We start from the raw sequence: 72,089 nt of genomic DNA, 5'->3' as shown, positions 1-72,089 counted from the left end.
TTTACATGAACATACACGATAGCTTGCCCATTAAACAGCCTCGGGACACATTGAGACTTCTCGACTCACCCTGAAGCTAGAGGAGTGCCGCTTTGCGTACGAGGAAAGTTCGTTCTTGGGCGACGTGATAAGGGAGTCCGAAGGAAGGCCTGATCCGCAGAAGACAGCCACCATCGCTGCATTTCCGCCACCCTACGACAAATAGTCCCTGCGTCAATTTCTCGGCTTGTGCGCTTATTACAGACACTTCTTCAGAAACTTTGCCCGCATCACAGAGCCACCTACTAACCTTACCAAGACTGACGTCGAGTTCGAGTGGGAAACCCCACAGGAGAAAGCGTTTGGGGTACTAAGCGATGCCTACAGATGCCTCCGATACTTGCGAATTTTGACAAAAACGCCGAAACAGAAGTGCACACTGGCGCAAGCAGCGTAGGTTCAGTGCCGTCCTTGTGCAGAAAACTCACGGACTAGAAATGGTGATTAGTTACGCTAGCCAATATCTAGCCAACGCCGAATGCAATTATTCCGCAACAAAAAACGAAAGCTTTGCCATCCTCTAGGTGAAGTCAAAGTTTCGTCCTTACCTCTAGGGCAGGCCCTTCAAAGTTCTGAGCAACCACCACGTTTTGTGTTGTCTAGCTAACTTGAAGGACTGTTCTGGTCGCCTTGCGCGAAGAAGCTTGTGACTTCAATAATGTGACATTACCGTCATTTACTAGTTGGGCAGAGAACACCCCGACACTGACTGCGTGTCGCGTGCCTCTGTCAACCCACCCCCACCCAAAGACCTGAATGAAGACTGCTTCTTGGGAACAATAACTGCCGACGACTTCGCTGAACGGTTGCGGGCTGACCCAGAACTTAAGAACCTAATAGAATATTTCAAAGCCAGGACCTACGTTGTTTCGAAGATATTTAAACGAGCACTTACATCATTTTCGCTGCGAAACTACCTTCTTCAAAAGAATAACTTCTCGCCGGTTCGAGCCAAGTACTTTCTTGTGGTGCTCTCAGCTCTGCGACCAGAGCTCCTCCAGGCCCTGCACGATGATCCAACGGCAGGACACTCTGGTGTTTCCCACATGCTCGCGAGGACACAAGAAAGGTACTACTGGGGCGGTCATCGCCGATAGAGGTACGGCCCTACTGCTGATTTAATTCAGGCGTTCTCGAGACATGGAAGACAAGCCGCCGCCTCACCACCGCCTACCACACACAGACAAATGGTCTCACTGAGTGGCTAAAAAGATGATCACCGAAATGCTGGTCATGTACGTCGACGTCGAACACAAAACGTGGGACGCCATCCTTCGTGCATGACCTTCGCCCACAGCACGCCGTGCAGGAGACGACGCAGATGCAACTGTAATAGTTGATCTACGGAAGGAACCCGGAAACGACGCTGGACGCAATGCTACCTAATGTCGCTAACGAAGAAAATTCGAAGATTCCTTGTACAGTGGGAATCGATGATATGCGAAGCACAAATTAGGGAGGTCGCTACATCACTTTAGAATTAACACAAAGTTATGAGGCGGAGGTAAATTGTGCCGTACATGACACGCATGTCATGGTTATCATGTTTGGACGTGTCATTTACCTTCGTCCTCTATTCACGTCATGTAGTACCCAATTTGATATATGTTGAGCTGGCAAAACGGCCGCGTGCGCGCTACAAGCGTAGCATGTAGTCATGTGTTACATAACACGCATATATATGATGGTTATCATGTTTGCACAGGTCATATACCTTTCTCATTCATTGACGTCTCTTTACACGAGAGGAGCTATCTGTGGAGCAAGCGAAATGACCGCGAGTGCATCAATAGCGTGGCATATTGTAATGTTGTTAGAAGACACGCATCTCATAATTGTCATGTTTGAACTAGTCACATACCTTCGTCATAAATTCGTGTCCCGTGATACCAGATTTGCTTTATGTGAAGCTAGCGAAACGGCAGTGAGTGCACCAAGAAAGGCCCAATATACTCCGACGTTACGTTGACGCTGCGTAACGTTGACGCTACGGTTTGTGCCACTCAGTATACGGCAGGCTTATCGGTGCCTGGCATAGCATCGCTGGCATTATGCGACGAAACTAACGCCGGCGCGCACGTGCTGCGGGACACGTCGCATTGTAATGGCACCTTGAGTGCGGCATGTAGTTACGTTTTAGATGCGAAGCTCTTTATAGCGGCAGTCGTTTGTCCTTCGTAGCTATTGTAGTATGCAATAAGTATAACATTTTGACCTCCAAGGTGGTGCCGGTGAGAGATTTCTTCTGTACATTGTTGAACAATAAAAAATAATGCGCTGTGTACATGCCATTGGCTGCTAATAGAAAATTAAAGACAGGAGCATTCGGCTTTTAGTTAACGCGCACGCTGCGATCCCCATCAGCAGCCATTGGCATGTACATTGAGCATTATCTGACAAGAAAGAGTTGCTACGTTATGCTCGCTGGGTGTAACCTCTTTAGTTTTAGAAAGGTTTAGCGAGCGTTGAGCCGCAGTGCCATGAATACAATGAACTAGTATATACCATAAATGAGCTCGAGGTGGTTAAAGGTGGGAATTATATACGAAGCGCAAGCCGTAAGAAAGTAAAAGCCGAATTTTCCTGTCTCTCATCTCCCATTAGCAGCCAACGGCATGTACATTGAGCACTATCTCACGGGAAAAGGTTGCTACGTTATACTCGCTGGGCGTAACCTCCTTGGTTTTAGAAAGATTTAGCGAGCGTTGGGCCGTAGTGCCATGGATACAATGAACTAGTATATACCATGAACTCGAGGTGGTTAAAGGTGTGACGTAGACCCGAAGCGCAAGCCGTGAGAAAATGTGCGTGTGCCACCTTTTATTTAGTCTTTGGAATGTCCGCTGGATGGCGGTGCTTTTATATGGGTAATATATGATGAAAATATGCGAGATGGTGGTACTTGGAGTGATGAATAGATGGACGAACGGACACACAGCCAGATGCATGGATGAACGCAGGAACGGACGCAGGGGCGGATGCATAGACGAACGCAGGGACGGACGCACGAACAGACGCACGCACGGACGGGTGGTAGACGCATGGATGGTCACACAGACGGACGCATGGACGGACGGAAGCAAGAACGAATGGACGGACGAATGCTTCGCTCCACTCCCCATCATTCAGTCGATGGATATGCTGCCAATTTTTTTTCATAACACGCATCTAATGAATATCATGTTTGCACCACTCCCATACGTTCGTCATCTATTCATCCGCAGGTCGCGGGTTCGAATCCCAGCTGCGGCGGCTGCATTTTCAATGGAGGCGGAAATGTCGAGGCCCGTGTGCTCAGATTTGGGTGCACGTTAAAGAACCCCAGGTGGTCAAAATTTCCGGAGCCCTCCACTACGGCGTCTCTCATAATCATATGGTGGTTTTGGGACGTTAAACCCCACAAATCAATCAATCAATCTATTCACATGACGTAATACGAAATGTGGCATGTCAGGTTAGCGAAATGGCTGCGAGTGCTTCATGAGCATGGCATGTAGTCATGTTGGTTCACGACACGCAACTCATGATTATCATGTTTTCACCAGTCACATTCCTTAGTCTTTCATTGGCGTCATGTAATACAAAAATTTGGCTATGTGAAGCTGATTGATTGATTTGTGGGGTTTAACGTCCTAAAACCACCATTCGATTATGAGAGCCGCCGTAGTGGAGGGCTCCGGAAATTTTGACCACCTGGGGTTCTTTAACGTGCACCCAAATCTGAGCACACGGGCCTACATTTCCGCCTCCATCGGAAATGCAGGCGCCGCAGGGCTATGTGAAGCTAGCGAAACGGCCTTGAGTGCATTATCAGTGTGGAATGTAAAGTTGTTATATGACATGCATGTCATGATTATCATGCTTGAATGTGTCATTTATCTATGTCGTCCGTTCGTGTCGCGTAATACTGAGTTTCGTACAGTCCAGTGCATAATTTTAGAGACCACGGGAGCGCGTGCCCACGTGCGTCACTGCACCTTTTGGCGGCTGCACGGCTCTGTCCGGGAGCGCGTACTGCGCACGCTCATCCCATATAATCCGGCAGCCTGCCCTTTCGCTCTTTTCAACGGCGCGCATCGCGAAATGATGCGGACAGTGCAAGGTGTCACTTCTGTAGTCGCTGTGACGACAATGAAAAAAGCCGAGTGCCAATGTGACGACAGCACATCATTTGTGGGTTTCGGCATGCTGCACATAGTGCACGTTACTCATAGGCAATCAGCGGTGTGATCACATTTTGAATGTCGAGTCAGGCAATCAATAAGCTCAGCCAGCAGTGTTGCCCTTTGCACTCTCATTCGCTGAACTAACGCACGTAGTAATAATCGGTCCAAATATTATATGTCTATGAAAATGCATGAAACCACCAAACGTCCAACATCTGCCGAAAGGTGCCCAGGAAGAAAGGTGAAAACAAACTCGGTTTATTAAGGATGAATTCTTTATTAAGGCCTCTGCGGTGGTGCAGGGGTTTCGATGCTCGGCTGCTGACCCGAAAGATGCATCTTCAAGTTTAGTCGCGCATGCCGTATTTCGATAGAGGAGAGATATTTAAAACTAGTATACTGAGTAGACGTTAAAGAACCCCGAATGAGCAAACATCTCCAAGAGAATATTTTGGTAAAGCTCGATGTCATACCGAGATAATAAAATTTATTTCTCACTCTATATCGTGGTTCTGTCATGTCGAGAGCCCGCACTTATTATTGGTAGGAGTCGAGCCTCGGCCGAAGAGTTTCTAGGATTTGAATTTCAAATATTTATGCGTTGTCTTCTACTGCTCGAACCATAAACCCTGAATTAAGTCAACCCATTAATTGGATGCATTATAGCAGGTTAAGACAAGTAAGCGTGAATTAATGTGGATTGAGACGTGCAAGAGATATCATAGGCTTTCACTTTCGAGTCTTTTCATAGTTGGGTGGGGAGGGGGGGTATCTGGGAATGTTTTTTTTTCCGAAAACCAGAGAAAATAACGAAGGTTGAAAGGGGCGTCACCGCTTTCAGTATTTGAATAGAACTCTGCCCATCACATATGCATGGAACATTCTCGAACGCAAAGTAGTCGGGAATTGAGACTGCCTCCATTAACAACCGTCGCTCGAGCATCAGCGTGTATTCTGGTATTCTAGTCACGTTGTTTTGTAAAATACTGTAGTGAATTACAGGCGAGCACATTTCAGTTAGAAGTGCTAAAATGTTGAAGGCCCCACAAGGAAACAAAAGGTAATTGCTTAAGCTGTTCGACCAAATACCTCGCATGGTGGCACACCGCTCCTTTTGTACACATTACTCACCGCGTGGAAATGCGATTCTTTATTATAACTCTCTCAGAAAAATTGGGCACTCAGAAGGTTCACGCGTGCTTGCGACGCAGGCGCAGTACTATTTTGTCATTTTTGTCAATTTTTTGCCTTTTTTCATGGTCTTTCGGGCTTGGTGACGATAAGAAGTCATCTCGTACAGCAAATGTTGAATGGCAGCATATCGCGGCACAGCCCAGCTATTCGACAGCTATTGGACAGTGCCATTCTCGAAAGAGTATAAGATCGGGGGTTTCAAGGCCCCCACATTCGTCTTCAAAAATGTCGCCGCGAGCACCAGCTGATGGAAGGAGACGCATCGTAGAGTTAAGCATCCAAGGTTTTTCTCAGCGGGTCATCAGCCTTCTCCTTCAAAGGTCAAGAAATGCGGTTAGTCGTGCCATCCAAGCGTACCGACAAAGAGGGGAGATCAGTGAAAGAGACCGTGCTGGAAGGTCAAGATGCACAGATGACGAAGTGGACAGGCTAATTATCGCCGCCGTAGTAGCTGATTCCCATATAACAGCGGAAGGCATAAAAGATGCATTGCATCTCAACGCGTCCGTCATGGCTATTCGTAGGAGGTTGGCAGAAGCAAGGCTTGCAAACTGCGTCACTGCCCAGAAGCCCCACATCATGGACAGGGAAAGATTTATGCGACTGCAAATTGTGCGTTCTGTGCAGACATGGGGACCAGAAGTGTGGGGTGAAGTCGTGTTCAGCGATGAATCAACGTTTTCAAGTTGCTGGGATCAGGAACGGCGAGTATGGCGTCCAATAAACTCGAGGTAACATTTCCGATTTGTCTTCTACAATAATGTCATCCTAGTACTATTTAACATTGAATGTGTAGAAAGAGTAGTGCACAGGGTAAGTACGCGCCGCTGGTAAAAATTAATGGTAGGTCACCCACTACAGTGCGCCTAAATTACATTGTGGTCAAGGCAACTAAAGCCCAGCACTTTATTGACTTCGAACTTGCTGTAGAACGTTGCTTAGCTTTGATTCTCTTTAAGCTGTGTTACTTCTTCTCATGAGCAGCTCGCCAAACTTGAGCACCTTAACCAACGTTTGTATATTTACCTCATTACCTTAGAAAAATACAGTTGAGTTTGCGAGGCCTTCTGCAACGCACTGAGGGTGCCTTACCAACATGTCGAATATTTCGCACCATCTTGGCGATCTCGCATAGTTAAAATTTGATTATGTGTATCTTCATGTAAGACAAAATCGTTCGAGGATAAAGTGACTATGTGCCATTGTCGTTCTTATAAATCCGTGTAACCAATCCAGCATTTCCTTTCTCGCCAGGTATTCACCACAATACACGCAGTCGGTCTTTGCCAGTGGCCAATGCTCTGTGAGTGTTTGGGCCGCCATGACCAAGGAACGACTTGGACCACTGGTTCTTATCGATGGGAACTTTTCAGCTTCCACGTACTCCCTTGCAATAGAGAGAGAATTGCTTCCTTATGTCTTGAATAGGCCGTTCAAGGATGGGTGTTTTGTGTACCATCATGACAGGAGCCCGATTCACACTGCGAGCAGTGTGAAATCTTTGCTTGAGGGCCTTGCTGTTCGCACGTTGGAATGGCCACCTGTAGGAGCGGACCTGAACCCCATTGAAGACGTCTGGGGTCTCACGAAACGTCGATTTGTGGCGCGCAATCTAGGAAGTTCATTGAAAGAGACCCTATTCGCGGCCATACAAGTGGAGTGGGAAGCTCTTTGTTCACGCCCCGAGATCGTGGCCACGCTTTACAAATAAATGCCATCTCGTGTGCCGCAAGCGATTGCGGCAGATGGGCTTTTGAATAAATACTGAAAGTAGTGATCTTTTCTTGATAGCAGTTATAACTATCGTTTTCTTTTTTTCTGGCTTATAAGAATGAAATGTTTATTTATCGTGTTTCCAGGCCATTGATTCTGGACGCGCGATATTCAGTGGTGCATACCACTGCACGCGCGATATTCGCACCAAGAAATGAAGCTGGCATAATGTATCCAAAACAGAGCACAAAATTCATCACTGCGAGATGAGAATATCACACAACTCCGTTTGAGAAAAGCTGAGAAACTGCATGTTTTCCGCGCTGCATCCAGGAAGAAGGCGTATTGCATGGCGAGCTCGAGCCATGCTATTACATTAGAGGCATATTCTCCGCTATATTATCGCTCGGGAGTACCGATGCTTGCACAGCGACTGCAGAAGTGGCACCTTGCGCCACCACATCGTTTCGAGATGCGCGCCGTTGAAACGAGTGAAAGAGCAGGCGGCCGGGTGATATGGGACGAGCGTGCGCCGTACGCGTTCCCGGACAGAGCCGTGCAGCCGCCAGAAGGCGCAGCGACGCGCATCGGCACGCGCTCCCCTGGTCTCTAAAATTATGCGCTCAACTGTACATGTGAAGCTAGCCAAATGGCCGCGAGCGCATCATGAGCGCAGCATGAAGTCATGTTGTTACATGACACGAATCTCATGCTTGTTATGTTTGCACCAGTATAACATCTTCGTGATTCATTCACCTCCTGTAATTCGCAAGTTCCGTAGACTGTCCTTTCGCCCCGCGGCCACCAGCGTTAATTTTTCAGAGAGTATGGAAGTAGCGGAGGGACAGCGGCGCTCCAAGGGTGTGTTTGCTTTTTGAAGACGATATTTTCTTCTTCGAGCCGTTACTATCTCCCCCCCCCCCCCTCGAATTTCGCCAGTTGGCTTGAAATGACCAAATTTAAAGGCTTCAAAAGCTATCATACGTGCAGCGTGCCGCGCTGTACAAACGAAGCACCGAGAAGAGTCAGCCTCGACGCCTTCCCAAGAGATGCAGCAAAGCAAGAAGAATGGATGGTGGAGTTGGGACTCGGCAAGTCGCTCATGACGCCGATGAAACAGTGTAGTGCGCACTTTGTCAACACCAACTTCTTATTCAGTAACGTAGGCAAGAAAATAAGAATATCTTATATGTGTGCTTGCCCAATTTATTTTTCTGATGACAATTTAGGCGTTCATTAAAAGAAGCAAAGCTCGCGACAGTGTGTTGCAGTATCATAACTTTTGTGCAGCCTTTATATAACAATATTTAAGGTTGTGCTATTTATTTAAGGTTGCTGTTACATCTCCCCTCATCAAAGCCCTGCACCCATATGCAATCACTTGAACGAGCTCGGGGGGCACAGTTGTGGTCAGCGTAGCTGGAATGAGGAGCATAAGTTATGCTTTAGAAATTGGTAACAGTTTGTGAATGACGCTCTTGACGTCTTGTGCTATAAAAATAATTAATCATTTAAAGCTATTTCTGAAAGTAATATTTGTTGGTGAAGCTAGAACTCCTTCTTCTTTCATGCAGACCCGCAGATAAGGAAGCCTGTAAGGAAGCAAGTGAAATCATCAGGTGATCCTTCTGAATGTTTGCCTAGGCGGCCCTACCACAAAAACTTGTCATGAACGCAAACCGCAGCGGAACGTAGTGCTCGTGCATATATGAGGCGTTCTCAAGATTTGTATCATGTGAAAATCTGAGCATAAGTTAGCGGTATTACTGTGCAATATTTAGTTTATCTGGAGCTACATACATGCTCAATAAATGATTTTTTTCAGAACTTGTGTGCTGTGATTATTGTATGAAACTTACAAAATAGCTAAGAGCTTCACATGCGAAACCACCATACATTCATGATGCTTGGTGTGGGGGAAGCGCCATGTCTAATACGGAAAAAAATGCATCACTTTTGGCTTGAGTCTAAAGAAACTGATTTGATTTCACCTGAGCATGCGTGCGGGCAAAGTTTTTCTGCATTCAGAAATCAAGAAATAATATTTTAACAATGTATTATGATATTTTTAATGCAAAAGCTTTTGATCTTGCTTGTTTGACAGAAGCCGCTGCATGCACTTCGCGGCAATTTCCTCGCAGCGTCGGGAACTGCCTGCTCTGCAGCTGCGATGCCGTGAAAACTGAAGTGCCGCAACGTAACGCATTAGCACTGAATTCATCTGTGCCCTCTTTCCATCCAACAACAGCCAGCTGCACTAGCAAATATTTAGCGCTTTCTAGTCATATGTGAATTCTATTTCGTGTGGCTTCTCGTGGGCATGAGACGTGTGCAGACAGAGTCCTTGCACAACGACAGATGGGCAACAGGCTTTCGCACCAAAAGTGTTGTGTTGGGCATTGAGAACCTCTTCGCCTTCAATGAGGCATCGTATCCGAGTTTGTGAAACGTCTAGGTTGCGCATAACATCCGACTGCAAGGGTGCACGTTAAAGAACTGCAGGTGGTCGAAATTTCCGGAGCCCTCCTTTACAGCGTCTCTCATAATCATATGGTGGTTTTGGGACTTTAAACCCCACATATCAATCAATCATCTGACTGCAAAAAGGGTAGAGCCTTCGCAAAGGAAAACACACACACACACACACACACACACTGCAGCGCAGTGCGGGCTGTGTATGTGCTGAGCGACTCCGACACTCTGTGGTCACTATATTAAACCACCCTATGCACCCCCTATAGGCGATAAAACTTGTGACTTTCAAATTTGTATATGTTAAGCTAGCGAAACGGCCGCGAGCGTATCATGAGCGTGGCATGTACACATGTTTTGACTTGACACGCATCTCATGATTATTTTGTTTGCACCAACCACATATCTTCATCATCCATCCACGTCTCATAATACCAAATTTAGTATATGCAAAGCTAGCGAAATGGCCACGAGCGCATCATAAGTGTGGCATGTAGTCATGTTCTTATGTGACACGCGTGTTATGATTTTTATGTTAGGGACTGTCACTTATGTTTGCCATGTAGTCATGTCATAATATGCCAGTTTTGCAATATGACATGTGAACAAAACCACTGCAAGAGCAGCAACACCTTGAAGTGTAAATAGTAACATTCCGGACATACATGTGAAAATTTTCATGTTAGGACTAGACGAGTATACTTCTCATACTGTTACATTAGGCGATACCATGTTTGGTGTCGCTATCATTGTCGAAATGGCCTGGAGAGCTAAAAGTCGTAAGAGGCTAGATAGATAGATAGATAGATAGATAGATAGATAGATAGATAGATAGATAGATAGATAGATAGATAGATAGATAGATAGATAGATAGATAGATAGATAGATAGATAGATAGATAGATAGATAGATAGATAGATAGATAGATAGATAGATAGATAGATAGATAGATAGATAGATAGATAGATAGATAGATAGATAGATAGATAGATAGATAGATAGATAGATAGATAGATAGATAGATAGATAGATAGATAGATAGATAGATAGATAGATAGATAGATAGATAGATATGCTCAAAGTCGCCGATGTTCGCTAAAAATTCTTCGCATTTGAAAACCTCCACGTCACCCTCTATCTTCAGTGCGCTGAAGAAGCTCGTCAACTCGCCCACCTGCGCACTACGTATCAGCATGTGACTGACCGCCGCAATTAGAATCTTCAGCGACATTTCGTGGAATACCAACCCGGTGAATATTTTCGGGTATGAACGCCGATACGCCGACGTGAACTCAGACAAAAACGTCTGCGACTGTACTACGAACCATACAGGGCAGTACAACATCTCGTCCCACTCGACTAACAGGTGTCCCCGACGGCATTACAAACTCTCAACGGCTCGATTGGGACCTTAAGTCGTCCATGTATTGCACCTCCAACCGTTTCATGAAAGTTAATGAACTGAAAGAGAATCTTTCTTGTTGTTATTATTACTGTATCGCACTTTATTATTTGTACTTTCTTACATTACTATAGCTCTTTTATCTTCTCCTAAAGCATCGGGGGATGCCTTTTTCAGAGGGGGTAAATACCACGTTCCTTCCTCAAGTTTTCTCATCACCCCGTTACGCTGTATGCCGTTCTAAGTGCAAACCGCGCCTACAGTGTTCGAGAAGCTACAGGACATCAGTAGATCATTTTGTTGAGATCACGCCCAGCTCATGAGCATTTGAAATTATTCTGGAATCTTTGTCGCCGCTAGCAATAATGCTAGAATGTTCGATGGCGAAAGTATAAATGCCAACACGCTTCTCCGCTTGTCAGTTGATCGACGGCCGACGCTGTGTTCGCTGCTATCAGTGCAAGTGCGCTACAGTAACGCAACCTTTTGCTTAATGGGTACAAGTTCACCCAAATAAGCAGTTTGATCTGATCATCCAGTTTTCTGTCTTGAGCCACGTCAAGATCCCATGACAGTATGGTCTCAGATTTGGTTCCTGCCCACGGCAAGTTATATTTTCACCCACGTTTTTGTTCATATATATATATATATATATATATATATATATATATATATATATATATATATATATATATATATGTATATATATATATATATATATATATATATATATATATATATATATATATATACATATATATATACATATATATATATATATATATATATATATATATATATATATATATATATATATATATATATATATATATATATATATATGTATATATATATATATATATGCGGTAGAAGGTAGAAAAAGAAGTCGACAAACGCGTGAAAACACAAGTATTACTAACGTAAAACTTGTGTTTTCGCATGTTTGTCGACCTCTTTTTCTACCGCATTTTCCACCGGATCCATTGAACTTCAAGCCACCATATATATATCTATATATATATATATATTAATATATAGGGAGTGTTGGGTTGAGAAAGTGGTTTTTGTGAACAGGCTCGTCGAGACGCATGGGCTTTGTAGAAAACTGGTGTACCATTGCCTGCCTGAAACTCTTTAGCAGAGATGGTATTACTCTCAAACATTGCTTCCATGATAACCGGAGGTGTCGCTGGCAGTGTCGATAAATGAGCGGAGCCTCAGAGCGACTTAGCTCGGATGCTCAGCGTCTCGGTTCACTAAGTGTCTGTTGCACACGGAACGTCCGAGCTGGCCTAGAATGGGCGTCGTTTTTGTATTCCTCATACCGTTATGTCACTGTTCGAGGAGGTTAGTGACTGTAGGAAAGGTTGGGTAGGAGTAGCACGTACCGTTTGCTGAAGCCGACGTTACAGGCATTCGCTCACGTTAGTTTCCTAGGGGCGAGTCCATGCACTAAGCAGCGTCTTGACGGAACACGGTCTCATCGAACTGGTCCCCACTAAACGAAGAAAAGAAAGGATATTCCTATTGAACGTTTATATCAGCCCATCGAAGCCGCATCAACGATTAAGGGCGTTGCTTCTGAAGACGCTCAAGATTGCTGAGTATCAGACGCTTATTGAAGGGGGTGATTTCAATGCTGTGGAAACAACGTGTGGTTACGGATACAGCACGGTCAAAGGTAGACAACTAGGACAAGAAGCGCAAGAACTCGACTTCACTTTCACAACGGACCCGGCACACCCGACGGGAATAGGCAACTCCACCACCAAGACACGACTCCGGACTTGACCTTCGTAAGAAATGCCAGGGTGGTAGCCACCACGTGGGAAAACACATCTGCCGACCCGGGTAGGGACCACATGATTATCAGAATTCAATATCCGACGTCAGGCAAAGCGTGGGACTGCAAACGCAGATTTGAATGGACTGATTGGGACGATTGCAGAAAGAAAGGAAGGCAACAAGTATCTACAGGAGATAGTATCATGGACATCGAAGCGTAGACCCACTCATTGGAGACGGACACCAAAACTTCAACCAAAACAATTAAAACGGCGATCGAAGCAGGCAAGATTGACATCTCATTGAAGCGAAGAACTCCATCTTAGCAAGACGGAAGGGACAGAGGCTCAATCAAAAACTCAGAAAGAAAATAGCGGAGATCAACCTCAACATTGAGAAACACTGCCACATTCCCAACCACCAGCAATAAAACTTGTTATGTAATTCAGTGGACGGGCAACTATACAATGGCAAAGAGTGGCATCTGCTCAAGTATCTGCTAGACGAAACGAAGACCACGCCACATCAGAGGGACTGCCTTGCGCGTCTCTTACACAAGGAGATCGAAGCACATGGTAAATATTTTGTGCCTACCAGATTACAGGTGAAGTATCTATCACACACTTCATCTGTGCCACACCACCCGTACGAGGGGGACGCGAACATGGAACTGGGTAAGGACCTCAGCGTAAAACAGATTAAAATGACGCTGCACAGTCTCAACATCATATCGACGCCGGGTCTAGATCGGGTGTCTAATCGTGCTCTAAAAAACCTCGACGACTGATCCGTGCAGTGGTTGACGGAATATATGAAGGGCTGATGGCAGCGTGGTTGCTTGCAGGAACAGTGGCAAACTGCGAGAATGCTGCTTGTATCGAAACCTGGTGAAGAGCTTAGTCTCGACAATCTTCACCCCATATTGCTACGTCATGTGTCGGCAAGACTATGCAGCACGCTAAACTTAACCGCTGGCAAGGCTATCTAGTGCCTAAAAGGGGCATATGTATCATCTATCATCTGATTCTGCCCACAGTTGTCCACACAAGATGCCATGCTACAGTTGAAACACCACTTACTCGACGGCGACATGAAAGAAAGCGGAGCTATTCTCGCCCTCGACCTCGGGAGCGCGTTTGATAAAATTGAGCACTTGGCGATAATGCACCAAATATCTCAAGAAAACCTCGGTCTACGTGCGTACCACTGCGTAATTCATTTATTAACGAACAGGCGAGCCATTCTGGTGGCAGGAGACCTTTACCAGGAAGAGCAAACGTTGGGAAGCACCGGCACACCACAGGGATCGGTAATCTCGCCCATACTCTTTAACCTAGTCATGATTGGGCTCGCTGAAAAACTGCAAGCAATCGAAGATATCCGGCAGTCAATTTACGCCGAAGACATTACTATCTGGGTGCACCGAGGTAGCGATGACGACATTGAAACGGCGTTACAAATAGCAATTGGCACAGTAGAGGAATATCTCGAGGGAACGGAACCACGATGCTCACCGAAAAAAGTCCGAACTCCTGCTCTACCGCCCCACGCACAGGGGTAGGCCACTCGGGGCTAGAAGAGAATACAAAGAGATCAGGCTACGCGCGAGTAACGGAGCAACAATCCCAAAAGTAAAAAGAGTAAGGGTCCCCGGCTTGATAATCGAGGCAAACGGAGCTAACGGCGAAACGATCAATAAACTAAAGCACAAGACTTCTAACGTCATGAAAGTTTTCAAGAGGGTCACTAGCAGAAGAAGCGGAGTGAAAGAGGATAGTCTCATGCGACTTATACACTCTTTTGTCGTGTGTCATAATGCGTACGTACGTTGCGGCATTTCACAACTGGTACAAGGCAGAAGAAACCAAGATCAACGTCCTTATCTGCAGAGTGTGCAAGGTGGCACTGGGTTTATCTGAGTCCACCAGCACGCACCTGCTGCTTCAACTTAAACTTCAAAACACGCCAAGTGTAATGGCTGCGGCGAAGTGCACTTCACAACTGGAAATACTATAGGGCACGACAGCGGGACGCCAGATCATGTATGCTGTAGATACCAAGTACAACATTGTCAGAATCAGAAATAATGCATGGCATGCCAGTCCTTTCAGCGGGGAATATGAAAACTGTGAAAGCCGCGAAAAGCAGACGCTCAGCGGGTAGGTCAGCATGTCAACAACGCCGCACCATGTCTGTGACTGATCACGCCTCATTCAGAAGCTCCCCGGAGATGTCAAACAGTGAGAGCTACGATTCAGACTCATTTGGAAATCAACAATTTCTCTTCGATGGGGCAGAACAGATCTTCGTGCTTGGTTGCATAGTTTCGCAGAACGCCGTAAGATGACGCAGACCATACTTGTCAAGGTCATTCAAGTCCGTGCCTACGGCGGTTGGTTGAAAGGCTTACGCTGTTATGGGTATTCTAAATAGGAAATCGCGTGTGGCCCTTAACGCAACATCACTTGCCACTCGGAAAAAGACATCACGCGCTCAATCAAAAATGTGCCTGCCAGACCCACACAATTCATAGTAGACAAGCAGACACTGAAGTTGCACGTCAGTTCCATCGCTTGCAAACGTCAATGTGACAAACAAAACGTTCCATTGATTCTGGCAAGCTAGATGAGCATATAGAGGAAAGCTATAAAACCAGTTTGAAATGAATTTGCGAAACTCTCAAGCCTACAGTTAGGCATAAACGGCGCAAATGGGCAAATGAACGCGCACAGTGAATTTCATTGAGATCCATTCACCTCAGCGAAAATTGACAGAGTAGGCCTTTAAGTGTCGCGCAGCCCCATTGATTTGCACGGGTTTCCTCTACGCTTCTGCATGACAGCTTTTATGCACGACCGGTTCCACCTTGTTTCCGTTTCGTGGTCAGTTGCAGTAGCTTACCATAATGAATGGATGCCTTCGCTTGAACTGGGGTTTGCCATCTGGAAGCAGAACTTTATATATATTCATACCTCTTACGGAGTCCCGGGATATAAAAAAATGATCGACCAACGTTCACAAGTGTCTTTGTTACCACCGTTAGTGCTTTTATCCTCTGATTATGTGGTGAAGTTGGAGTGAATACAAGGTCCTTCGCAGCTTTACCCTTGGTGATGTCATTGATGGGATCGACGCTTGGAGCGGCTATGATTTGTTGAAGAGTTTGTGCTGCCTAACTGAATGGCTCAGATCTGTAACGTGGTGACTGCCTCCAGATGACTCGAACTTCGATTGGTGTCTAGCCTTTATACTGTGTTTTGTTGTCAGCAGTTTATCTAACGGATCTTCTGCACCATTCGCTAGGCGTCTGTTTAGAGCCTCGATCTAGAGTGACTGCCATTTTAGGTTGCTTGCGTGAACTTTATAGCTGTCACTAGGTTAACGAAAATGGTGTCAGGAGCAATACTAGGTTCATCGATCAACATGCCGTTCGCCGGTGAGGAGTTCAGACGTAGTCTGTGTGTAAAAAAGACCCAATCATCATTGGTCAAAAAGCCCTACTTTAAAATAACACATGAATATCTGAAATATCAATGTCTTCGGTGGGTGCCTTTGCGGACACTCAATGAATTGCATGGATGCGGATGCTGGATAAATCTTCCCGCGAAACTTTAACGCTTGTATTTATCTGCTTAACAGCGCGAACCTACAGTTTGTAATTGATGTATAATCACCTAAATTCGGCTGTGTACAATGTAGGAAAACGCTATAAAATTGATTGGTTTTGTTTTTTCAAAAGGAAACATGAAGTTTTGACTTGACTTTGAGCACTTCTAATTTTTGGCAGGCTACGGACCGCAGTGCAACATTCAACACGTAAACACTTTGTTACGGTGATGCGTTAAAGTATTGTTCCCTGCAGTGCGTCTTCACAGAAATTTAGTGAGTTATGATTGTGATTTTATTTTAATAATTTTACTGACACCTGTCAACCTACTGAATTAGTCGTGCTAGCAATACACCGCTCATAATGTTTGTTCACCCAACTAGATCTACCTGTAGGGCGCAAAGTGTACTTGTTCAATAAGCAGGGCACATGTTAATAAGCGAGACTGTAGCGTGAACGTCGTTAAAACGTTACTACGTTGTAAGGTTCAAAGCAAAGATATATTTCAAAGCAAGCGCTATTTTTAAATATCCGTTCATTGAGTTTTTAGTGTAGCTGTCGATGCCTTTGTAGCGAGTTCAGAAAGTATTAAGAACGAAGATGTCAAAAAGTTAGTTATAGTGATTATAAAGAAAATAGACAGAGCTAAACAGAAATCCCAAATCCTCCTTCAATTCTGTGTATTTTTGTTTTTATAACAATCATGAAGGTTGGGAGATATTAGCTTCGAGTCAATAGGATTTCATTACGTTTTATTACTTTTCAGAGTGATTTTTATGAAGGAATCAATGACCTTTCAAAAATATGCAACACAAAACAAGCAGTGTTGTTGCAATGTCCATGAATACGTGGAACTAATACAGGCTGCTTGATAATGAGTTCAACTAATGATCAAAGTGTGATGCATTCAATTCTCTTTCGAAGGTAGCGCAAGTCATTCTGTTCCTGGAGACGGACGTTTGGAGCACCGCTTGGAATTTTCTTCTTGCGTAGGGAAACTCTGGTAAGTCCCTCGAAGATCGTGTGCACTTGGGATAACAGGTGTATTCCAGCTCATCGTGTCGCAATCAGACCTTTTTAATATGAGTGATCCAGTAAAGAAAACATTAGAATTCACTCAACCAAAAGAACAAGCAAGATTTCGAACTGGCTACTCAACAATTGACCACGTTCATACTATCAATCAGGTAATAGAGAAATGCTCAGAATATCACCAACCAATATACATAGCCTTCATAGATTACGAGAAGGCGTTTGATTGAGTAGAAATATCAGCCGTCATGCAGACACTGCGGAATCAGGGCGTCGATGAAGTATATATAAACATCCTGGAAGAAATCTACGGGGGATCAACTGCTACCATAGTGCTTCATAAAGAAAGCAAGAGAATCCCAATCAAGAAGGGTGTAAGGCAGGGGGACACAATCTCCCCAATGCTATTAACCGCGTGCTTACAGGAGGTTTTCAGAAGCCTAGAATGGGAACAGTTAGGGATAAGAGTTAATGGAGAGTACCTTAGTAACCTGCGCTTCGCCGATGACATTGCATTGCTGAGTAACTCAGGGGACGAATTTCAACTCATAATTAAGGAGTTAGACAAAGAGAGCAGAAAGGTAGGTCTTAAAATTTGGCTAATAAAAGAACTTCGCTTCATCAAGCTTTGGTTTTTTGTTTGTTTTCTTTCCCGCGTGCAAGTATCGAGTCACGAGGCACAATGAAATCTGCTATACAAAACGCCACGTAAAATTTCAGCAATTAAGAGAAAAAAGTTGATTTTGCATTACGTAGGGCAAATGCCCGACATCACTGCCACTTCCGGTTGTGACTTCATATATAATTTTGTTTTTTTGTTTGCTTCTAGTTGCCCCTTTCATACGTAAATGATGACGGTGGCGATGAGCCACTAAATACTGGATTCGTAGTCTTCTACGGGAGTTACGCTATCAGTTTACATATATTTTGTAATACGTGTGAGAAACGTTGCTACACGAACATTCATCATTTTCTGTGTGGCCCAGACAAAAGCAGAGAAAGAGAAGAAACAAACAGAGGCATGCATTAACCGATCGTTATTGAAGTCCAACAAGTTGCGGTCGCTCAACAGGAGGCGGTTATCACTCGATGATGTTTTACAGGCGTGCCTTTTATTGACACTTGACTGGCTTTTTAACGACACTTTCTGCAGTTTTCATTCACACTTTCTTTTTGGTTGATGGAATTGTGTTGCCATCTGGATGCGGTATTGTCAAGAAATGCTCCGTGGCAGGTGCGTAGCCAGAAATTTTTTTATGGTTGCGTGGGGACACCACCTTCGTCCCACAGACTCGCGCCGACTGGGAGTGTTTCAGTAGTCTGAGTACCTCGGAGGCTTTCGATGAAACGTTGAGATGACGTCAGCCAGCTACGGCAGAAGTTGGCGACAATATGTTGATCACGCATCCACTGGCTATACTGAGCCAGATAGTTAAGACAAATACCAATTAACCTTGGCGCATTAGAACTTCCGCACCCCTGATAAGCTTTCGTCACGGTCGTGCTGTGTCTGACAGGGGGCAGTGACGGCTGCGGCGTTATCACTTCAGCAAATGTCGGATACGTTGCTCTAGCATCGCGTTTGACTGTGCGGTGCCGTACATTTGTTAGAGTAACTGCACTGTGGCTATAGTTTGCGCGGATACCGATGTTACGTCAGACTTTAAACAGTACTCAGTGTGGTAAATACAGAGAGAGCAAAAATATTGTCGTAACGAAACACGAACCAAACAGGCAGGAGAGAGCCCAATTCTGTGCAGTTGGCTCTATTTAGGTGACTCCTCGGGCCCTTTAACGAAGACCTGGTAGACCCCAGAAGGCCTCTCGCAGAGGTCGTTGCCTTACAGCTTTTTGGTTTTAAGGGTGAGCGGCAAAATCGTGAAGGGAGAAAATAATATCGTGGAGCACACGACCATAATATAGCACGCCATTGGGAACTACCAGAGCCCGACCGACGAACAAGAGTCTGCGTTGCGATCTGGGTGAAATTTATATGTCAAGCATCTTATGGTTGAGCTCAGTCTGGTCTCCGTGCCCACCCTTGCTGTGCACGCACAACAGCTGCAGCTCAAGCACACTCAGATCGCGCTCACGCACTAGCGTGTTCGCCTCGGCTGCTTAGTCGCAGGTCGCGGGATCGAATCCCGGCTGCAGCGGCTGCATTTCCGATGGAGGCGGAAATGTCGTAGGCCCATGTGCTCAGATTTGGGTGCACGTTAAAGAACCCCACGTAGTCGAAATTTCCAGAGCCCTCCACTACGGCGTCTCTCATAATCATATGGTGGTTTTGGGACGTTAAACTCCTCATATCAAATCACTAGCATGTTCACGTCTATGTAAGGGTCTGGGTTATACGATGTGGCCTCTTTTTTTACACTCTTTCGGTAATCATGTGATGGCGTCAGGGAATCAGACTCTGCAGACCTGCGATGAAGCGATGCATTGCATCTTAAGCAGAACGCGCTGACACGCGGTAGCGCGTTCGAACATGGGTATGTTGCTCTGTAAGAGATTGTGGCTAATTGTGGCGGCCTCTTACACTCTCTCAGCAATCACGCAATGGCGTCGGGGGCTGAGACTTTGCAGAAGCGCGAATAATGCGGGTGTGCCGCTTGGCGTCGCGATGAACCTGCGTGGCGTGCTCGAAGAGTTCGGAACGAGTAACAGCAATAGAAACTACAGTAAATTCATGGTGTGCTTAACTTGCAAGTACGCCTGATTATTGAGCAATGTACCTGTGATGAACGTAACGTTGAAGCAGCTGTGACACCAAATTTCAGAATTATAGATGTGGCGTTCATTCGATTGCTTGGTACGCATGAACTTTTTATCGAAGTATAAATCGTGTTAGTTACGTAGAAGTTATTCTATTCCGAGCGTCCGAGGCTCATCGGTGAGTTCGCGGCCATGAGACATCCACAGCATTTTGACGTGTTCAGCAAGCTCCTAGGCCACGACTCAGATGTCTAGTGACAATAGGAGAGCAGCGATGACGTCGACATTTTTTTTGTGCGTGTCTGTGTTGTCATTGCGGTGTCTATATGTAGTACTATCTGCTGGCGACGCCTGGCTGTCTGGCAACGACTTCTCTCGCTTTGTTTAGCTTGCTTCCTGCAGCGCGTTCGTGTGAATCCTGTGTTTTAGCTGTGTCAGTTCGTGATTGTCATGGATACATGAGTGCCAATGTTATTATATGAAACTACGGTCGTCACGAACAAATAACACGCACGCAGCACTCATATGCATTACCAGCCAGCATGGTTAAAACAAACCTCGAGCTGCTTCGTCACTGCTTCATTCGGCGTCGATGTTAGAATCAATAGTCACAAAATGATCGAACCGAAAATGTTTCGCCACGACACGAGTTACCGTGATTTCATATTTTTCAGCGTTGTCATCGTCGATAGTGGATGCTGATGACGACGGCAACGACAACGGGTTTGGCGAGGACATTCCTATACTTGTGCGTGCCGAGCAGAAGAATGGTGAACTCAAAATTGCGTCATCATTTTGTCTGGTCACGTGATCAGATGGGTAGGAGTGCGGGAGGCGATTGCTTGCAGCGCTGAAAATTGCGTTGAAAGTACCGGTGTGGAATTTTGTTCGATACAATTCATACTAATCGATATTACATGCATAATTTTGTCTCTCTGTTGGTGCCGAATCGTCACTACGGGATTGACAGCTACGCATTGAAGCGAAAAGACGCATCATTAGTAAAATTCATACGACTGCTCCTCGAAGTCGACCTATGCGCTGCTTCTGGTGCTGCTCTGATTTTCTTTTAGTGGAAGACAGTGTTATTCTGAAAGGAGGTCAGATAAAAGAATATATGACTAGAAAACTAAATTTCCAGCTAAATGCAACTTGCGTGGGTGTTCGCTTCGGAAAAGCTGCAGTTACAAATTTTGGCTTTTGCGTCATCAGATGACGCTTCCTAGTTGACGTACGGTACCTTCCAAATAAGATGGTGTTTCCCCGCCGCTTGCTGCTTCTTGTTCAGAGGTGAAATGTAACAAACTGGCTGCAATAAAGACAGCAGAGGGATGGTGTGCGAATGTCGACGCTGACGGGTGAATGTCATGCAAATCGGTTCTATGTTTATGCGGAGAGACGTCGACGCTAAATGGAACATTTTCGCGCATTCACAGTCGGTAAAAGCTGCAAACTTCTTCTTTAGTGTTCTTGAATTTCTGCCTGAGCCATGCATGAGCAGAGGTGTTGGTCACGCTGATGCCGGAGACCGCACATGTTCGTATTTGTCTCTTTAAATGACCACGCTTTGAAAAAGTATATATCAAGTTCTAGAATTTGTTGTTTGCAAGCTGAGGGCATCTTTTCATGGATTTTACGATATACTGTATCCACGTGTATGTTATCTGTGGACTACAGTTACACTGTAAATACAAATTAGCTGAAGCGGGCGTCTGGGGTAGAGGAAGACTGTAACTCTGCACTTGTTTTTGATTCGCGCTACATCATATGTAAAACAGGAGTACCAAATACACATGGCCATTTATGAGGGCGAAATGCTTGTGAAATACCTTCCTTATTTAGCGGGAGACCTGTCAACTGCTAATTTGTGCAATATTCAGCAATAAAGGTTGATTCGTAAAAATGTGGGATGTCAACTATGTGCTAAATCAACTAAATATTGAGTTTGGGTTAGGTTTCAATCGTGTGCCACGCCAAAATACAGGTTGCGAATAAGTGCTAATTGCGGATTCAGATTATGGTTAAGCTGCTCAGAAGGCAGGCACTGCTGCCCCTGCGTTTGGCTCGCGACAGTGCGCGCGCAGTAGAGGTTTATTGTAGGCTCGTTAGTGTCCTTGTATCGCCAGGGGAAAGGGGTGCGAACTCCACTCCGTACATTGATCTAATGGCAGGGGGAGCGCTGCGACAAACTTTCGCCCCTCCCCTCTTCCGCTGAATAAGAATCCTGTGCACGCTTACGCGCATCTCCGTGTGTAACTTTTATTTTTATTTCTTATCTGCTATGGGAAACGGCGGTGGTGGTGAACGCGCCGGGGGCAGACGAGAACGATAAAAGATGGCATGCACGTGCTGGCCGCTCATTGTCACTGGCGGCAGAGCCTTGAAATGATAAAGATGATTCGCTCAGTGCTTCGTCCTTGTCTCTGAGGATTTTGTGTGGCGGCAGTCTCAGACATATACCTACAATAGATATACGGGTGGTCTCGAACAGCTGAGAACACGCCGCTGCCATGGGACGCGTGCAGGTCGAGGCAGAAATACCGAAAATAGTTCCACAGCATAGGCCCACAGAATGTACATATGCTCGGTCATCTGAAGATGCGTTTTGTCACGCGGGTATCTTAAAATTTGGGGCGAGGGAAGCACTGTCGGTGTATGAAGAAATGCTCAAGTGGGCACACGTTTACCATTTGTCTAGTGTCATGACATGACGAGCCGAATAGTTAGAAGTCGAAGGTGTTTACCGTGGCCTGCATGACACCCTTCAGTTTATACAGGGGCCTTGTAGAAGCGCTGACACATGCCGCTGATACGAGAACAAAAGTTTGAAGTGTCGCCGACGTGTTAGTAGCCGCTTTGTACATAAAATTGCCGTGATTAACCAGGCAAGCTAGTGGCGGTGCTTTGCTGTAATGGATATTGTGTTTGCTTCCAGTGCGTGTGGTCCGAAGTTCGATTCCTGGGTCGTGCGCACTCGTATGCAAGCGTCATGTTTGTGTCTGAATGCGTGGATGTACATTTTCAAATACGTCCCTGCGATAACCTATGGGAATAAATATCTTCGAAACTATAAGTTTGTGCCCTAAATACTTTGTTTTCTCGGTCGCGTCTAAAAGGGTGTTTTTAAGGCCATCAAGAGACACAGAAAAACTTCCACTACGCTCCAATCAAGCCCCCAATTCGAGTTTAATAAACACCAACGTTACCTCTTAAGTTACCTCTTTGACCCCATTTACTTCATAAACTAAGCTTGTTAAGCCTTTCGCCAACACGAATTCGCCGTGTATCTAAAAACCTAAGCTATTTTATCAGCATAGAACAATTAGCGAAGCTTCATTACTCAATTAAAAATCAAATACGAGCAATATTTGTCAATAAATAAGTTTAGTAAAGCAGGCTGACCACTAGAAAGATTCGAAGTGGACGGCTCTAACTTCAGCATGGTGTTCAAACGAAGAAAAAAACTCCCCAGAGACCCCACAAAAACACTGCAAACAAGGGTCTTTGTGAAAACCTCATTTTAAAAGGCGTTTTCCTTATTACTTTTGGAATGCACGATGGAGCACGATCTTAGAATTTCCTTAAAGGCTAAAACGTGTTCACAGTGTACCACAGATTTTTATTTATGATGATATATGTTAGGCGTCGGGTCTGAGATGTGACTACAGGCACAAACATCAGTGAATTCCCTTCAAACGGTGCCTATAGCTGATAACACCAATAGACATTGTGCTGGCGCTCGTACATCAGCGTACGCGCAAAACAAACCTTCAACTGCTTTTGTGAGAGGAGACTTCACTTTCACGTTACACCTTATCTTTAAGTTGAGATCAAAGATGCTTTCATAATATTTGGCCGTTTTTCTTTTCGAGTGGCAGTCCTGGTGATAATATCAATTACCTGTAGTCACTCTTGCATTGTAGAATCGATAAATAAATGCCATACGGGGTAATTATTAAATAGTTAATAAAAATATTATTTATAAATAATTATAAATAATTATAATTTATAAATAGTTAATAATTTATTTATGAACGCGATGTTTCAATAGAAAATTTATGCGACTGTAGCACCATATGGTGAAGATACTGAAGGGCCGAACGGCTTCCCTGTAGTCTTCGGGTCGGCAACTCATTTATCCTGTTCAGAAAACGTGTGTATGCGTAATGCCTGAACATTTGCAGCATAATGCATTATGCCACATTGGAGCTTGAGAAATATCTTTAGGTCAAGCATGTTCGCCCACAATTATATTTTATTCTAGCTAGAACATGAACCTTTCATTTCGTTTCGACAGCTTCATTACGAAACAGTATTCGAAACCCATGGCTTACCAGGTAATTGTGACTCGCCTCATGGAGTCATGACACATCACGTTTGCACATGGGCACCGTAGCTGCATAACTTCATTTGGTGGAATGGGCAGCGGTCCCTCAGTGCACATTCCTGCCAAAAGTAAACGAAGACTATTAAGTAACCCATGATCATGTACATTTGGAGAATTCCTTCACATGTTTTAGTCCACTCTTTACGCTTATCGATGTGCACGTGACACTTCTTGTGTAAAGCTACATGTTATTTCTAATAAACTACTTAGTTGTGATTCAGTGCTTCTGCCGCTATTTTCTTCTCCTTGGTCATCAAGTTGTGGCCATTTTCCAGATGAACACATGGATGGTAGCTGCTCAGGACATTGAAAAGCCTCCCCTATACGTAAGGGCGGAACATTGATGTAGCTAATATACCTAATTATAGCGAGACACACTTTTTCTGTCATCAAATATCTTGAGTCTTCCTTTGTTGCAGAATCACTAGCGTATGAAATGGCGCTTTCTCGAACTGCCGTCAATGTAGAGTTGTGACCACTCTTAGGGCAAGTTCACGCTTAAGAAGTGAAGTAAAAAAACGCCAGAGCAGCCGGAATACCACGACTAACGTGCGCCGAAGATGATCACAATAGTTGTTCCCCATCCTGCCTCTGCGGCCTTCACTACCTTGCGAATATGATCCCCGAAGGGAATCGTAATGAAATCCGAATGCACTTCTTGCGCCGAAAGAGTGCACCATTGCCTGCAAACACTCACCTTCACCGACTTTGCCATCACCTTGAGATAGCTCAGCCAGCGAACGGTCGAGAGTGAGGCGCGAGCGGATGGGAGGGTGGGGTGCAGGGAGAGAGAGGCGCCTGGTGAGAGAAGGAACGGCGAAGCACTGCGCCTGTCGTCTAGTACACTTTCTCGCACCGTGTGCTCCAGTTGCTAGGGACGAGGGTAAGCGGGCACGCCCGCTGCTGTTTTATTGGGAGAGGGAGTGAGAGCAGATAGATAAGAACTGCGGGCACGCAGCTGGTACCGGAGGCGCCACCGCCAAATCCCTGACATAGCCCGACTAAGAAGTGCATCCGCATTTAAAACACCAGCGTGGCCGAAAACCACAACCGCGGGCGTCGAAGATGGTCAAAATCGTTCTTCCCCGTCCTGCCGCTGCTGCCATCGTTACTTTGATTTTTTTTTAATTTCGCCTGCGCTCTGAGAACTAAAGTTTGTACCGAATTCTAGTTATTCATGCAAATTAATGAAAATAAACAGCTCACACCTCTTCGATTGTTGTTTCGGGTGATATGCCAGCCGAAACGACAGGATCGAACGCGCCGACAGCGGCGGCGCGGATTCTTCCGCCTGTACACAAAAGTAAGACATGTTGGGGCATGCCGACTCAATGCAGCTGTACCATCAACGCAAGTGCTCTCGGTGAACGTAATCGAAACCAGGACCTTGAAGAACACGTCCTCGTTGAGGTCATCAAGCTTCGTCGTGCTGCACGGGTAGTTCGCGATTAGAGCCAATGCAAGCCACCGCCGACGTTTTTGTCACGATGCTGAATCTGTGGCCAGCTGGTTGAATCACGTGGTTTGGATCCGTGGTCAAGTATTGGCAATGCCCAAATAAATTATTCATTTTGGTTGAAGAAATAAAAAAAACAGGCACTTTCACTGCTTTCAAATACTAAAGTTGTAAGCTCGAAACGCTCCAAAACTGCCATAAATTGTTTCAGCGACTAACACGCACTTAAAAGTATCAATAGGTCACCCTGCATTTTATAGAGAAGGAAGCTCCTAAGTTCACCGAAGATAAAGGCTGACATTTCCGAGCAATACCAGTGAATCTGTTTCTTGCGTAAAGCTGTGACGAGCTGCCGAGAAGCAAGGATACAGAATAAGTGTGAACAGGCGCAGCTAGAAAATTCACAGGGTGTCATCAGCGCGATCTATAAGATAAAACATTGAATACAGAGCAAAACCACCATTGTTTGAGGAAAGCATTTGTGGGAACAAGAAGCCTCATTTTGCACATAAAGCGATGGACGAGTGGGTGCACAGATCGGATAAAATTTCACTGAGGTTGTGAATAGCCTGGCTACATGCTCTTACATGGTAGCGCTAATGTGCATACTCGAAAACAGACCTACTTCCATCAGGCATAGGAGCCCATTCAGCGATTTACTGCATATTTTATTCGTTTCTTTGGAAAAAAATTTATATAGTAATATTTAGACACGGAAGCTTCGCTAGTTCGTGCTGATGACTATACCAAAACCTTTGGGGGCCTTCGTTGGACTAGAAATTAATACGTTACAATGGCAAGCATGTAAAATGAGATTTTAATAGATTGAACATCTGCGCCTTACTTGTTTATTGTTTGGCCGGGCACAACAACTACGACAAAGCTAAAAGGAATGTCTCGGCCACTAAAATTTCCGATGCCGCAATACCGCGACAAACTGGTAGATCAGCCGCTATGTAAAGCAATGCGGCATGAATTCATATCCGACACTCAAATAAAACGATTTGATATTAAGCGCTTCTTAGCCTTGTAGTCTGAAGATAAGCACGAGTGCCAAGTGTCACTTCAATGCATTTCCCCCCGAACTGTATTAAGAAGTTCGCGGCAAAAAATATGAAAGCCGTGCTACTAATAATGGTCTATTTACCATTGCCTATTAGGAGAGTCGTCTTATCGCAGTCATCCAAAGCATGTGATGCAGCCACAAAAATCATTGATATGCCGAACGAGAGAGAGTATTTCATTTTGTCCGCTTTTATGTAAATTGTACAGAACCTGCAAAAAAACATTCATTTTCAACATTCGCTTTACAACAAGAGAAGCATACTCAGTGCAGGTTGAAATATTACAGTGCTAAAGAGGGCGAAATCGTTTGCATACAGCATAATTACGGTGAACATGTGAGAGATGAATTAGCATGTACATTTTGAATATTACAATATGCTATTCTGGGGTCCATTCAATGTGAAACATTTCTTTTTGTACTGCAAGCACTTTTGGCGTCTATATCTATCTATCTATCTATCTATCTATCTATTTATCTATCTATCTATGTCTGGTTGCTCTGGTGGTCGTCCCCGCAACTTGGCGGGAACCTCAATTGGTGTGAGAGGATAAGATGTTTTCACGAATACGACGTGCTGGTTAACCCAAGATTAATGTCAAAATCCTGTCGTGGAAGATGTCAAACCCTTTCCGCCATAGTGCGGCACATACGCATGGGCTGGTAAATACTGCTGGTATTCGGGTGTGTGCCACATTTGATAGGTACTTAGAATCTACCCACGACAGACGGTAATACACACGGACGATTTTAACGCGTGAGTGTTAAGAAAAACCTGACATCTGTAGCGTTTACCTGACGAATGCTATTTATAAATGATTATATAAGCACAAAAATGGTCCAACCCGTTACTGTCTCTCCTTACGAGGACACCTGTGACAGCCCGTAAATATATGGAGACCAGAGGGATGCATGTTGACACGTGTCGCTTTAACTATTTTCTTTCCATCAAGCATGAAAATAAATTACACTCACAAAAGGTTCTGACAATAGTGGTTCTGGCAACTCTAACAGCTGCTTCTATTTCGACATCATTAATCAGGAGACCAAATCACAACCTCATTTTGCTATTTGTCAAAAACAATCAAGTTCGAAGTTGAATTTGCGAACACTTCCACTACGGCTCCTGCTTTATTCAACGTTTTCGCGGTGCTACTTTGCGATTAGAACGTTATATTAGTGCAACGACTTCCAGAAGACACAAGGACTCTGCCGACACAATTTGGACGCAATGAGCACTTGTTTCTTGCATTTTAATAAGCCTCCGTAATCGTCGCTCGCCCACCGACAGCTAGCCCTGACGAGTGTCTTCTTCGCTCTAACGTGGCGCGGGCTCGCTCGCGCGCCCCGTAACGGCACTGTTTCGCTGAGTGATGGAGTACCAAGTGACAGGGTAAGACATTGACCCGAAAAAAATCCCACCAGACCAAGGCTGGCAGACCGCCTCGCGTCGCCGAGCCCTAAATGAAGGCTCCAAACGTGCGCCGTCATAAAGCGCTTCTAAACGCAACGAGCACAAGCCCCGCAACAGAGAAAATGTGAAGAACAAAATTATTCGAGCAAGCCGAATGCCTCAACTTCCAAAGAACGACATCCGCATTATCATTAGACCCAGAGAGGCCTTAACATCGCTAGGGTTGGCCCAACGACAATCCCTGAAGCCATTTCGACTTGGGCAGGCATCAGCCCATGGGAACAGTAAGCAGACACGCTCTGCCCCAACATTAAACAGAATATCTTAGTAGCAAGCACGCTGAGAAGAGAAAATGCTAATCGCTACGTGCGCGTTAAAAAAATCTGCATCGCTGAAAAGACCTATGAAGTTAGTGCCTACGAAGCGGCACCACGTTCTACATGCAAAGGCATCATTCGAGGGATTCCCGTCCAAGACGGTTTGGTGGACAATGATTCGAAGATTGTTAACGACCGCAATCCACTAGCTTTGACTGCCAAGCGCATCGGAAGTATACGCAGTGATAGTGGCCTTCGATGAACATCACGTGCTCAATTTTGTGCGATACAGATTGGTGCTACTTTATTGTACACTACACCATAGAAAGATAGATATTTGCTACGCCTGCGGTCGGCTCGGCCATCGAGCGGACGTGTGCCCGAACCCTGGAGACGTTATCTGCAGAGGCTGCAGCGTGCCAAACCCCGAAAAAGAACACCGCTGCACACCAACATGCAAGCTTTGCGGGAGAGCGCACCTCACTGCCGACAAAGAATGTAAAGAATGGTACCACATTCCATACGTGGTGCGTCGACGACGATGGGATCGAGCAAACTCGGAGGAAGAGGAGGAAGAAAGTTTAAGCGGAAAGAGAGGGAGGTTAGCCAGTTCTTAGACCAGCTGGCTACCCTGTGCTGGGGAAAGGAATGAGGGGAATGAAAGATGTTAAAAAGAAATGTTGCGAAGAGAGAGAGAAATTACAAAAAAAATTGCGACAGAGGAAAGGCAACATCAAAGAGTATGAGACACTAAAGTCTGTCTCTGAGGCCAGTTGTCCACAAAAAGCGCAGCAAAGCTTTCAAAGCCGTCTGCTCGACGCAACACAACAGTCGCAAAGCAATGAACGACTTCAACGCAACCACTGACGACGACCAAGCCTCGAAGCTTTCTACGGACGGTCGATTCGATGGCAGCCGATCCAGGTCCTAAATCGGTCCCGTTCCCGGAGTCGTCCCAGGAACTGCACCATGCGTGCATCGAGGTTCCGAAGCCACCCTCGGACCCATTCTTGCAGCGCCTGAAGGGGGACCCCAATTAGATCCATATCGCGAGGCTACTCTAGGTCTCGTTCCAGTTCACGTCACGGTTCCCGTTCAGGTTCTCCGCCCGGGTCACGCTCCGGGTCACGCTACGTCTCCTACTCCGGTTCCGGGCCTTACGCCGATTCTAAGTCTCACCCCAATCTCACCGGGGTTTCGCGTTAACGATCGCCGAGCCCATCGGCACCACCATCACCAGGCAACACCAATAAGAATAGGCGGGGAACTCTCACTTCGGCGGACGCCGTCCGGGGGAAAGGAAACACTACATCACAAGTAGCGTCGGGTTCACTCCCAGAGCATGATACACACACCACATCTGAGATTGCGATCTTAAAGCACGAAGATGCGATGATGAAAGGAACAATACGCGAACTCACAGTCACAATAGCAGAACTGAAAATTGACAGAAACGCACGCGCTGTTACGCCCACCACCGACAACGACGACAATGCAGTCACCCCGTTGCAGCCGCAACCCGTAGGCGCCGGTAACGATGACGGCGAGAGTGCACCCAAGAAACGCGCAGTCGCCTCCGACCAGCCAGCTTTAAAGGCAGAGTTAGACGACATTAGGTGCACGCTATCGGCGCTTAAGGAAAGCCTTCGCTTTCTTGGCGAAAGCATGGCTCTCTTACAGTCTACCCTCGCGGCTCACGGTAATTGGTTGGGCCAAGTGGAGCAATATGTCGATTACGTCGTCACCCCTGCCGTTGCCGCGGGTAAACCGTTGTCGCAACGTACATCCGTGCCCAGTCCACCGCTTCACGCGGCCTTTATGCTCCCGCCGGGTGCTCAGGCCGACTCCTACATGCTTTAAGATGACCAGGCCAAATGACGAGTTGGGAATCTAGTAATGGAGCTGCAGGAGCTTCTCCCACACGAAAGCCTTCCTATAGCAATACCTCCGTAGCCACAAATCCAAACGTCACATCATGCTATTCCAAGAGACTATAGTGCCAACCGCTACGTTTTCCGGATACCAGTGGTTGCCTGACCCCTCGGGAGGACGCGGTACCGACAACCTGGTCGCTAACAAGAATACCTGCACAGCGCACCATCTCAATTTGCCCGAAATATAACATGTTATGGTCGAAATTCTCCCTGGCAACAAATCACAACAAAGCGTGTACATGCTCAACGTATAAAGTAGTCCCAGCGATCATAGACAAAGATTTACATGCTTGTTCTAGAAAGCCGTCCGTCTCGCCGGACCTAACCCCCTAGTGATTGAGGGCGATTTTAACGCCGTGCATAGCGCCTGGGGCTACGCATATCACACACCCAAAGGTAACGAGCTGTGAAAAATGCGAATGACATGGGCCTTATTCTCATAACGGGCAAGGTCTTCCCCACTCGCACCGGTACGTCCACGCAAAAAGATCGACGCCGGATCTCTGCTTTGTCAAAGATATCGCCGACGCACGCTGGTCCAACCTCGTGGTAGATCTCGGTAGCGACCACTTCATATTGGTCATACACCTCCCCACAGCAAGCAGGAAGATGAAGTCGTACACGTGGGTCGACTGGGACCTCCTCCTTCGTAAGACACGTGCAGAACGATCTCCTCCCGATACACAACCACGCCTCGAGACGAGGACGGCCCAGCTAAAAGCTGACGGAAACAAGGCAACCAAAACTATCAGTACAGACCATCCAACCGAAAAGATGGAGAGTCGTCTCGCCCACCTACTTGAGGCCAAACAGTCTCTATTGGCCCGGAAAAAGGGCCAGCGTCTTAATCGGAGGTTACGCAAACGCATATCTCAGCTGAGCAAGACCTTGATGGATCACTGCCGTATCGTTTCAAAACAGCAGTGGGACAAAGTTTATAACTCGATTGATGGTCACGTTCGTAATGGCAAAACGTGGAACTTACTCAAACACTTCCTCAATGAAACCAACACCCGCACAAATAAACGTCAGTCGATAGTGAACATACTTCGTCAAGCTGAACGGACAGTGTCACCAGAAGATGTTGTCAAGAACCTAGTGGAAAAATATCTCCCGCTTCCCACGGGCCCTGTGACCCCTCCCCCCGATTTTTCTGGCAGTGACAACACCAACTAAGACGCCGACTTTTCTATAGAAGATGTGCGCCGAGCTTTCTATAAGCTCAATGGCCGCTCAGCCCTTGGCCCCGACGGCTTCACCAACAATCTCCTCCACAATCTGGACGATTCCTCCGTCACTTACCTCCCCGACACTATCAACGAAATATGCAAAAAGGGTGAGATACCCGATGCCTGGAAGCTAGCGCACATATTTCTCATACCCAAACCGGGAAAGGCGCCGAGCCTAGATCACCTACACCCCATATATCTCACGTCGTGCGTGGGCAAGGTGGCTAAGCACGTTGTACTGAACAGGGTTGGTCGATATCTTGAAGATAACGAACGCATCCCGCACCACATGATTGGCTTCCGACCAGGCTTATCCACTCAAGACGCCATGTTACTCCTAAAGCATCAAATTCTGGATGGCGGAAACAATCAGGACACTCGTGCAATACTTGGTCTCAATTTAGAAAAGGCATTTGATACCATAACGCACTCGTCAATCTTGAAAGCGATCGCAGCCCTCGGCCTAGGTCATCGATTTTACTACTTTATCCGCCCTTTTCCTTTGCGTAGGAGACCTAGTGTCAGAAGAAGTGGAGCTCGGACAGCGGAGAACTCCTCAGGGATCCGTCCTCTCACCCACGCTCTTCAACCTTGTGATGATCGGGCTCTCCGAACGACTTTCGAAAATCGATGGGCTAAGCCCCACTATCTATGCGGATTATGTAACTACCTAGTGCTCCACAGGGTCGGATGGCTTCATTGAGTCCGCCCTGCAAGAAGCCATCGACACCGCCAAGTCCTACCTCGACCACACCTGTCTCAGGTGCTCACCCGCGAAGTCGGAGCTGTTGATGTATTTGCCCAATCGCAAGGGTGCGAGCCCCAAAGGGAGGAAACCTCCGGCGGAACGAAATATAATCCTCCACACCAGAGATGATCGTACTGTACCCAGGGTAGACACCATCAAGGTCCTCAGCATGATCATCGAGTCCCGCGGAACCAACACCCAAACAGTACACAAGCTCAGGACTAAGACTGAGAATGCGACATGACTCGTACGTGGAGTAGCCAACAGGCACCATGGCCTCAAAAAAGACAACCTGCTGCGTTTCGTACACGCGTTTGTTTTGTGCCATTTTAACTACGTTGCCGCTATACACAAATCGCTAGGTGCCCAGCGCGATAACTCAATGCGCTTATTCGCAAGGTGGTGAAACGAGCTCTTGGCCTCCCTATCACCACTCCAACGTACAAACTCTTCGAGCTTGGCGTACATAACACGCTAGAAGAGATCGCCGAAGCTCAGGAACACGTGCAATTGACCCGACTCACCACAACCAAGGTGGGCCACCATATTCTGCGCGAGCTCGGCTTCTTTTCGTCGAGGGCCAGGAACTCCCCAGAGTTGACTCTAATTCCCCGTGAAATCCCCGACCTCATCACGACCGCTCCCATTCCACGAAATGTACACGCCGAATACAAGAGAGGCAGGTGCCTTACGCGTGCGACTGCCATTCTCAAGCGCATAGACATGGAAGCGGACAACGTCTCATTCGTGGACGCCACTGCCTATCATAACAACCAAGCCTTCGCCATGGTCGCGGTATCATCCGCGCAGCAGTTTCTATCCTTTGCCAGAATCCTCACCTGAAACCCTGCAGTAGAGGAGCAAGTAGCTGTAGCTACAGCTATGCTCGACAGCAAACAGGAATTCATCTACAGCGACTCAAGACCGGCCATCAAAACCTTCGAACGCGGGGTAATCTCCGACCAGGCGTTTCGCATCCTGCGCAAAGCGGACTTGAATGCCCTGAAGCACCACACTGTCATCTGGTTCCCCACCCATCTCGGTCAGGTGCCGGGTGCCTTATCCAACCGCTACGAGATCACCCATGATGCAGCGCGTGCACTTACCGACCGCACCACCACAGGGCAACCCCATCTTGCTGAGTTAGAGACCAATCGGGATGCACCCATTACGTACAATGACATAACAAAGCACTTTTACTTGGAACGCCGCATTATTCCACCCTCACATCCGAAACCTAAGAGACCACAGACATTAACCCTACGCCTATTACACACACGTACCCAAACCTTGCCACGCTTCACGTTTATTATCCTGATACATATTCCAGCGATACAAGCCCATCATCTGGACGCAGAGCGACACACACACATGCTCTGTGAGTCTAGAACAACTCCTCCCGACTCTATCTCAAACAAGTGGGAGAGGTCCCTCAGGAGCTCACTTCTCACCGACCAGCAATGGGCCGGCCAGCAGGCCCACGAAGTGGCCGCCAGGTACTCCTTGTCGGTCCCTACCTGGGAGACGCCCGCAACGCGCTAAGCGCGTCCTGCAGGACTGAACTAAACTTTTTTTTTCATTCCATTCCATTCCGACTATACTTTTGGTGGTGGCAGTTGGGGTCCTGAGTAGCCCTTCACACTTGCTGAGCCCTCGGGGCGTAGCCGCGGGGTGACTTGACACCAAAGACCGGAGTGTAGCCAATGTGGGTGTGGTTCAGACAGACTCAGTGTGCGTTTCCCTTTTGCCCGAGCTAAGGTTCGACTGTCCCAAGCTCCAGGTCAGCTTCGTCAAAATATTGCGGCCCTTTTCCGAGGTTCCTCCAGGGCCAATAGCAAAAAGAGCATTTTTTTCTGCCGTGCTGGTGCGCACAGTGTCTACTCTGAACTCTACCCGGCGCCGGGACCATGAGCCCGCATTGATGACAACTTCATGTTTTCAGCTGTACAATATTGGGGGCCCGCTTGTGGGGATGGTTCCGAATTCGCATTTTCTGGCGACGTAATCATTGCGCACAAATTCACTTTGAGTTCAATTATTCAACAAAGTCCTTTCCCATATGCACACCCATAACCAAAAGTGGAGGACCCTTAAGCTTTGCTTTGAACAGGTGAACGTGATGGCAAAGCAAAGTCTGGCCCCTAGTGCTCCCTTTAACCGCTAAGTGCGTACTCATTATTATGTTTGTTTTCTTACACACGCACACAATAAATTGTACCAGCGCTAGCATAATGATACATATAGGATTTTTATCTAAAGCAATTGTCACATGGCCTGCAACACAAGCGCTGTGTGCTCACCATTTTGGAGGCCATAAAGAGTCTCACAATGCCCCACATACGGCAGCCCAATATCTAGCGTTTGCTGTTTGCTTGATCACCACCTCTGGAAAGGCATGACATTTTTTCGCTTGACGGACATACTTGTCCATGTTTAGAGCTGTTTCAATGTTCCTGTGTGTTTTTGCGGCGATGGCTGCACTATCCCGGCCTTTTTGGCGTAGTTTGAAGCCTTCACAATGCGCTTACAAATCACCGATTGGGCTCGTTCTCGCCGTGACACTTGTCGAACAAAACGCGTCAAAGAGGCCCTGAAACACTTTTTCAAGTAACCATGAATAGAGTTCCCGAGAAGAGCTGATATCCTTACGAATTCAACACTGTAAAAAATTTAAGAATTCGACTAGTGCAATTGTAGTCGCAAAGGTTTGTCGCACGTTACAAGTGAATTATCTCTTCTGCCGTCCCGACGAAAGCGCTTGAAGCTAAGCAGAGAGGGGTGGCAGGGGCAAAGAAGCTACGTTACCCGTGCCTCGTGACCTTGATCACATCTTTTTTCTTTGAATGCGCCGCTTCTTCAGTGTGATTGCGCGCGCACTCGTGGACAATAAGTGGCCTCCCATTGCGATCTCTGTAACTTCTTTTCTCGCTCCCGGATGATTTTTCGGTCATATCCAATGGGGCAGACGCCGATGGTGTGATTACTGCGGCACGAGTTCTCTAACGCTATTGCGTTAATATCCCCCCACTTAAGAGTTTTCCCACGAGAAAGAACTGCTCACCTTCATATACAGCAAATACACTGCACAGGCATAGTTTTTTCCAACAAAGAATATCACACGGATTACTAAATGCACAAATAAGTGTATATATCCACTGACACAGGACCAAATACGACTAAAAATAAAAACGCTGAGATTTCAGGCAACTATGCTCCAGAAACCAGCTCCTAGATTTTCCATGCCCTTGATATACTGCACGTAGACTTCATACTCCTGCTGTACAAGGCTCCACCTCATCAGCCAGCTCTATGAAATTTTACTTTTGGCTAAATACTGTAGGGGCTGGGGATTAATTTTCACGGTGAAGTGCGTGCCGTACAGGTATACATAAAATCTCTTAATCGTCGACACGAGAGTCAAGCATTCTTTTTTTATAGTGGAATAGTTCATCTCGCAGGAGCTTAGTTTTTTGCTTGTGTAGAATACTAGGTGAAGCACTCCCTTTTCTTCCTATATAAGTACAGCTCCTAGAGCATTGTCTGTGGCGTCCGTACACAGGATAAGCTCTTCAGTCATGTTTGGTGCGAGTAAAACGGGTGGCTCTTCCATCCTCTGCTTTAGTTGTCGAAGTGCTGGCTCCTCCTATTCTGTTAATTTAGGGTGTTCGGGGCTCCCTTCTTCGTTTGCTTTACCAGTACGTAAGCTACTTCGGCATATCGCGATATGAACTTCCGGTAACACCCGGTTAAACATAAACCAAAGATCGATTGCACTTGTTTCTTCGCCTTCGGTATTTCTGTTGCTAGTATCTTCTTTATTATATCGTTTTTTTGCAATGCGGCCCATGCTGAGGCTGCGGCCAAAAAGCAAGATTGCGTCGAAGCTGACTTCGCATTTCGTGAGCTTGACTGTCAAGTTAGCCGCTCAAAATTTTGAAACAAATCTTCGAGGACCTGTAGGTGCTCTTTCCATGTGTTGGTAGCCACAAAAAATGTCATCTATGTAGTGTATCACACGTTCAATGCTTTCCAGCACATGCCTCATTAGCTTAGTGAACGTTGCTGCCACTGTCCTGAGTCCAAATGGCATGTACTTGAACTGGAAGAATCCAATTCTACTGCAGAACGCTGTTTTTTTTTACTTTAGATTATTTCTCCATTGCTATATGCCAATACCCTTTGGCCAGGTCGAGCTTTGAAAAGAACTTCCTGTGAGCAACTCGCGCGCAAACAACATTCGTTCTCGGAATTGGCTCAGCGTCTACTTTCAAGAAGCCGTTTAGGCGCCTGAAGTCCGCACATATCCGGTACAAGCCATCAGTCTTTCTGGCCTTCAACAAAGGTGCGTTGTAGGTGGAATCTGTACGCTCTACGATTCTCATTTCTAGCATTTCCTTTCTTCGTTTACGAGTTATTTTTGAGCCGATAAAGGAAGTGGATACTGCCAGACACGTACCGGTTGTTCTATGATCAGTTGTAGCTAGCACTTCAGAAGCGTTGTCTTGCCGGGTACACCGAAAATTATTTCTTCACATTTTTGTAGGAGAGCTTTCACTTGCGACTTTCTGTCGGTGGTGAGTTCGGGGTTAATGATTATTTTCTCCGATCCCATGCTTTTTATGAGGTTGCACGTGCGCATTTCTTTTACCTCTTCCTCTTCGATGATTACCATGAAAGATATTTTTTTGGTTATGAGAGGGCCTACTTCATTTTTTGCAGCAAGTTTATGTAAAAGAAGCTTTTTGTTTCCCTTTAAGTCTAGCTCGTAGTTTAAGTATTTTTCTTGCGTGTCACCAGAAATGGTTCTGTCCACTGCGTGGTGAGTTTATTCTTTCACTTGGGAGCAATACAAGTGTTCTTTCTCTTTGAGAAAGCTTTCGGTACGCCGCCCCTTGCGGTCGTAGAACTTTCTATACTTCTCTCGGGCATTTTCAAGATTCCCATATGCTATCTTGCTCATTTCCTCCAATCTCTCTCAAAGTTGTAGCACCTAGGTGTACGTTGTTCTTAGTTCAGCTTCAAGCTCTTAGTTGGTCTCAATTTCGTATAAGCTGGTTAATGGCTGTTCTCAGGGTTCTGCCATATAACTTTTCGAACGGGGGAAATCTGAGGCTTGATTGGAAGACTTCCTTGTAGGCAAACAGTGCAGGCAGATACCTGCCCCAATCACATCTTGTTGACACATCTTCTTAATCATCTGCTTAAATGTTCCATTCAATCTTTCCACAAAATCCTTACACGGGGTGGTACGGTGTCATTAGCAGTTGCTGAATAGACATGAGCCGGTCAACCTCCCTCATCAGGTCTAACATAAAGTTTGACCCTTTGTCACTGAGTACTTTACTGAGAACTCCATACCGAGCGAACATTTCTAGCAGTGCCTCTGCGTTCTCCACTGTGTTATTAGTCTTCAGCACCACGGCATTTAAGTACCTTGTTGCCATAACCACCAACGCCAGTACATAGCGTGTGCCTTTCCTTGATGAAGGGTAGATAGGTACAACTACATCGATCACTACTCCCTGAAATGGAAGTTCGATGGTTGGCGTGCTTCCGAGAGGCGCTTTTCCGACCCGTCCTTATGGTATCGTTCGACACATGTAGCACGATCTGACATAACGTTTCACATCACTCTGCATCACGGGCCAAAAAAATTTCTTTTATTCTGGTATCCATGCTTTTTGCTCCTTGGTGCCCATCCATAATTGCGTCATGCCCGAGGCTCAAAACAGCAGCTTTCAAACTCTCAGGCACTAGAAGTTGCAGAATCTCACTCCCGGTGGTACGTAAAACGACTTATCTCGGAGGAGATACTCAAACATTGTTCGACCCTTCTTTCTCTTCTGCCCCGCCGTGGTGGTGTAGTGGCTAAGGTACTCGGCTGCTGACCCGCACGTCGCGGGTTTGAATCTCGAGTGCAGCGGCTGCATTTCCGATGGAGGCGGAAATGTTGTAGGCCCGTGTACTCAGATTTTGGTGCACGTTAAAGAACCCCAGGTGGTCGAAATTTCCGGAGCCCTCCACTACGGCATCTCTCATATTCATATGGTGGTTTTGGGACGTTAAACCCCACATATAAATCAATCTATCAATTTTTTCTCTTCAGAACTTCCCCCACCTTGCTGAAACAGTCAGCCAGCGATATAATCTTTTTCAGCTGTTGTGCGACCTCCACTGGTGTAACTTTGAGGGGGTCCACTACCACTACCTTGAACTTCGGCGTTTTTTTTTCTGTTTTCAATGGCCGCTCTAGTTTGTACTGCCTATAAAATGAGTTGCTTGCTAATTTCCGGCTGTTTAACCTCCGTCGTCTACTTCCATTTTCCATCTAGGTTTTCTTAAATGGGTTGTTCATGCGTTTCTTCTAGCAGCCCGCAGCTCCGCGTACTTAGTTATGTTTCATACACCGCGCTCCATTCCTGATTTTTGTTATCTATCCGCATTACGCCGTTGATATTTGCAAAAATTAATTCGTACAATGGCTCGCCACCGCACTTCGCCGCCTCTTCTCCTGAATAGTATGGCGTGGACACAGTTGTAACAGCTTTTGGCAGCCACCTCCATGTGCCATCAACCAAGTCACTGGGATTTACTCCCAAGTAAGCTCATCGTCTTTTATGAGACTTCTTTTAAAGGGCAGTATTAGTTCCACTGTCTCTCAATACCAAGATGCGCTCGCCGCGAATATATCCGTCCACCACCGGCATGCTTAGTTCGCAACTGATCACTGGCTTCGTCATACCCTTTACCCTCGCAATGTCGCCTTCGGTTTTGTCAGCATTCATAACCTTGCCCTCCATTTTCTCGTAGCACTCATGATGCATGCAGCCTTTAATTGGGTCTGGAGCCTGCTTCCTTCGGCACTGTTACCCATTTTGTTGCAATTCTGACAAACGAGCTGGGCCCTTCTCTTTGCTCCTCCATACCGACAGTCTGCCACGTGATGCCCAGTTATATTGCAAATGAAACACCTAGCTGTGTGTCTGGGTCCACTCTCCTGTAATCTATGCTTCGCTGTATCTGTGCCTTGTGAATCTGGTGCCTCTTCTTTCTCTTTTCTCAGGTTTCTCAAGCCCTGCGCTTCCTTAAACTTGTCAGTGAAGATTGTCGATTTCTCTACTGTCTCCAGATTCCTTTCCTTGAGAAATATTGCAGCCACGTGTGGCAACAAGATAAGAAGTTTCCTTCCCCATTAGGGCTCTGATTTGTTCGTGTGCTTTTTCTGTACCTTACATCTCGATCCACCTGTCAAGGTAGCCTGACAAGCGGAATGAAAACTGTTTTCTCGTCTGTGAATCACTGGGCTCCCCAAAACCTTTCTCGGAATCCTTCAGTCGTCAACCGAAGTCTCTGCAGCAAGGTGACCTTCATCCTAATATCGGCTGTCGACTCTCCGTCGCGGGTATTCATTCGAACACTGTCAGTGCTTTGCCAACCAAAGAAAGACTGAAGGCTGTTGCTCATTCGCTTCATTCCCGTCCTTGCCCCGATGCTAATTTTTCGAAGCGATGCGAACGCGCATCGAGATTGTGTTTATTAATGAACGTGGCCATCAACTTCCTAGGACATATCTTTGCCGCTCTCGGCACCTCTTCTTGAAAGTCGATGAGGGTCTCTCTTTACTCCCTGCTCAGACGTCTGCATCTGCTGCGCGCAAACGCAGTTCAAGCAATTCTTTTTTCTGTGCGGACTTGTCTTATTCATGCACTGCCTTATCTGTTTCTGACACTTATTTCTCTTTTTCTAACGCCGCCATTCATGCGGCTCTCTCCTCTGCTTTTCGGGCATTTTCAAGCTCTGATGCCCTCTCGTCTTTAGGCCACTGTGATTCCTGCTCACATAGCTTAAGCGTCACTTATTTGCTTACTCTCAAATTACCGGACATCATAATCTAATTTTCAAACTCCATAACTCTGACCTTAGTACGAGAGGAAGCGTACCACCATTCACCTAAAGACAAAGTGACTGTTTAGATAGGACCGTGGCAGGCTCGCCAAAATACTGCTACTAAAGTGATGCTCATGTTGTTGCCAAAATGTTGCCAGCGAAGTGAGGATGATTGCTGCCAGTAAAGTGATGGAGACCAGAGGAATGCACACGGACACGTTTCGCTCTAACTATTTAGTTTCAGTCAAACAAAAAAATAATAATTACTCAAATAAGGTTATGACAACTATGTTACAACTCTAGTGGCTGCTTCGAATTCGACATAATTATTTAGAGTCCAAATCAAAATCCTAATTTTGCTATTCGTTAAAAAATTAAGTCTGAATATACTTTTGTCTGTGGCAATTGGGGTCCAGAGTAGCACTTGACATTTGCTGGAGCCCTAGAGGCATAGCCGGGGTAGTGACTTGATACCAGAGACCGGAGCATTGCCGATGTGGGTTCTGTACGGACGGAGTAGGTGTGCGTCTTCCTTTCGCCCGAGCCAAGGTTCTACCACCTCATCCTCAAGGTCAGCTTCGTCGAAATATCACGGCCCTATTTCGAGATTTATTCAGGTGGCAATTGCAGGAAAGGAAAGTTTTTTTCTGCCCCGGCGGTGCACAAAGTCTTTACACTGAACTTTGCCCGGTGCCGGGGCCATGCGGGCCGCGTTAGGAGCAACTCTGTGTCTTTTGCTATAAAATATAGGAGGGCCCGCTTGGGATGATGGCTCCAAATTTTCCCTGTCTGGTGACGTATTCACTTTGCACAGTCACTTGTACTTCAAATATTCAACAAAGTTCTTTCTAATACGCACACCAATGGGAACACCTCAACAGTTCGGCACAGGAATGGGGTATATGAAATAAAAGATCTATGAAGGATGAGAATAGACAAGAGAGATACAAAGGTGACAGTCATTTGATCTGCCTCTCGCAACGAATGCACAAGCCACCGTGCACCACACGCAGCCAACCAGGACAACTCCCAAGGAGCCTGGAGCAGTATCGTCCCCAAAACAAAGAAAAAATTGCCGGAATGGCGCATTGCAGAGAGCGCTTGATGTACCAACCAGGGTGCTTGTACCGACAAATTGAGGTACTGAGCGTTATCTAGTAGGAGTGTTACAGACCTCGAAGAGGAGGAGGCGCTTAAGTTTTTCATGGCCACAAGCGCTCAAAGAGCGCAAATGTCTCGAAGTTGATGGCAAGGGCAGCGTGCGCGCGCGCTTGGCAAGGCATGCGTGCGCACGGGGAAAGAGAATCGCAATAACATTTGTGATCATGAGTTCCAGTTTGCGGTAGGCGCTGAAGAGGGATCTGCGCGCATATGAATACTCCTCATACTCGAAGATAATGTGAGGGAGTATTTCGAGTGGCGGGCAAAGGCAACCGTTTGGGTCTCCCCGTACCGACTGATGGTGTAACCGCTGCTCCATGCGGTACCAGCCAATGCTCAGGTGGAGGAGGCGCGGTGGGCTACTCTCTGAAAAATCCGCCACCTGGATACCACAGTGTATACGTGTCTCGCACGGCCTCCTGTTAGAATCTTCTTTTTCCGATGACAGTCCAGTGCGGCATCTGATTCGTCAGCACAGTTTGACAAACCTAGTTACCGAAGCTCTCGAATGCCTCTGCGGATAATGTGAGCATATTTTTAGCTGAATAACACGCCTTCAGAATCCCTAGGTAGCGAACGCGCTGTTTAGACAAACGGAGTTGGTATGGGTACCGCCTAGGCGCGGTGGTGCTGATGCATGCCGTTTGCAGTGGGCACCGTTTAATCTCGCGTTCTTGGAGACAGCCGCCGCTACCTTTTGGGCAGGCAGCATCTCAAATAATTACTATTTTGCACAGTTTCTGCTAGCAACTGTGATCAAACGATGCCATTGATGCTCAGTGGTGCCGAGGAGACGTTCACTGACACCGACAAGGCAGGTGCTATCGGGCCATCACCCGGCACTAATGCTACTATTCTTCCTATTGCAGTACATAAAAATGAGCAGCGATTTGGGAAAGGCATGGATGAAAATTACACCGCTCTCACTGTCGTTCCAAACACGGCAAAGACGACGCGTACAAATGGTGGCTGCTGAAAGCTGGTCTACAACAAGCAATGTGCCCGCGATGCTGCAGCTCTCGAAGCAGCGTCACCTCTTTCAACCAACTCGGAGAACTCTCAAGCCAAGCCGAGGCTGAGTGCAGCAAAGCGCCTATCTTCTCTTCCATTTAGAGAGGAAAAGGTTCTCCTGCGTCCGCTCAGAGGCTTCAGAACGGATGTATGGCCCAGACCAACATTGGCCACCACACTTTAGGCAGCCGCTAGAGTGAGTCTGAATTACCACAGAAACCTGAATTTACGAACCCGACCACAAAAAAACTGGGCCGTCATAAGCACTCCTTCATAACACGTCGCCGACGCCCTCCTGAAGGTCCTAGAGCTCACGCTCGGTCAGCAAACCTACCCTGTATATGCATATCTGGCAGCCTCGGTGATTCTTGCAAAGGTAGTGTTCCAGGACTAGAACCAGGTACCACTTCACATAGAATGGTATAAAAAATTTAGGGGACTGGAATCCAGATACCACAGGCTCTGACGATGGGTGAGACAAATATTGCAGTGATAACTTTCGAAGTCCTTCGTGTGCCTTACTTCTCCGCTTCCTTGGAGCACAGCTTTGCTACTACCCCTCCCCCCTCCGCCCAAACGCCAGCTCTGCAAAACGCGCCTCAAATCGGGACGAGCTGACCATTGCCCAACTACGGATGTCACCGTTTTTGAGTAGTGCGGCATCAATTATCCAGCGCCATCGCACCCGTGCTTTCCACGGGGAGAATCCTTTGGAGGTGATCATGCCAGTGCTGATCCGCAGTTCCCGCGACGCCAGCAAGAACCTGCCACAGACACTCCGTTAAAAAAGCCATCGACAAGGAACAGCGACAATTGATGAATTCCACTAATGAGGCTTCTACACAGTTGTCAACAACTGATGCTTCTGCAACACCGCTGACGAATACTGGGTGGTCCTGATCGATGGCGCTATTCACTGTATGCTCCAAAGCACGGACGAGATCAAAGTCTCGATCCCGCTCCCAATGAACTTCACGAAACATCCCAAGTGAAGCGTCTTGTTATCCTGGCATCACAGGCACCCCCGTCACTTTACAAAAAGGCACTGATATGCAAGCCAGCAACTAGAACTGCACCACAGAGCATCAGCAACCACAGGTTTCGGGGACCAGCAATGCCAAGGCAGTAAGTAAGTAGAGGAGGGAGGTAAGTAGGGGTAGGTAAGTTGAGGGCAGAGTACCGGACAGCTCAATACCTCTCAACCTTCAACCCATAGCATGTCCCGTACCCTTCCACCTCTGAACGCCAATCCTTTCACCGATTTCACACAGCTACGAAGTGAGAACGAAAGCACATTGCGCACAGATGCATGTGCAGTTTCAGTCAGCAAGAAAGCGTACGAACGCTGAAATTCAAGCAGCTATAGAAAGTGCGAGACAGAGGTATCTAGCACTTCTGCAGGAGATAACCGAAATCATACAAACACCATAAGAGCGCATGTACTCCCTATTAGGTGAGTTATTCTCCCGTCGTCACGGATACAATGCCGATGAGAACGACGGCGTACAAATAATTCAAAGATGTGCTTTTCTTCCAGTTCAAGTGGGCGCGCAGTGCGAACTTCCCACTCAAGGGCCTCTTTTATAAGAGAAGGTCAAAAAGAACGTAGTCAAACTCAAAAGCTGATTCAAGTTCGTCACTTGCCAATTTTAAAGTTGTGTGGCCACAGCCACCACTCACAAGTGCAAGGCGGACGCACGCATACACACGCCTTACCACTTCCTCTCACGATGATGATGGCGTCACTAACCAGCAGCAAATCGTGGTATGGCAACGGAACTACTAAATATACCTACAAAAGAGGGGATCCCTACCATAGTACATTGCTATAACCAGCTACTCCCCTGATATAATTATCCCAAAGGAGCAGGCTCCATCTGGTTTCAACTCGTTTGCAGCTAACTCTCCACTCGTTGGAGTCTCAGGTTCCAAATACACTTCATGCAGCACCCACGCTACAAATATCAATATTCCTCATCAGATCCTTGAAATAATCTCCAAGGTTAAAAATCTGCCGCTTTTACAAACTCAGCGTCTATAGCTGTGTCCACTCACGCACACATTAATTTCATCAACTCCTAGTTGAATTCGAGCGTTGGGCGCACCCATTTTGCGTGCGGAGACTGCGCACAATATTGTGCGCAGTCACATTATTGTGGGGTACCTCAAAATTGAAGCTAAGAGAATTAGGCTCTATGATTATATATGCAACTTGCGATATACCTTGCATTCAGATATCGGACACCCTACTTGCATATGGAACAGTGTCTCATGGAACGCATGTCCCGGCCTCACCTTTTAGAAAATCGTAGGACCAGTAATAGCGCATGGTCTTCTCGACAAATATCTTGGCAGTTATCGCAGTATAGTGTCAACTATAGTAACACTACACAATGTATTCTGTACCGAGTGGCAGGTGCGTATCATGAGTGGCATGTAGTTCAGAGAGCGTCGACAGAACCTTCCCAAAAATCACTGTATGAGAGATGGCTATAGCCTCTTTCTGCTGACCTAAATGTGTGCACACGTTCAGTCGTTACCCCAACCGCAAACCCGGACGTGAACCCTAAGCTTCTGCGTCAGTGCGAGGCGCGTTGAGGGCTCTCATGTCGTTTGAAGTGCCACAATTCTAAGCTTCGCCAACGTATTGACCAACTCTCGCATGAGGCTTAAGAATACGCGCATCACCTCGTCCGGAAGAAGTGGCGGCGTTTCTGCGAGCGTCTTTCAGGCACCCGGGGAACTGCGAAAGATGGTCGATACTTGGTGCTCTTATAAATCCAACCTCTAGCAAAGCGCGAACTTTTCACCAACTATATCGCCTAACACATATCTACGGAAACAATCCACCCGGTCTCCTCAAAGAGTTTGAACGACGTTTTATCACTATCGGCCCCATCCTAAAGTATCCCGACTACCTACACGAGGTGCAATCTAACGAGGGACTCGACAGGAACATGACGGTTGATGAAGTTGGCGTAGTTCAAGATGCTGCAGAACAGGTTCTGCTCAAATTTGATATTCTGCCCTTCGTAATTTCAGTGACTCAGATCTTAGTCGTCTAACGAATCTCTTCAAATACCATTCCCTTAAAGGTACGCTACCAAAGGCATGGCCTCATGCCAACACTTCTTTAATAATTAAACCAGACAATCCCATAGTCATAGAACATCTATAGCCAATTTCCTTTATCTCATGCGTTAAACAATCAATAGAACACGTTTTTTACGGCATTTGCAGCCTTTTTTGAGTGACATACAATCTTTTCGCACTAAACGTTTTGATGTTGGGAACATCTTTCTACGCAAGAAAGGGTTCTACATATCATAAATGGGGCTCTTTGACCTCCGTCGCGTGAACAGACAGAGGCTCAGACGGGGCTGTTCAGAATCGCCTGTAGCAGTCAGCCGACATATTTACCGCCTACGCGTGACAGTGCGGCTTGACCTTCTCCCCTCAAAAATACTGAGCTTGTTATTATCTGGGCGCGTCGGATCACGCCGCCACCTCAGATTCCTGTGCACGTGGATGGCGCTGCCATTCTCTGGTGTAGCATGCTCAGTGTCCTATGGAGAGCGCCATCGGTGTCTCACTTTGGGTACATCAAACCTTAAAGGTGCATTTACTGCCCCAGAACTTGATTCCTGAGCTTGACGTGGGACACCGGCGAGCCCGTGCTGGGTACCGCAGGTGCATGCTGTGAGACATCTTTGAAACCAATATAGCATACACTGATTCTACACGAAGCCGCTGTGGTTATAACCCGGTAGTGCTGCATGGCATTGCAACATTACTTACAGCTGCCTTTTCGCAGAGTTCTACTCCTGCAAATGTTGAAGTCCTTGCTGTTGCGCTTGCTGTTCGAGACACTCTTCACATTCATCGGGAGGTTTACATATCAACTGATTCACACCATGCATGCCGAGTCTTTTTGACGAGACGTGGCTTTTCTAGGGTGGCCAACCACATCATAATCAAAGCCACAAGCACTGAGACATCCAGCCCCCAACGTATCCATTTGATCTGGACTGTTCACGCCTCCTTACCGGATAATGATCACGCTCACGTGGTCACTCGAGAGTATACCCATCGAGCTGCGCAGTATGGCGAGACCGAGAGCCCAGATCAGGTGGGCCTTCCCCTCAGACATATTTGCATATTACATTACAACTAGACACACCATGCACCCGCCTCCACCGTCGTTCTCGCGGGATGAGGAGGCGGCACTCCGCCAACTCCAAGCTCATGCGTTCTACAGCTTTCCTTCTACGCACAAAAGCTACCCTGACTGCAACGGAGACTGTTTCCTGGGCTGTGTCACCTCTCCAAGAGTAATTCATGTCATGGTGAAGTGTTCAACAGTTATTTCCTCCTCATCTCGCTATTCTGCGTCCTTCCGCACCAAAGAACTTCGCTACGACGCCCTCTGGAACAGGCCTCCAGAGGTCCATCAGGACTTGGTTCAAGGAGCCCGCTTGGTCTCATATATCTTCCCTGGGAAGTAGAAGAGGGAGGACGTATAATCGTTTATTTGTCGATACGTTGTAGCGATGTCCTCGTGGGTGCTTTAGTTATAATAAAGCTTTTTTTTCTTTCTCTCGAAAATGTCATTGAAGGAATTGCACGTGGAGGTTGCCCTGCCAAGCAATGACGCATTGGCGTGTGCGAAGCCGCGCTGTTTTCGAATGGGTCTTGGGAGAGTGCGCATCCTTGGCGAGCTAGTCGGCCGCTTTGATGCCGGAAATCCCAACGTGCTCTGGTATTCATTGCAACACAAGACCACACTTGGGGTCTTGCGCAGCTTTGAGTTTCCGCGCAATGCGCGAGGCAATAAAAGGTCTTACGGAGTCCCGCGCGAGCAGTTGGGGAGCAGAACGCAAGTTGGGGAGCAGAACGAGCAGTTGGGGAGCAGAACGGCAGCGAACGGAACTTTCAGTGGAAGGAGGGCATCGGCGGTGAGGTCAAGTGCAGCGAGTTCTGTGATCGTCGATGAAGTCTCACAGGTGAGGCGGCACTGGTGTGAAGCTCCAGCTAGGGAACAACCTAGGCGGTCATGGCAGGACTATAGTTCAAAACTGAACTATCGGTGAAAACTAGGAGTCCCCCTGTGAGAAGTCTGTGTGAAGCCTTAATCCCACGCACGTAATTTTCTCGTGACAGCAACAAACAACAGCGATAAGCAACCAGATTTGCTGTTGAGGAGGCCCATTTGTAGCCAGCGCTTATTGCGTCACGCGTTTCTGGAAAACCCGAAAAGATCGCTTGTCGCCCGGAAGCCAGTGTGGCGATTCCTGGCAACATGGCTGCGCCCCTTGTGCTTGCTGAGTTGCAATTTGCACTAGGTGCTTCTTATTCGCACGTACTTCAAGAAATACAAGGTATCGGATACCTTTTTTACATTATTTTCTCACTCGGAGAGTGGAGAACAGCCGTATTTCGACTTGAATCTCGTTATCGAAGGTTTGTTTTGATGTCTTGACGGTAAGTTGTGACTATTCGGTCACTTGCTACAATACAAATTGATCGCGCGAAATGCGTCGTGGCTATCGTAACGAACGCTCCTGTGCATTCTGTTGTAGTTAAACCAAAAATTGCGAAAAAGGAAGGGTGTCAAATGGTTTTGTGTATTTTCTTCTACGAGCAACAATATTCTAGTGATGCGGCCATGTCAGAGTGCACTGATTTGCATCTGCACTTGCAACTTCATGGTCGATTGTTAAACACCCACTTGAATGTTTTCATAATATCTCATCATAATACTTTATTAGCACTTACGTAATGAAAACCTCATGTTCTCACGTGTAAGTAGGCGAAATGCCGGCGAGTGCACCCGGCTTCTTTTGGTAGCGGCCTGTATGTGCTGGTTGAAAGCGCGTCGCATCGACGGTCATCACTCCGCATACGGACGCCTATGCAGGAAACAATAGTTCATTCGTTGAACCTATTGTGGAATGTACTGTACAGTCATTTATACTTATTGCGATTGCAAATTATTAACCCCAGAAGCGCTAATAACATGTATGACCAGCTCGGCAAGTACGCTATAGGCCTACATTCGCTCGGAGTTGTCTGCAGGCCATATTTGGGTGGGCCGATCTCACTAGAAGATATATCAAATCAAGATGCCGCAAAGTAGTGGGGAAAATGAAGGTTTCGAGCATTGTAACACCTCTCATAAACAAATACTATGTAAAGTAAGTGAGAACGTAGTTACTTACCCAGTATATTTAGCTTACAAAAATCAAGTTGTAACAAAGGTTACTACGCTCGCTATTTAAGTTCTTTGGTGGTGTCTCATCAGAAAGATGTAAAAGAGAAGCCACAAAAGTTCTATTATGTTTAATTAGGCCATAACGTTAATACTAGGCCTATGTGATAAATTAGATCATTGCTTTTCACGTCAGAAAGAGGCTTCTAATACTGCCCATTAAAAACGTGGAGATGGCTTGACACCTGGAAGACGAAAAAGAATAGATAATTATTGCAGCCCCGGGAGAGAAAACCTTTTGCTATTCCACTTTCTCGAGCTGGAAGTGATTGAGCAGTAGGATATAAAATAGAGGTTATACACCTAATGACATCGCATAAAAAGTTCGTCCGAAAGCAAAATCACATGAAGGTTAGGTGACGAAGAACAGTTTTAAAATTAAAAATGGGAATGTTCAATGAGTAATATTTCACAATTCCTTATCACGATGTTTAGCAATACAAATTTATTCTATTGATTGAGGGTTCACAAGACGTGATTAGATGTACTGAGAGTAAGTGATCACCAAGAAAAATAAAAGCGCGATATTGTGGTCAACCAGGGAAACAGTACCCACCACGGTGGTCTAATGACAATCGCACTCGGCTGCGGACCCGCATGTCGCACCGCAATTTCATTGGAGGCGTGTCTGTTGAGGCCCATGTGCTTAGGATTAGGTGCACGTTAAAATATCCCAGGTTATAGAGATTTCCAAAGCCTTCCACTATGGCGTATCTGATAACCATATGCTGGTTTTGGTATTTTAATATACAACATATATTATAAACCAGTTGGGCTGCAGTAATTAAAAAGGTGTTTCACCCTGATTTTTAAGAACAAGCGGCATGGTGGCGGTTCTGCTTCGTTCGTCTTTGCGTAGTTTTTCTCATTTTTTCTGCCCCGCTGAGCTTCCTGCACACTGAATTTCTGAGCATCGGACATGATCCAAGCAATGGGTGCGGTGCCTCAGAGGCCGCACCTGCCGAAGCCTCCTGAGCCTGGTACCACGCCAGACCAAGCACATCAAACAAAAGTGGTGGTACTCAGTATCGGGACAACCTCTGGCGCTGGGAAGCAGCCTCCAACGGCTACAGCTGAGAGATATACTTCTTATTCTGCAAATCTCTTGCTACAACCTAGCCAAAGCCCTCCCATGAAATCTGCCTAAGGGTGCAGATGATGACTTTTCTGACACGTCTGAATCATCTGCCACTATTACGTACATGGATGCTACCGCGCCTTCTTCCAATGGCTCGGAAAACACGTCGATGTACCACCTACCAAACGCTGCCGCGGATCGAAGAAATCACACATGCCGCCTAATTCTTTGCCAGCAGAAAACACACCTGAGCCGAACTTGATCATTATATTCAAACCAAAAAACCCAGAGCATGTTATCACACGATTCAATCCACTTGCGTGGAAAACAGCCTCCGAATAATCAGCTGCAGATTGAGTACTGCAAATACGGCAAAATGAACATCTGAATCTTCTTGGTATAGATAATTGTAAGGCAATCACTTCCGAACGTCTACTGAAAATCTCAAGCATTGAAGAAGTACTTGAACGAGCCTACGAGCCACGACCGAGCAACTGCGCAGTAAGCATCTTCAAGGGAGTCCCAGTAGACCTTGATCAAGCAGACATCATCGCTTCACTTCTTCAAAGAGCTCCCGTCAGGTCTGTAAGGCGGCTAGAAGCGTCAGAAAACATCCTAATTGTGTTTGTCACGAAAAGCGCTCCTGAACACGTACTTTTACACTATACACAATACCGAGTGTACAAGTACATTGGGACTCCGAGACAGTTTCCAAGTGTCAGCGTTTCAGCCATGTTACTGGTGCCTGCAGGCTATAGGCATGGTTCTCTCACTGCGGTGGCAACCACGATCGATCTGCATGTGCAAATGAGAAGCCACAGTGTCCTAACTGCAAGGAAAAGCATGAATCTACGTCCACTCACTGCCCCATTCTACGCAAAGAGAAGCGCATTCTCAACTACACGGTGGAAAACAACGTTGTGTACTGAATGGCAAAGGATGCGATACGCCATCAACAGAATCGTCGAAGTGGTGGCAAAGCAATGATGGCCACAGTAGACAAACGAACATCAGCAAATCCTCCACGGGTCAGACGACACAACTGAGTTCCCGTTTCTACCGACACGTCAATCAGATCCAGCTCTTTCCACACGAAGTGCTCAGAAGCGTACGTCTAGCCAGTCGAACGAGTCACAGACCTCAACTTCTTGGACTATACCACGCAAGTACAGCATTCGACAAGACAATGGAAACGTATACCCATTGCTATCTGCCCTTGTCGACGCCGTACTCAGCTTCCTCGCTCCGATGTCCTCCCCGATAGCTAAGATTATACTGACACTGCTTGATATTCTGTCTCCTGTTCTGGCACAATGGCACTGACGTCCCAGCCACCCAGTCTGAAGAATATTAGAGACAGGGTAACCATATTTAAATGGAATGCCTGGAGTCTCCGTCGTCGTCTTTCCAACTTCAGAAATATTGTATACAAGCACCGCTTTCTGATGATCGCCATCTAAGAGTCCCGGTTGCACAGCGGCATACCTGTTGCAGGATACACCATCACAGTGTCATCAACAGGAACGAATGTCAGGAGAGTTGTTTTAGCTGTTCGCAACAATTTACCTTTCAATGTTCACCACATATCAGCTGACGCATTCAATGAATATGATGTAGTGACAGTGAAGATGGACACCTTGGTATTTACGGTTATTGTGGCATACATACTATTTCTAACCACATTCGATGTGGACAGACTGCAGGACGTAAAAGATGGAGCACTTGGACCTCACTTACTCACCGGGGACTTCAATGCACATCACCTAGCCTGGGGCAAGAGGAGATTTCAGTGTGCCGTAGACGCGTTTTCGGCATCGCTCATCGAAACAACCTGGTGATTATTAATGATGGGCAGCCAACCTTCTTTAGGAACTACCGCTGCAGCGCCCTGGACGTGACCATGATCTCCGCCTGGCTCATTTCTAGGGTAACCTGGTTTGCTGACATCGATAGTCTTGGGAGGGTTTACGTGCCCACCTACATCTTATTGGGCTATTTTATTGTAAACACAAAGCGAAGGAGGATCCGGTGCACGGACTGGAAAGCATATAACTTTGCAATGGAGGATGCAGAGCCATCTGAAATGACGTATGAGGAATTCGGGGCTGCTGTGAATCGAGCAAACCAAAGCAGCACCAAGCATCTAGAAACACCTCGAACTCACTCAATGGTCGACGTGGAGTATTAGAAGCTGCGGGCTATTCGTCGCCGATCTGAAAGACGTGCTCGTAGGACACTGTCTACAGATGATATTCGTGAGGCCAGGCGAATATAAAAGAGAATTAAACGCCACCTGTACAAGCTAGATAAGAGGCAATGGCGGCTTTTCTGTTCAGAACCAGACCCAAGAAAGCTGCTGTCAAGAATATTGAGTGTTCTTCGTAGCCTGAAAACCACACCTGCGTCCATTCAGCTCAGTTTCTTTGTCTCGTAACAGCAGCGAGTTGAACATGGCGGAGGTTTTCTGCTCTAAAATTACTGCAGCGGCTCTAGCAACGTTACCTCGGGCATTACGACAAGTTTCAACGCCGCCAAGCACCATTGAAGTAGATGAACCTTTTACCATCATGGAACTTCTTGGTGCTTTGGCACTGATCAACAAGGCCTCATCATCTGGACCTAATTGCGTCAGCCACGCTGAGTTAACCGATTTTGGTGACTAGGCAAAGATTCGTCTACTTGCCATATTCAATGCCAGCTGGGAGAGTGGCCGTCTTGAGCCCTTCTGGAAACGACCCCGTGTCATTCTTATTCTAAGTATGCACGCGAACTTCCCACGAAACTCAACTCTTATCATTCCATTGCTCTTCTCAGCTGCGTAAAAAGCTTATGGAGAAGATGTTGTCGATACACCTGAAGTGGCAGCGTTTGAACAAGAATGCATACCCCCAACAAATATCTGGAATTAGAAAAGGACGCAGCAGCATTGACAAAGTAATCAATCTCATCAACTGCCAAAAGTTTAACAAAGCAACCAGCAACATCACTATCAGTGTATTCCACGACGTCAAAGGAGCGTTTGATGACGTGACTCATGAGTCTATTTTGCAGGTCCTGAGGTCATTAGGTGTAGGAGGTCGTATGTGCCACTGGATCTTGGACATCCTCATAGACAAGACAGCCTACATGTCCACAAAAGAAGCTGACACAACTCCACACGCAGTGCATCAAGGAGTTCCCAAGGGTGGTGTCCTCAGTCCGAGTTTATTCAACATTTGTCTCATCAGACTAGAGAAGCGCAACCCAGTATCGGCATAAATCTTAATTTACGCAGATGACCTTTCTATATGAAGCAGTGGTCGCAATAGATTTGTTCTACGTGTGAGATTGCAGAAAGCTCTCAACTCCATCAAAAAAATTCTCGCTTGAACGATGTATAACGATGTCACCACAAAAAAGTGCCACCATTGCTTTTACGAGGCTTGTTGTCTCAAGCTACACATCGAAGGTAGCTCATTATCTCATTCCGTTGTGACAAATCATATGTTTTTGGGAGTGACAATCGACAGGCTAATGACATGGACTCCCCATGTTTGGATATCAAAGGAAAAAGTGGCGTCTTACGCGAGTATCTTTCGCTTACTAACAGGCAATGCCGGGGGCTGTACCGTTAATGCTATGTTACAAATGTATACTCCTCTCTGCGAAGGTCTTCTACGTTACAGCATTCCTGCGATGCATGGAATTTCTCGAACGAACATACAGGCACTGACTGGAGACCAGGCACAAGCCCCGAGGGTGTGCCTTTGGCATACCAAAGAACACATCAAGCATCGTAACTCTTGCTGAAAGTAGGCGCCTTTCAGCTCCTGCTCTTCTGCAGCAGTAGTTTCTTCGAGTCCACTTAAGTTTTGCCACCAGAGTGCCGGATCCTCCTCTTGCTTCAAACAGTAGCTCTGTGCGGAGCGTCCTCCCGCTACACTATCAGAGAGCATCAATGCATGCAGAACCATTGTGTAAATCTCCTTCGTGTACCAGAGTCATCTTTGTTCTTGGGTTCAAAAGCAAAAGACGCACAACCAAACCGGCATTCAGACTTTTCACTCTAGAGCATTTGGAAAGCTGCTATGGAGCTCACCGTCATTTTACACTGACGGCTTTGTTACGTCTACATCATCCACCATTGGCGTCTGGATTCCATCTGCTAATGTCACCCCCTCTGCCACTCTCAGTCACTGCAACTCATCTACAGCCACCTCATCTACAGAACGAAATACGCACTGCGGGCTGCCATTAATTACATCATTAACCAGACAGCTGAGTCCTGGGTCATCTTCTCTGACTCAAGAGCAGCGCTACAGTCACTGAGATCTCCATGCACGCAGGACCAACTCCTCATGAACATCAAACGCCTATGCAAGAAAGCCTTTAACTTCTATCATCGTATTGTTCTGCAGTGAACACCTGCTCACTACGGAATACAAAGCAATGTCCATGATGATGACGCTGCCAAAGCTGCCCATGACACTTCAGCATAAATCGTCGAGATCACTTTCTCGAGGTAAGAAATAGCAACGCTAGTGTCTGCACACGCCTGGCGTCTCCAGCGATCCCTCTGGAGAAACCCTACGCAACAGTATGAGCCTTTGTACAAGATTGATCCATTGTGTGTCTTAAGGATGCCATGAAATCTCAACAGGCAAGATGAAAAGTGTTTACATCGCATCCGTATACACGTTGCATTTACGAACTACTTCAGGAACGAAATTGGACTGTCCGACTAAGCATTTTGTGCCTAATGTAACGTCGTTGAAGACATCAATTATGTACTCTGTGAGTATACGAAATACGCATCAGAGAGACCGCCTCTGAGGATGGGCGCAAAGTTGCAACAGGACACAAATTTGAAGTTAAAATATATTCTAGGCCCACGGCAGAACACCTCCAGTGCGCTAGACTCTACAAAAGTGCTACTGACGTTTTAACGGGTCACAAGCTTGAACAAAACATTGTAAATAGTGCAGTGAGTGTGTGTGACTTTATGTGATATGTGACTGTTATGCGTGTATGTAACTGTACGTGTTGTGTTTTTATCATTGTATATATCCCTGTGATCATCCGGCAACTGGAGTAGCCTGTCAGGTGAAAAACCAGGCAAACCTCTAAATCTTCCAATTCAAATAATTCTGTCTTTCTCTCTACACAAATTTTCACATTGACTCGAAAGCGCGCTTTCTAGTGAAGCAGCAAAACACTACCCCTGTTTTGGCCAAAAGGCGTTCTTCGAAAATACGAATGTAGCACAATTAAAACAATTGAAGTTTGACTTTCGAACTATGCTGCAAGGTCGAGATAATTGATGGACTTTATTATTTTCGCATACACCTGGGCAGCACTACACTGACTTGCAGGTGCAACAACCACACCACTGCTTCGGTATATGGAATGCTTTTTAGTATGGTAGGTATATGTTAGAAAAAAACCACCTGATGGCAAGATTTAGTAGTAGCTTAGAACAATAATGCTGTGAGCACGACGAGCCAAGTTTTCACAGTGGGAGCACCACATATGACATTATAGGTAACGAACATCTAGCCTGGGCTAACTCTTCGACGAAAATGCGTGCTCTGAAGCCGAAGTCTTCTAGACAGTACTCTTTTTCGAGCACGTCAACGCAAAAATTTTGGTTCGACTGTCCGTCTGTAGGAGTCAGCCACCCGTTTGAAAGCCTGCGTTTAAAGCCCGATAATTTTTATCTGGTGCATTTTTTATATTTGTGAACATTGTCTATCAAAAAGCAAATGTTATGCGTATTTCAGGCGTAACTGCAGTATATAGGCGTACAGCAGTGTGTTTTCGTAAGAAAATGAAAACATTCTTATTTCTTAAAACCTAGGGGTTTATTACACTGCGCTGACATTCTAATCTTAAGAACAAAAAAGGGAGTTTAGTTTATTTATGTTTATACATTCGTTCAATATTCAAAGTTCGCAGTTAAAAGTATGTAGAGAGGGGTCCCAAAGTCGGGCTACTGCAGTGGCACAATGTTGACAATAACAATAAAAGAAATAGTTATCACAGCAGGTAATATTACACAACGTAAGTGCAAGTGAAGGGTGGAAGTACCAGAAAATTACAACGAATAAGGAAACTAACATGAAGCACGCTCAATGGGATACAAGTACATATTAGTCAGCTATAAAGTGGAATATGCAGGCTTTGTGCGTTTCCTGTTACTCTAAAAAAGAAGCGAGAATGGAGACGGGCTCCGTTTCTTCTTTGGCGCGGACTTTCTCTATTTCGGGCGCTTTATCCGTCGCGCCCTCTCGCGGCAAAACCGAAGAAGCAACGTTTCTCCTTCAGTGTTCATGTTTCTCCTCGACCACGGGGGTCTTGCCCGCGCGCATGCGCACGCCGAGCCTAGCCGGCCACGGCCAGTCGCGAACGATTACTTTTACCTAAGATTGATGCAAGCACTGCAGGCAAGACGTTTATTTCTTAGATTTGTTTTATTGGAGTAGAGTAAAAGCCTCGCTTTTTTATCGCGAGGCACTCGCACGTTGCTCCGCCACTTACGTGTGTGTCTCGTGTTGTTTCATACTACCAATTTGTCAGGAATACAAGAAGCTGTGCTTTCCTAAACAGCCTTGCTTTATCGATTACCTTAGACTTTGCACAATTTATGTATGTATTCGGGGTCGACATACTTGGTAAGCATACGCATTTTCCGTTTTAAACGGCACCAATAGCACTCATAAACTTAACGAGGCGCATAAAAAGCATCATACCTAAATTTTTGAGCGCTCTAGGAAACGTGACACCACTGTAGAGTTCGTGCGTGAAAACACGATCATATAAAGCTGGTGTAGTAATATGTGCCGTTACTGCCATATGGGTGTTTTTTTTTGCATTTTCTCCCCTTTCAAACTTGGCCACCATTGCCGAAAGTCAAACGTGCATCCTTCAGCATAGTCACACGACTTTCAATGATGCTATGCTACCACGGCAGGTGAAAGCACAAAGGTGACAGGCTGCGAAGTTTCCCCGGGCTTTTATTTGCCAGATTGGGTTACAATCTTCAGAAACGTTTCAAACATCATCATACTGCACTTTTGTGAAAGGTAAACCACTGGGTTCTGTCAGTTAAACCAAGTTTTCAATCGCGTGCATTTTGAATTGCCCATGCCAACACTGAGAGGTGGGACGGAACTATGCACGCGTGCAGTATGTCTTTTTCGTCCACATAATTGTCCTTTGTCTTGAGAAACTCAACACAAAATGCACTTCTAGTAACAGCTGTGCACGGCAGGTAAGAACTAACACTTTCACGCAACTCTGTGAAAAGAGTATTCCGAATCTAGAGTGATAGTAACCACCGCAGCTATAGCGCTCACGTCACAATTGTAGTACGCAGAATGACTACAAGTTGACACATGAGGCGAATCGCAAGACGCATATGAAGCAGAAAAGTATGTAGGCACAACATGTTATAACGTTATAGTAAATTGGTTCACGGCAGTGCTAGTTCCTCCATTCAAGTAATCAAGCTGCCGTGACGCCAACAGCCACTGCCATCTCTCACGAAAGAACGCCGTCGGGTGCAAGGTCATCCTTTATTTCTGTCGCACGACCCGCGTTGTAACGTACATATACACTGCTAAGACAGTCTTTACTGCATCAAAAACACTGTCATTAAACGGCTAGTGGTGTACTGTATCCATCGCTAACGCTCACACTTGTGGTAAGCACGTAACAAGAATATAAGCAAACGTAAACACGAAACAAGTAAACGAGGTCGACGCCACCACAGAACACCTACCACGACAAAGACCAAGTCTGGTCTGCATGCTGCGCCCTCTCTGAGTAACAAGGGGAAGAATAAAAAAACGTAAATTCGAAATGGCAAGTGCGCAGCAAGCGTTTGCCTTCTCGAAGGCTTCAAGAAAAAGAACTGTGACAGTGGTCGTGAGATGGCGCAGCCTTCGGAATGTCGTTGACATATTGTGCATGGTTTGGGGTGATTGTTTTCGCAAAAACCTGATAAGCTCTAGTAATTATTCCGTTCATCATTGAGCAACTGATGATAAACTCGCAATTGTCTAAGAGTCACATACAACATGTTTATGTGTGCGCATGTTGTGGTATGGCCAAAAAGCGTAAAAAAAGTTGACCAAAGCATACGCATCACCTATTGCTATATAAGATTGCGTGTTTTCGTAGCAAGGTGTAAGGAAACATGTCAAAGTGTCTGCCACTGTGGAGGGTTGCTGATTGTACTCTTGTTCATCGAGTTCACTCTACTTGTTTATTATGTGTCCTTGTGTGCTTGTGTAGCTATATGCAATACAGCCGACTATATTAAGCGTTCGGTGTCAGTGAGTAATTGATGAATGACTCGCCAACCATCGGATAGGGAGCCGTGCTTGTGGGTATGACGACGTACGTCGCCGCAGGCAGCTTTATCTTTTTTAGTGTCGTTCAATCTCTCCAGATGGCGCCAGCTGCCACCTACTTCACGTATATGCCGCTCTCACACCTTCAGCTACATATATAACGTTGAACATCTTTCTATCAAAACTGCACTATTGAGTCGGAATGGTTTCGTCGCGATCGAGTATACTGTTCGGAGGCACCTCTCGTGACCTGCGACCTTGTAAACGCGTGGATAACGTCACTACACTATGTGAATCTGCGAAAAATAAATACAGCAAGCCTAGCATGCGCTCTTCGGCTGAGCAATCCGCAGTATCTGTGTCTTTCAAAGGGAACGTCGTCTCGCTAGCTGAACAAAACCTACTAGCTCCGTCGTTCTGCTTCACGACGTTGTTATCACCACATATTTGTCTGCTTGCTTTTATAATCATCTCGTTTGATATCAACCTCAGTGAGATCATTTTTTGAAACTGGCAGTGCCGTGCACTCCTTTTTAGTCAAAAATCAATGCATTTGCTAAGCCTACTCGCTTCGCTAATCTGGGGTCAGCCATCTTGGTTCTCATAGGGAGAAACATGTTTCTCGGTGGCAAAAGGAGCAAGGTTTCTCTATTTAGGACGAGCATTGGGGACATCGTCGTTTCTCCCTAAGTGAAGAGAACGCCATTCTATTTTTAAAGTGTAGATTTTGCTGGAAAATTCAGAGGCTTTACCTGAAACGACCCGTTGCCACGTACCAGTGGCTGCGTTTTCTAAAAAAAACCATCGTTCATTCCACCACCACGCTTCTTATTACTTCCAGATGGCGCCATACCTTACACAACACGTCAGGACACAAAACAACCGTCTTTCGACTTCCTTTGCAGCACAGCTCAGAGTTATCTTCAGGTTCATTACTTGGTAACACGGGTTTTATGGTCAGCAATAGCGACTGACATTCGGTGGCACTGAATATCCGGAAGCACAAGTGTGCCCACATTTGCCTGCATGTTACGGAATACAACCTCTTCAGAAATACGTCATGTGTTCTCCAACGACATGTGAGCTCACCAAGATGTGATTTCGGCGGTATATTATGACACTGTTGTTGTTTGAAGGCAGGACGTAATAAAAAAGCCGCCTCCAGCAAAAAAACTTGAGGAATTCTTTATAGAAAACTGGACGTCACACCGACATGTTTTCTTAGTAAAAAACGCCTATTGTGCAAGATGCTAAATTTCCATCTTAAGATGCCCCAATATCACGGATTCACGGTCTTAACAAATAACAAAAGAGAGCACATTGATTTACACGTCCACACCTATATTCAAAGAAAACTTGTGATATATTCATTTGAGCTAATTTCAGGCGTACCTTATGTAGAAGAGAGTAGAAGAAAGTTGGGTAGTCATTGACAAATAGCAGCTACAAAGCGCTATTATGCATGTAGTCTGCTCTTTATAACTGTTCTAATCACAAGTTGCCCATACACTTCGTAATGAAGTGAAAAGATCAGAGTATGTGCAATATCTTCAAATCGAAGTGTAGTGCGAGGAAAACGGCACACATTACGGCACACACTAGACAGGCGTTAGCAATTTTTGTGTTGCTACTTGCGTTCTTTGCTATGTTCTTTTGCTGAAATGTGTTGTGTGTACTGTGTGTCTTTATTGTACGCCGTTTTTCTCACGCTACGCTTCGGAAAAGAAAGATGCACAGGTGTCAAAAATTGCTCTTGCAATACCAAGTGATCTCCCATTTTAGTTACTCTGCTATTTCGGAAAATATTCGCCGTTCATAATCTTCACGTTTTCAATCTGCCCCCATTTATGGAACCAGCGCACACTTCAGTGTTACTATTACCCTCAACTTACGAGTTCAAACACTGCATGCTTCCTTAGTGAAACACAATTTCGACAGAGCAGCTATAATCACTAAAATTGGCAGATCTCTGGTAGAGTGAGAATCGATGATAAGCGAAGCACAAATAAGGAAGGTTGATATGTGACTTTAAAATCAGTCAAACGTTACGAGGCGGACGGAAATTATGCCATAGATGACTTACTTGCCAATATTATCAAGTTCCGATGTGTCACTTACTTTCGTCGTCTAGTACGTCACGTGATACCAAATTTAGTATCACGTGACGTAATGTGTGGAGCTAGAAAAATGTCCGCGTGTACGCTATGAGCCCAGCATGTAGCATTTTTCACATCGCACACATGTCCTGATCATTTCATTTGGACGTGTCATTTACTTTCGCGTTTATCCACGTCACCTGATACCAAATTTGGTATAAGTGGAGCCAGCGAAACGTCCGCGAGCAGTCTATGAGCGTAGCATGTATTCATATTTCAGATGACACGCATATTGTAATTATTAAGTTTAGACGCCTCATTCACCTACACCGTATATTCACGTCACGTGATATCATACTTGGTATATGTGAAGCTAGCAAAACCGCTGCGAGCACGCTATGAGCGTAGCCGGTATTCATGTTTTCATAAAACGCACATCATCAATATCATGTTTAGGCGTGTTATTTGCCTTCGTGGTCTATTTTAGCAACGTAAGATCCAAGTTGGTATATGTTAAGCTAGCGAAAGAGCCGCAAGTGCATCATGAGCGCTAGATATAGCCTTGTTCTCACATGACACCCATTTTATCATTTTTGCCCTAGTCATGTACCTTCGTCGTTCATCACGCCCCATATTACCAAAGTTGATATATGTGAAGCTAGCGAAACGACCGTGAGCACACCATGAGCGTGGCGTGTAGTCGTGACTAGTCATAACACGAAATCGTTGTCATGCATTCTGTGGTTTTGACGTTAGAGTTTGTCACTTTTGTTAGCCATTCCGTCATGTCATACCGTGCCTGATCTGCGAAATGTCATGAGAATCAAATCATCGCATAAGCAGCTAGAACATGAAATGTTTATTATGACATTCATGACATACGTACAATATATTTCATGTTATGACTAATCAGTTACGCTCGTAATACAATCATGTTATGTCATACCAAGTTTGATATTCATACCATTATCAAGACGACCAGGAGAGTAAATAGATAGATAGATAGATAGATAGATAGATAGATAGATAGATAGATAGATAGATAGATAGATAGATAGATAGATAGATAGATAGATAGATAGATAGATAGATAGATAGATAGATAGATAGATAGATAGATAGATAGATAGATAGATAGATAGATAGATAGATAGATAGATAGATAGATAGATAGATAGATAGATAGATAGATAGATAGATAGATAGATAGATAGATAGATAGATAGATAGATAGATAGATAGATAGATAGATAGATAGATAGATAGATAGATAGATAGATAGATAGATAGATAGAGAGGAATGCTGAAAGTCACCGTAGTTTGCTAAGAAATGATCCGCCTTTATTATCATTGCCCCAGCTGAATTTTCACCAGAGCATTCTCCGTGCCAATAAACTATGCTATAACCCAGCCACGCCCGATGTCTTCACTGCTTTGAAAAAATGCACTAATCAAACGTGATGTGTACGCAACGTCAATTGCTGTTTCAATGCTGACTAACAATTGTTATAAACTTTATGTATGTGTTCTTATGATGCAGGCGTCACTTCAGGTCGACGTAAATTGTAGTTAACCATCATTCAAAGAATTTGATTTCTGTAGAAGTGTCGAGCCCTAGAATCCTCGCTAGCACAAGTGTTGCATACCACCTTACTCCTTCTGATCTTGCTAATATTCTTGTTGAGGTTGGCGTCTTCAAAGGCGAATTCCACTGGCATATCTGGAGCCGCCACCGAAATTCTGAAGTGACCACTCGGGCTGCAGCAAGCCGGATCAGCGAGTGCAACAAGTGAATAACCCGCGTGAGGACACGGCGGAAGTTGTTTACGCATACGTTAATAAATGGGTACAGGAAACTTCTTTGTTGTAGGTGATTCTTTTTGGCCTTGCACGCGGCAGGCCAGAAACGATTTCCTTGTACCTCATTTCTTATTGCATGCTTGACTCGTCGACTTAACTGCGGCTACTACTAGCAGAACTAGTGCCCCCGATGTTGCTCAAAGCGAGAAGCAACCCAGCACCACGTCACCAGCCAAACAATGCCATTTTAGGAGTGTGAACACATGCACAGAGTGTACTAGACACCGCCCAAGAAAATCTGAAAAGCCCTAGCTGCCCTATCGCAACGCAAATGACAACGCATATTCGGAGTTCCAGCGAATTCCGTCTTTCTTAGACGAAGCACGCGGAACTCTCCATCGCGCAGTGGGTCGCTCAAGATCTGCCAGTGGAAAACGCTTTTTCCGAAATATACCATCCTACTGTAGAATCTCGGCCATGGAGTAAGAAAAGTTGCTCCCACTTGTCGAGTAGAATTCGTCATAAACAAGTTTAAAAGTGACTTTATAAAACGTAAGAGATAGTTCAACTTGCATCTGTTCAATGGTTCGTATCTTTCACTTGGTACAACAGTCACCTTTCCTCGGAATCCTTTTCATAACCTCGATTTCTAAGTTATCGGGGATCTGGTCAAATTTTTTGTTATAGTCGACCACATACCGGAAGTTATTGCTTATAATTGTATCATGGTCTTATTACCAGAATTACACTGCTAAGGATCACTCACAAAACAATTAGGTAGCTTTTAAGAGGCACAATCTTGTAATAATGAAGGTATTTTGATTCCTCAATTATAATTCCATAACGCAAGGTTCTAGCTAACACAACTCGCAATCACTCATAGACTTTTAATACGTAGCGCGACATCATTATCATACGCTTCTGAAGTCTATTGATATCACTTTTTCTTCCCTCTGCCGTAGATGATCGTTATTTCTTGCAGATGTGATACTTGCCTGACATTGCGCATTTCATAATTAGGGAAGATTAATTTGTGATATTTTACAGAGCCATTTATTGCATTTATTACCGAAGCATGCAATGGTCATCAAGTTATATTTTCTATTTTGACTTCAACCAGCACAACTAAGCAATAAATAGCGAGCGCGAAAAATTGTTACACATACAGCTTTCCGCACTCGTAAAGCAATTGGAGGTAAGTATACGATGCGTTTTCCTTGGACGAATTTTTTGTAATGCTGATTTCAGATAGCTTTTTTCGCCATATTTGTGCCGATTGTTTCGCCCACCTAGGGTTCCTCTTGATTGGGCGCATGTATTTCTGTTTTTGCCTTATTCCAAAGATGTATTGAGTGTATTTTGTTCACAAGGAATTAAGTGTCATTCGATTTATACCCCATAACTAGTGATAGTGCACAAGAAGTTAACAAATAAGGCATTTCGCACATTCGCTTGCAGACGGCTCTATTAGCTCTACAGAGTTTAAGCCAGTCCTACGATAAAGGCGCTAACGGCATGGTCAGTGTCATCAAGGAAATAAAAAAGAAAAAAAGAAAAAAAACAATAAGGTTCTGCATTGCACGATTGTTTCATTTCCGAAAGGAACTTCATATTTTTTTTGAACAGGCAGACTCTAGAACTCGTATTTCTTTGTTTTATTTCTTTTTGCTTACATTGGCAAAGTGGCGAACAACTGGTGAAACACGCTTCGAGGTGTCAAGGAGCCCAAACTTTTTTACTCCCAGTGCACAGCCAGCATTCCTGCAAGGGAATGAACTCCAAGCTCCTTTGATTATAAAGCCTAGGATAAAATCACCATAGGAACCGCATATTCACCCTCATGAAACAATAACTTCCCCTCCTTGGCGCCGTCGTCTTATTGGCCGTCATTGAACCACCATGGCGCTGCCACGAAAACGCAGTGTAGTTACGTAACAATACTGCAACGTAGTCGACTGAAACGAAGCTTCATTCTCATAGCTTTTTTGTAGCCTGCTTTAGAACATCACTTCAGCACAGCCGGATTGCATGAGAAACCAGTTTCATGACTGAGCAGCACCACGCAGACTCTGACGAGAGTGCCACATATATTATTTGGCTGTAGAAAATAGTAGCGGCTCGTTTCTGTGGTACGCTTCTCGGCACTTGTGCACTAATCTCAGGGACGGTTACTACTGTGAGAAACTAAGACTATTTTTTGTTCGCAGACCTTGCAGAAGCCTCTGCTAAGGCAACACCAAAAGGAAAACCGATGCTCAAGCTGCCTTTTTTGACGTAAAATGGCTCTAAAATTGCTTTAGTCGCATATCTGCTCATCGCGCCAGAATTCTCCCATTTGAAAACAAAGCGCAGCTGTGCTGCGTGAGCCGCCTACCAGTTACGCAAGTTTTGCAAACTGTATCGTCAAAACTCAATTTTATTTCATGCTGAAAGTGTTTTTTTGTTAAGATAGCTGAAAAAGATAACCTTTCAAAGCGATAGCGTTTGAGAAGGGTTTTCGACTGTAGCAATTGAGCTTATAGATGTTCAAGCATTTGTGCAAACAAACTATAGTAGACCCGATTTACCGTCAGTTTGACTGACGTGTGTGGAGTTTAAAAAAGTAAGATGTTGCACATTCTTAATTTATTTTTTCTGTTCCCTGTTGTGGTCTATATAATAAAGAGGAGTGTGTTTCAATACATAAATATGTTCTTCATTTGAGAGCTTTTGCATTACATTTATGAATGACTTACTCAGAAAAGGAATTATAGTTTCCCCCTGGATTATGCTCTTTACGCCAGGCATTGGACGTGCTTCCGGTGTGTTGGCTCACTGTTCACAGCTCGCGTTCATCACTGCCTGATGTCATTTTCTTTTTCACTATTTCTTGGTTGAGGGCCTAACTGAGGTGTGTGAATTAACGCAGCAAAAGCTATACAGCTCGAACTTACAGTACGTTTTGACGGAAACGCAATCAGTAACCCCGCACGTACGATAAAAAATAACTTTCTTAAAAAACGAACTCATGGTGATTGTGAAAAGCACACGCGTTGCTAAACTACAATCCGCTCAACACATGAAACTGTTAGGCCCCTTATGTGCCGTTGTCACGTTCTTATGTTCTTATGTAATCAACATGGGTGCCGTAGTTTTAAAGTAGGCAAAGTTATAAAGATTGCAAAAGCAGTCCCTGTTACAGTGAGCTCAAGAAGATAGATTCACAAAATGAAACAATCTAATTTCACATTGAGCGATAGGATGATAACCATTGCTGCGCAGTGATAAGCGTTAACTGAAAAAACATAAATAATTGTGCATGTAAGGAGCCAGTTGTCTAAGGTTTTTATGATTTACATGCGTAAACTGAAGAACGGTAACTTGTAAACTAATAAAGTAAACTTTAGCATAATATTTTGATCACTCTCTTCATACTTTAGGGACCGTGTTGTGTGTAACTTCAGTAACGAAATTATAAGAGTTGCTCTGGTGGAGGACAAGGAAAAATTTTACGATTTTTTATTTAACCCACTTCTATATAAAAGTAGGTGGTTCTGTATCATTTTGTCTTCGTCGTTATGTGGCAACAACGACCGGCATTTGATGCCATATTCTTCGTGCCAGCACTCGAGCACCGTAACTACTGAACCGCCGTAAAGGGTTTTCCTGAAAGTCCAAGTTGAAAGTTGCATAGTTACTCCTTTCTAAGCTGGCTCTTTCGCTTTACTTTTGGTGATTTGTTTGTGTCCTATGGTTATCTGTCAAGTTGCCGTTTCAACCACATTGTTAAATATTTTCATCATATTGTTATACTAATTTTCATGAAAACAAAAACTACACGCATCTGAAATTTACGGGACAACAAATGAATAATAATTTTCTCTAATTTGTCAGAGGTGTAGGTTACAGTTATGCTGGAGACGTCATTATTTCTAACCCTAAATATGAGCTCAGCATGTGTCACCTTCTGCAATGAATTTTCAAGTTGGCATAGACGTGTATATGTCTTCTTTACAGGATATAAACCGAACACTTGACAGCAAATAGAATGAAGTGCTGCGTGTTTGCCATTGTAGCATTGGCCATGATACTGATGCTTCAGAATGTCAATGGCTGCGATAAGAAGACTCTTTTGATCGGAAAAAGTAAGAAAGAACACTTTTTTTTCTTCGTATTGTATATGTTTCTGTGAGCCATAGTTCACTGAAACATAAAAATACATATTTGGAACGGTACGTTGCAAGAATAGGAGATTCTTCTTCTGCCCAAGCTGAAAATTTTCACTTCCGCGATTTTTTTGCCGAAAGCGTGCCTGTCTGCTTGCTTGCTTGCTTCTTTGTTCTAAAATATTCGCATCGTAGCCACATGGGGGATTGGTCATTAAACCAACGGCTAGTGTAATGGCGAAAAAATTTCAAAGTTTGAAGGAGAAAAAATCTTATTTAAGCCATCTAAAGAATTTGAAAGTAGACAATCATAACGGGAGCTACGAATAAAATAGGTAAATACCTAATATTTTAACGAACAAATAAATGGTGATTTCCAAGAACTAGAATTTAAATAGCAAAGAAATCTAACAAGCAAACCTTCTGTCTACGATAAACTCGGAAACTGCTATGCAGATGCTCCTTGCCCAGAGCTGCCACCCTATCAGTTGATCATCTGTTTTAACAGTTAGGTTACACAAGCCCATATTACACAAGCCCACACACACAAGCCCACAAGCCCAGTTAGGTTACACAAGCCCACAAGCCCAGTTAGGTTACACAAGTCTGCTGCCACCGCTGGTGTCCGTAACCCGTGTCCAAAGAATTAAGAAAAATCAACACGTAAATGAAAAACACAAAGGGCGCAAGTGAATTTGAAACCGGGTCCATTGTAAGCCAGCCCAGTATTCTACCACTGAGCCACGCCGGTGCTTGGAACTCGTTTCAAAAGAGGTCTTAGGCAGGCCTGTAAACGGGAAAAGAATCACGGCATTATAAGTAATCAAACATTTTACAACACCGAAGGGAAAATTGGGTACAAGGGGAATTGCGTAACGAGTGGGTAGTCTAATGTTTCAACTTATTACGAACTTAGTTTTTCCTTGCAAGTGTGTCGCCAATACGACGCTTTTCCGAAGAAGGACGAAGGATAGCATAGTGAATGCTGGCCTACTACACAGAAATTATGATTATTCGTGGCGTACTTCGTACCCAGCAAGTGAGCTTGTAGTAGTTACCTAGAGAGTTTTCAGAAAAGGCTCTGAAAGACAGCTCTTCCAGCTTTCGCTGTGGCTGGGCCGCGCGTTTCGTTCAAGCCTGGCGGTTTTTTACACATTCTTGGTACTGGATCACAATGATGTGATTGAGACTCAAACTCTTACTTCAGAGCCAACATTTCATTTGCTCTCCAGCGTCGAACAGGCGTGATGCCATCATCTCTAGAATTTGCGAAGTTTTCGGTATACTAAAAGCTGTGATGTCGAGTTGCAGTACTTCTGGTAATCTATGCCAGCACAATCTCAGGAGGACGTTCATGAAACCTAGTCAATTCAGAAATTCAAGCGAGGGTTACGCTAGGGGCAAAAAGGGAGAAACAGGTCGAGGAAATAATGAATACACCATGGGTACTGACTGCGAACTGTTTGCTCTTGGAAATCAAAGTTCGGGAGTTTTTACAGCAGGAATAAAAGTACGTGAACGCACCGTTACAATAGGATGTTTATGACGTGTGAACTTTTTTTGTGAGTAGACATTGTCATGTTGTCAATTTCGCACTACTTTATTCTTATGGGTAACATCAACACTCGAGTCCCATGCAAAAGAACAGGAGTACCTGGAGCGATACATAGCAGGCAATCTCTCGTTAAACATATGTGGTATAGCGCACTGCACCATAGACGGTGAATCGGGAAGCAATGTAGTGTGCATTTGTTACAATAAATAATATACAAGTTTTGATAAAAAGACAAGTTTTTTGTAGGTTGATTGACAGATGTTTCGATTGGTTCTTTACTCTATACTCCTAATATACAGCTCCATTCTAATTCCTATATACGAATCATGGTTACTGCCCTGCTATTAATTATATTATATATAGTTTGTACTTATAATTGGCAAATGAATGGCATGGCGTAGCTTTTAGTGTGATAAAACCTGGCACGATAGCTGCCACCGTCAAAATGCCGCGCTACGCTTGTCACATAAGCAGGTTGGCGCTTAATTCATAGCGAAAAACACGCACAGTATGGTTGCTGCAGAACTCTGCGTTGCATAATTTTGGCGAGTGATAAAAAATGAATATTTGCGGCGATAACAAGCTGACCTTGTGTGGCAGCTCAGTTCCAACGGTGGTTGTTTGTTTTCATTGACGCAAAGTTCTTTTCAAAGATATTTCTTGACTGTACATTAGGCATGCGCCTAGACCAAAAAACGGAGTTGCCAAACCTTAACACGACCTTATGATAGAGACCCCGGAAAGTGTCACATATAAAAGGGCGAAGGTAATAATCTTTTGTCGGCTACCAGAGTTAAGCAAAGCAAATCAGTCGCAATATAAGACACGCAGCAAAGACGCGCAGGCTCAAAGCCTGATGTCAGTGTTCTTCATGTTGCATCATTGAAGATGGCGCGATTCTTTGTAGTATCTGGTGCTCTCGATTGCACGCCAATACGCGGGTCCTATGTTAGGTCTGGTCGGAACACGTGATGACAATTGAAAGGGTTCGGATACTTGAACGCCCAGCTTTCATGTTAGAAGAAGATGCACCACACATTTAGCTCGTGAAGTAGCACTGTCACTGTGACAAGAAAAAAAAAGTTTCGCTGAGTACACTTGAAATATGGGAAGTTATTTTTATGAGCCCAAACCTTGTACACATCGTTTTAAACTGTGCAAAAGCACCCTGCTCAGTATCGTAACATTGGTATACAAACCTTGCTTCAGTGCCGAAATAAGCTTCGGTGTTTTTTTTTTTTCAAAACTGGGTTAGATGTACTGTTTCAGAACTTCCCCGCTCCCGTGTTTTTCTACGTGTCTTTGCAATAGAGTTTTTGTGGCCCAAAATATGCTTGCGAAAATGAAATAATAAACATTTACATATAAAACCTATTGTTTACTTTGATAATATCCATGGGTGTCAGTTAGTCGTATTTATGTGTATTTAATACAGGCATTTTACTTTCACAGCTGGCTGCCTTCTGGGCGCAGTTCCAATTTTACCAGGGCAAACTTTGGAACTCCGGTGTCCCTGCGCGAATGTTTCATGTCATGATGGTCTGAAGCGCATAATAGTTTCATGGTAAGCAGAATTCTTCAAAGAAGTGTACGGAGCCGATTTATAGACTGGTTTTGTTTTGGTTTCATGCGCTTCATGCATGCATGTTTCATTTCCTGGTGATTCTGCGAAATCAAATTAGTGCGTGTGTGAAAAACTCATTACCAAGGTTATAAGGTTTAGCGCTATCAAAATTGGCCTCACCCTATGGCCAATTGTTATATAACGGTACTACAAAGTGGAAGTGCTGCATACTATGAAGAAAAATAAAACCAGCACGCCGAATCTGTGGTCAAAAGGATGTTGTGAAAACGATCTAGAAGAAAATTTCAAAAATCCGCTTATCCTGTAACTTCTGCAGGCAGAACCTTTCACGTGCTTGTCGTTGGACACTGGCCTGCCCATAGAATACAAAACGCATTGTTCCCTTTGCAATTCAAAATTATTGCGCTAGGTTTTTCTAAAAGTCATTTTGTTGTTACCGATTCCGTGTGCAAACAAAAAAAATGCCAGGGTATTTCAGAAATAGGTCTCGATTCCGACATATTAGTGCCTATAAAAAAGTTAAATTTTGGCATTCAGTATTTGTATACGTTAAGAAAAGTGAAAATCAATTCGGCCACGTGTCCACAAATACAGTATGTAAGCTTACAGCGTCAAATCCTCGTAAAGATCACATGAAGAGTAGCCAAAGATAGGCCGTTGTGATGTATGCAGGCATTCGAGCACAATAGGACGTCTTGAGGAGTGGAAATGCATGCATTTGCTAAATATTTATTTATGTGCTAAAACAGACACATCTGTTGAATGTTGAGCTCACGGGCTCACACTACGAGAGGGCGGAGAGGTTGAAAATTGTGGACCTATAGCCACAATGATTTCAGCGGCCCTTTCCTAACCGGAGAAATGCGAGCAAGCGAAGTTCAGCGGAGCGTTACTGGCACGCTGATTCTCTTTTTTTCTTCATACTTAGAGAGCTCAAGCTCGGAACGCTGTTTTCGGATTGAATGGAAGGTGATTCTTGCTGTTTACAGCATTTTCCAGCCTTGAGAATAAAATGTCGATGGTGTGATCATCAAAGCCTAGTTTAGAAATTTAGTTTTATTGTTGTAGTAACCATCTGGAAGTCTTTGAAGGTGCACCAAAACCTTTCCTAAAGTAACCATGAAATGAAATGTCTGGAAGAGCTTATTGCCTCACGAGTTCAACACCGCAAAAATTTTAAGATTCTGTTCAGCGGTAGTGGAGTTACAAAGATTTGTTGCATGCTGCAATTGCATTCTCTTTTGTCGTCCCGACGAAATCACTGCAAGCTAAGCAGGGAGGGACGACACGGCCACAGGAAAGCGTCACGAGGACCTCGTGACCATGAGCACTTTTTTTTCTCTTAGAATGCGCAGCTTTGTCAGTGTGATCACACGTGCGCACGCGTGGACAAGTAGCGGCTTCCCGCGGCTATCTCTGAAACTAGCGGCCGCGCCATGTTCAAATCAGCCAATGGCTTACAGATAGGCTCACCACGTGTAACTTTTGCGTATATGCCGTGATTTGTAATGAGAAAAGAAAGGAATTTTCATCTGGCTTTAATACTTTATCGGGAATTTATAGTGCTACGCTCAATCAAATTGGTAACTTAAAATGCCGATTTTGATCATTTGTTGTGATCATTTATTGCGCTACGCTCTATCATTTAGCTCGCGTGTTACCGGGAGCTTCTACTACCAATTGGCAGTGTTTTCTTATCATTTCCAAAAAGAGTTGCAGGCCCCTTCAAGATTCGAACATGGACATAACGCGGTTCCTAGCAGCCCGCGTTTTGTCCACCAATACGAAATAGCGCAGTAAAGCGCAGACACCAAGCATACTGGCTAATTGATTGATTGATATGTGGGGTTTAACGTCCCTAAACCACCATATGATTGTGAAAGACGCCAAAGTGGAGGGCTCCGGAAATTTCGACCGCCTGGGTTTTTTTAACTGCACCCAAATCTTAGTGCGTGGGCCTACAACATTTCCAACTCCATCGGAAATGCAGCCACTGCAGCTAAGCATACTGGCTCCCAAACGCTTTTTTGGTGCAAACGCTCTTGTGTGATCACAATTCGGATCACGTGCCAGTTGTCCACCGCAGCCACCGGCCTACATTGCTACATTACACAAATTTTGAGAACAAATTCTAGTACTAATGGTACAGAGGGGCCCGAACCCTGGTCCGCTGTGTGTCAGTCCAGTATTCTACCACTGAGCGACGCCAGTTCTCGGAACCTGCTGGTAAACTTGCCTTAGGCAGGCTTGATGTCAGTAAAGCAATTGCGTAAATACGACAAATGAAGCGCTTTCAAACAGCGAAACAACAAGCAGTCGTCACACAAGGCGACTAGCGTAACGAGTGGGACGTCGACTGCCCCAACTCATTAAAAAAGCTTGTTCTTCTTCACCAATAACTGTGGCAGTTGCCCACTGCAGGTATAATTCCTCGCCGTCGATAGCCACTGCACGAACAATTAGCACAAGGTTTCTTGCAAGTGTTCAGCGAATACC

At 45.3% G+C, this 72,089-nt stretch overlaps 1 protein-coding gene across 3 annotated transcripts; it reads right to left on the bottom strand.

Moving 5' to 3' along the window:
* Positions 1-17,113: 17,113 nt before the first annotated feature.
* On the bottom strand, positions 17,114-49,074 carry LOC142796340 (uncharacterized). 3 transcript variants are annotated; one of them, XR_012893763.1, is made up of 4 exons: positions 48,952-49,074; positions 27,117-27,244; positions 24,461-24,572; positions 17,114-17,452 (listed from the first exon to the last, which is right to left on the bottom strand). XR_012893763.1 is itself a non-coding variant. In XM_075886699.1 (4 exons), exons 1-4 carry the CDS (start codon positions 48,622-48,624, stop codon positions 17,314-17,316), a joined length of 471 nt encoding a protein of 156 aa, XP_075742814.1. In that variant the 5' UTR covers positions 48,625-48,637; the 3' UTR covers positions 17,114-17,313. The 3 variants fall into 3 exon arrangements, 1 of the variants encoding a protein (XP_075742814.1); XR_012893764.1 differs by lacking the exon at positions 48,952-49,074 and adding an exon at positions 48,509-48,637; XM_075886699.1 differs by lacking the exon at positions 48,952-49,074 and adding an exon at positions 48,533-48,637.
* Positions 49,075-72,089: the final 23,015 nt, after the last annotated feature.

Source organism: Rhipicephalus microplus, chromosome 2, assembly GCF_043290135.1.
Source record: "Rhipicephalus microplus isolate Deutch F79 chromosome 2, USDA_Rmic, whole genome shotgun sequence".
Lineage (NCBI taxonomy): Eukaryota > Metazoa > Arthropoda > Arachnida > Ixodida > Ixodidae > Rhipicephalus > Rhipicephalus microplus.
This window is presented reverse-complemented; position numbering and strand designations above follow the sequence as displayed.

Coding starts and splice junctions, on each gene's coding strand:
- LOC142796340 (XM_075886699.1), bottom strand. CDS start 48,624: ATGACCGTCGATGCGACGCGCTTTCAACCAGCACATACAGGCCGCTAC. Junction 27,245..48,532: donor GGCATTTCGCCTACTTACAC/GTGAGAACATGA, acceptor GTTTTTTTGCAG/GTTCTGTACAATTTACATAA. Junction 24,573..27,116: donor GACTCTCCTAATAGGCAATG/GTAAATAGACCA, acceptor TACTTTTGGCAG/GAATGTGCACTGAGGGACCG.